General features: G+C 42.0%; 5 protein-coding genes across 10 annotated transcripts; 2 read left to right on the top strand and 3 right to left on the bottom strand.

Annotated features, from left to right (window-relative positions):
- Window positions 1-1,876: 1,876 nt before the first annotated feature.
- On the bottom strand, window positions 1,877-10,983 carry LOC105009627 (cytochrome P450 3A27). 2 transcript variants are annotated; one of them, XM_013131519.4, is made up of 13 exons: window positions 10,667-10,983; window positions 10,316-10,409; window positions 10,027-10,079; window positions 7,716-7,815; window positions 7,337-7,450; window positions 7,089-7,177; window positions 5,926-6,074; window positions 5,692-5,819; window positions 5,265-5,337; window positions 4,076-4,236; window positions 3,763-3,989; window positions 2,943-3,105; window positions 1,878-2,400 (listed from the first exon to the last, which is right to left on the bottom strand). In XM_013131519.4, the coding sequence occupies exons 1-13, from the start codon at window positions 10,738-10,740 to the stop codon at window positions 2,293-2,295; spliced, it is 1,533 nt and encodes a 510-aa protein (XP_012986973.2). In that variant the 5' UTR covers window positions 10,741-10,983; the 3' UTR covers window positions 1,878-2,292. The 2 variants fall into 2 exon arrangements, with proteins under 2 accessions (XP_019905139.2, XP_012986973.2); XM_020049580.3 differs by lacking the exons at window positions 10,027-10,079; window positions 10,667-10,983 and having other exon boundaries at window positions 1,877-2,400; window positions 10,316-10,403.
- A 2,167-nt stretch (window positions 10,984-13,150) lies between these two features.
- Window positions 13,151-13,999, top strand: LOC114839851 (extensin-like). Its single transcript, XM_034294428.1, has one exon. The coding sequence runs from the start codon at window positions 13,151-13,153 to the stop codon at window positions 13,997-13,999; it is 849 nt and encodes a 282-aa protein (XP_034150319.1).
- Window positions 14,000-16,878: 2,879 nt separating this feature from the next.
- Window positions 16,879-26,487, top strand: LOC105009626 (cytochrome P450 3A27-like). Its single transcript, XM_013131529.4, has 14 exons — window positions 16,879-17,146; window positions 18,070-18,163; window positions 18,264-18,316; window positions 19,168-19,267; window positions 20,060-20,173; window positions 20,431-20,519; window positions 20,821-20,969; window positions 22,464-22,591; window positions 23,034-23,112; window positions 23,381-23,541; window positions 23,624-23,850; window positions 24,454-24,616; window positions 25,656-25,777; window positions 26,082-26,487. Exons 1-14 carry the CDS (start codon window positions 17,073-17,075, stop codon window positions 26,089-26,091), a joined length of 1,563 nt encoding a protein of 520 aa, XP_012986983.3. The 5' UTR covers window positions 16,879-17,072; the 3' UTR covers window positions 26,092-26,487.
- Window positions 26,488-30,505: 4,018 nt separating this feature from the next.
- On the bottom strand, window positions 30,506-39,722 carry LOC105009625 (cytochrome P450 3A27). Its single transcript, XM_013131526.4, has 13 exons — window positions 39,369-39,722; window positions 38,472-38,565; window positions 37,882-37,934; window positions 37,360-37,459; window positions 35,804-35,917; window positions 35,542-35,630; window positions 35,101-35,249; window positions 34,316-34,443; window positions 33,687-33,765; window positions 33,436-33,596; window positions 32,838-33,064; window positions 32,021-32,183; window positions 30,506-31,675 (listed from the first exon to the last, which is right to left on the bottom strand). Exons 1-13 carry the CDS (start codon window positions 39,440-39,442, stop codon window positions 31,568-31,570), a joined length of 1,539 nt encoding a protein of 512 aa, XP_012986980.1. The 5' UTR covers window positions 39,443-39,722; the 3' UTR covers window positions 30,506-31,567.
- Window positions 39,723-45,120: 5,398 nt separating this feature from the next.
- On the bottom strand, window positions 45,121-68,234 carry LOC105009605 (G patch domain and ankyrin repeats 1). 5 transcript variants are annotated; one of them, XM_034293989.1, is made up of 9 exons: window positions 68,017-68,234; window positions 61,656-61,685; window positions 61,075-61,437; window positions 52,371-52,676; window positions 51,950-52,255; window positions 51,296-51,622; window positions 51,104-51,192; window positions 50,654-50,821; window positions 47,379-47,460 (listed from the first exon to the last, which is right to left on the bottom strand). In XM_034293989.1, the coding sequence occupies exons 3-8, from the start codon at window positions 61,301-61,303 to the stop codon at window positions 50,681-50,683; spliced, it is 1,398 nt and encodes a 465-aa protein (XP_034149880.1). In that variant the 5' UTR covers window positions 61,304-61,437; window positions 61,656-61,685; window positions 68,017-68,234; the 3' UTR covers window positions 47,379-47,460; window positions 50,654-50,680. The 5 variants fall into 5 exon arrangements, with proteins under 5 accessions (XP_028977981.1, XP_028977982.1, XP_028977983.1 ...); XM_034293990.1 differs by lacking the exons at window positions 61,075-61,437; window positions 61,656-61,685; window positions 68,017-68,234 and having other exon boundaries at window positions 52,371-52,942; XM_029122148.2 differs by lacking the exons at window positions 50,654-50,821; window positions 51,104-51,192; window positions 51,296-51,622; ... (3 more) ...; window positions 61,656-61,685; window positions 68,017-68,234 and adding exons at window positions 45,121-45,925; window positions 46,108-46,424; window positions 46,787-46,912; window positions 48,001-48,325 and having other exon boundaries at window positions 47,118-47,460.
- Window positions 68,235-71,370: the final 3,136 nt, after the last annotated feature.

Raw genomic sequence — 71,370 nt, 5'->3', positions numbered from 1 at the left:
TGCTCCTTTGTACAAGGAGGAACAGAAGGAGCACTGTCAGAGCCCTACAAAATGACCTCCAGTGGGCCACTGGTGTGCATGTTTCTGACCAAACTGTCAGAAATGGACTCCAAAAGGGTGGCATGAGGGCCCGACATCCTCTAGTGGGACATGCGCTCACAGCCCAGAACCATGCAGATCGATTGGCATTTGTCAGAGAACACCAGAATTGGCAGGTCCGTCATTGGCAGCCCGTTCTCTACACAGATGAGAGCAGGTCCGTCATTGGCAGCCCGTTCTCTACACAGATGAGAGCAGGTCCGTCATTGGTCACACTGAGCATGTGACATACGTGGAAGTCTGAGGACATCGCGGTGAACGTTATTCTGCCTGAAAGCATGCCCAGTCGTTGTCGGGAGTGCATACAGGTACGTGGGGGCCACACACACTACTGAGTCACATTACAAGTTGCTGTGATGAAATTCACTCACGTTGGAACAGCCTGTGATTTCAATTGTTTACTTTGATTTTCGGTGTGAGTTTGAATCCAGCCCTCAATCGGTTGGTGATTCTGGTTTCCACTGACCGTTATGTCATTTTGATCTCAACGAATTACACAACATACAGTAAAGATTTTGATCATTAATATATTTCCTTCATCAAGAAGGATGTGTGATATAAGTGTTCCCTTATTTTTTTAAGCAGTGTGATTTAGGGATGTACTGTATATAATTGACAGTGAGCACAATAAAAAGGCCTTTTATATACTCTTTATATTCTACTAATATTATTTAAAATTATTGTAGTTCTGTCCTAGTACTGCTCTAAAAAAGGTTAGACTAGGTGGAACCTTTATGCCTGAACCAGGGCTATTTAACTCTGGCCCTGGGGGAGCCATAACACTTCTCTTTTTCTCCTAACTATTTAACTGCAATCACCTGGTGTTCTACATCTTAAATAGCCACTGATTCGAAGGACAGGATGAAAACCAGAAATGCTTCAGCCCACTGGGATGTGAGTAGCCATGCTCTAGGGCCTTCTTGCACAGCTAGAGTTAAAGCCAGCTTGAGTTAAAGCCAGCTTGAGTTAAAGCCAGCTTGAGTTAAAGCCAGATGGAATTAGAGACAGCTGGAAGTAGAGCCAGCTGGAGGTAGATCCAGAGGGAATTAGAGCCAGCTAGAGGTAGAGCCAGCTGGAGGTACAGCCAGAGTTAGAGACAGCCAGAGTTAGAGACAGCCAGGGTTAGAGACAGCCAGGGTTAGAGACAGCCAGGGTTAGAGACAGCCAGGGTTAGAGACAGCCGGAGTTAGAGACAGCCGGAGTTAGAGACAGCCGGAGTTAGAGACAGCCGGAGTTAGAGACAGCCGGAGTTAGAGACAGCCGGAGTTAGAGACAGCCGGAGTTAGAGACAGCCGGAGTTAGAGACAGCTGGAGTTAGAGACAGCCGGAGTTAGAGACAGCCGGAGTTAGAGACAGCCAGAGTTAGAGACAGTTAACCGCAGATACCATAGAATGGATACACAGATAAAATAGATTTTTTTACCACAGAACTTATACAGCAGAGACAGAGAGACTGTGTACTACAGAGTAGTTACATACTAAAGGGGACTTCAGGGTAGGGTACTTCATGGTAGGGTACTTCAGGGTAGGGTACTTCAGGGCACTACTGGGTAGGGTACTTCAGGGTACTACTGGGTAGGGTACTTCAGGGTAGGGTACTTCAGGGTACTACTGGGTAGGGTACTTCAGGGTACTACTGGGTAGGGTACTACTGGGTAGGGTACTTCAGGGTAGGGTACTTCAGGGTACTTCAGGGTAGGGTACTTCAGGGTACTACTGGGTAGGGTACTTCAGGGTAGGGTACTTCAGGGTACTACTGGGTAGGGTACTTCAGGGTAGGGTACTTCAGGGTACTACTGGGTAGGGTACTTCAGGGTAGGGTACTTCAGGGTACTACTGGGTAGGGTACTTCAGGGTACTACTGGGTAGGGTACTTCAGGGTAGGGTACTTCAGGGTACTACTGGGTAGGGTACTTCATGGTAGGGTACTTCAGGGTACTACTGGGTAGGGTACTTCATGGTAGGGTACTTCAGGGTACTACTGGGTAGGGTACTTCAGGGTACTACTGGGTAGGGTACTTCAGGGTACTACTGGGTAGGGTACTTCAGGGTAGGGTACTTCAGGGTACTACTGGGTAGGGTACTTCAGGGTACTACTGGGTAGGGTACTTCAGGGTACTACTGGGTAGGGTACTTCAGGGTACTACTGGGTAGGGTACTTCAGGGTACTTTTAAGACAATATTCTGCATTGGTCATGCTGTTGTCGTGGTGTTGCTTGGGACGTTGCTACGGGGTTCTAGCTTCAGCTTTATTGGTTGTGTGGGTGACAGCAGACCCTGGACACCGATCTCCAACGGGATCTAGACAGAACAACATGACATAGAATGACATGACATGACAGAACATCAATGACATACAGTAGAAGTACATTAAAATGTATATCAGGACACATAACAGCCCAAACTGTGTGGACAGATACGACTGCAGCTCAAATCGTCAAGCCAACGGCACTGCGATAGCCTGATCAACAGGGAGCCTGACAGAGGTTAGGGAAGGTGGAGGTTAGTCCTGGCAGAGTGGTGTCTAGTATAACTACTCTCCCATCAGGTCAATATAAGCATAAGCATATTTTTTGCTTATATTGTAAGGTCCAAAAGAGAGGGTAAGGTCCAACAGGGAAATAGCTGAGAGGGTAACGTCCAATAGGGAATAATCATGACTCTCGGGGTAAAGACTGCGTTCAGGTCGCCAACGACAGATCCAGCGTGAGATGGGTGCCCTGACGACCACCAGGTATTATGATGTCATGATGTGAAATCATAGTTTGTTCTATGTGTGTCTCACCTGGGTCTCGTCACAGAGAGATCAGCCTGTGTCTCACCTGGACAGGTGTGTGTCTCACCTGGGTCTCGTCACAGGCGGTGAAGGTGTAACTCTGTAGGATCTCCACCATGGCCAGTTTGATCATGACCAGGGCAAAACGCATCCCGATACAGTTCCTGGGCCCCGCCCCAAACGGCATGTAAGAGTATGGGTCAATAGACTCCTTGTTCTCCTTACTGAACCTGACAGAGAGGTCAGAAACATCATATTATAGTTGTTTTGTGGTTGTCGTTCAGACACATTAAATTATAGTTGTTTTGTGGTTGTCATTCAGACACATTATATTATAGTTGTTTTGTGGTTGTCATTCAGACCTCATATTATAGTTGTTTTGTGGTTGTAGTTCAGACACAAAAAATTATAGTTGTTTGGTGGTGTTACTTCAGACACATAGTTCAGGGATTTATTTAATTGTTTTGGCAAAGTGGTACTCTTGTTGTTGTGTTATGGTCCTGTGCAACGCAATAGGTAGAGAATTGAGTTACACTACGGTTCTAACATGTAGCTAGTTGGAGTACTGAGCATGTCATGGAGGTGGTGTCATCATATATAACCAGCATGATGGCACAGTGGTTATACTGTGGTGTATTGGGGATTAGCTGACATTGTAATCTGGTTGTATTCTGGTTGAATTGAGGTTGCATTGTGGTTTTATTACGGTTGGACTGAGGTTGCATTGTGGTTGTATTGAGGTTGCATTTGTAGTTGTATTGTGGCTGGATTGAGGTTGCATTGTGGTTGTATTGAGGTTACATTGTGGTTGTATTCTGTTGTAGTGGGGTATAATTGGGGTTGTGTTTGTCTTCTGGTAGTATTGAAGTTGTGGGTCCAACTGGTACCTTTCAGGTTTGAACTCCTCAGGGTCGGACCAGATCTCAGGGTCACGGTGGAGAGTCCAGGTGGGGACTAATACAACACAATCTTTAGGGATGATGATACCATTGATCTCAACCGTCTTCTTGGCGACCCTCTCCAGACGTGGGGCGATGGGGTATAGTCTCAGAGACTCATTCAACACACTGTCCAGATACTCCATCTGCATCAGAGCCTCATACTGGATGGGAGCCTGCACACACACACACACACACACACATCAGCACCTCCACACTGCATGTGTGTTTGTATGTAATGTGTGTGGGGTGTGTGTGTCACCTTGTTGGGGAAAACAGTATCTATCTCCTCCTGCAGTTTGGTCATGACATGAGGATTCGTAGCCAGGTTATAGGCCAGGAAACTCAATGCGCTGCTGCTAGTCTCAAATCCAGCAAAGATAAAGATCATGGCTTGAGACAAGATCTCATGATCACTCAGTCCTGGGGAAAGATGGAGAGAGGAAAGGTTTGGGAGATTTAGAGGGACAGTGAGATGAGGGGATGGAGAATGTTAATAGCAGTAGTTAATAGTGTTCATAACAGTTGTTTACTGGTGTGTTTACAACAGTAGTTTACAAGTGTGTTTATAACAGTACTTTTTAAGTGTGTGTTTCTAACAGTAGTTCACAGATGAGTGTTGTAGTAGTTTACAGGTGTGTATTTATATCAGTAGTTTACAGCTGTGTGTTTATAGCAGTCGTTAACAGGTGTGTATTAAAAATAGTCGTTAACAGGTGTGTATTAATAACAGTCGTTTACAGGTGTACATTTAGAACAGTCGTTTATTGGTGTGTGTGTTTAGAACAGTAATTTATTGGAGTGTGTTTATAACCGCAATTTACTGGTGTGTTTATAGCAGTAATTTACTAGTGTGTATTTATAACAGTAGTTTAGAGGTGTGTGTTTATAACAGTAGTTTAGAGGTTTGTTTATAGCAGTAATTTACTAGTGTGTATTTATAACAGTAGTTTAGAGGTGTGTGTTTATAACAGTAGTTTAGAGGTGTGTGTTTATAACAGTAGTTTAGAGGTGTGTGTTTATAACAGTAGTTTAGAGGTGTGTGTTTATAACAGTAGTTTACTGGTGTGTTTATAGCAGTAATTTACTGGTGTGTATTTATAACAGTAGTTTAGAGGTGTGTGTTTATAACAGTAGTTTAGAGGTGTGTGTTTATAACAGTAGTTTAGAGGTGTGTGTTTATAACAGTAGTTTACTGGTGTGTTTATAGCAGTAATTTACTGGTGTGTATTTATAACAGTAGTTTAGAGGTGTGTGTTTATAACAGTAGTTTAGAGGTGTGTGTTTATAACAGTAGTTTACTGGTGTGTTTATAGCAGTAATTTACTGGTGTGTATTTATAACAGTAGTTTAGAGGTGTGTGTTTATAACAGTAGTTTAGAGGTGTGTTTATAGCAGTAATTTACTGGTGTGTATTTATAACAGTAGTTTAGTGGTGTGTGTTTGGGCACCTTTATTCTCTCCCGTCTTTGTGTTGCTGTTTTTCTGTGAGTCGATCATCAGCTGTAAGAAATCCACACGACTCTGGAAGAAAACATTAGGGTTAAATCCTTCAAAAAATTTATTAATGGATTTTAAGGGATATATATCTAAACACAAAGTGTGTTACAGTAGTTGGGCATATATTTCCCACCATGGAAATGCAAACCACAGTTCTGGCGTTGCAATCGCCATGCTCAACCAACCGAGACTGGACCAACCCCAAAATAGTGCTGATCCAATCCAAGGTGCCCAAGCACTGCTGATAAGCCGCAACCAGGAAGTAAACACACAACGATATTCTATTTCATCTTGTTCAATCACAACTAATACACAAGTTCTCCTTGATCTTGTCCAATCATGACTAACATATTGTAAAAAACGATTAATGTTTGTTACCTTTGTGTTCCCAGACACACGATCTGATTTGATCTTTGCAAGTGAGGCGTAAAAGAAGTCCAACACACCCCCTGGGAAAAACGAGAAATTCATCTTCTCCAAGATAGGACCAGTGAAGGGGAAGAATGCTGAAGGAGTGGAGAAGTGAGCAGAAGATGTTTTTGTACTTTTATATGAAGTACAACAGTGGGTGCGCGCATAGACTCTGTTTGTTTCGTGTTTGTGCCGTCTCACCGACTAGGAGGAAAAGTGGATTGAACAGGTCAAACTTGAGCATCTTCTTGACATTGGAGACAAATGGATCTGAAGGGTTGTTCAGGGAATCAATGTCCACACTGAATGCTGTGCTGGTGACCACGTCCATACTGTACGGTCCAAAGAACCTGAAACACAGTTTATACAGTCCGGCGTGAAGAACCTGAAACACAGTTAACACACTCAGGTGTAAAGAACCTGAAACACAGTTTACACAGTCAGGTGTAAAGAACCTGAAACATAGTTAACACAGTCAGGTGTAAAGAACCTGAAACACAGTTAACACAGTCAGGGTCAAAGAACCTGAAACACAGTTAACACAGTCAGGGTCAAAGAACCTGAAACACAGTTTATACAGTCAGGTCCAAAGAACCTGTAAAAGTTGATAATCTCAGTATAAGTGCTCAGTAAAACGTCTGGCTTCTGGGTTTAAAAATAGGAGGTTAAGGCATTACCAGGTAGGTAAGTTTAGATATTAGGGCTATGTTCAATGTTTAGGCATATTAGGGCTATGTTCAATGTTTAGGCATATTAGGGCTATGTTCAATGTTTAGGCATATTAGGGCTATGTTCAATGTTTAGGCATGGTTTGGGAATAGACAACAGGGGCATAAATCCTGACCTCACAGATGAACAGCCAAGGACTCGTAAGCACACACCTGAGTGTGGTGTTTATTCGCACAAACAGCAGGTACACACTGGGTCAAAGTCTCAGGCACCACGACAATTCATGGCCACACATAATCTATCTATAGATGTTTCAGGACCAATTCAGGGCCTCCCACGCCTAACACACACAGACACATATACACACATATATTTGTTAGCTAGCTAGACAGCTAATGTTAGCTAACCTTGCCAACATCAGTAACGTCATTCGTTTCTCTGGTGAAGGTCTGGTGAAGGACCTTTGAGTTTTGAACCGAGACGGAAAGGGTCAAATCAAATTTCTGGTGGAAAGTTCACATCAAATCTCTGGTGGAAAGTTCACATCAAATCTCTGGTGGAAAGGTCTGAGACGAGGACTTGGGATCGGCACATTTTACAAGGCGTTTAATGGGGTGCAGGAGACAGCAGCAAGACAGCAGGTGTGTTCGTCTTTGTGTTTAACAGTCAAGATTCAAAGGACAGAGAAAACTCACTCCTTCAGTTCAATCGCCTGGCCTTTTTCTGCCTGCTTCTTCATTCCATTCAGCAGGATAGAAGAATGCTGCTTCATGATGCCAAACATCTACAGACAAAGAATATAATTTTGTAAAGTTATTACATGTTATTACATGTTTATTACATGTTTGTAATGAATTTATATTAAACATACATTTGTTTTAACGACGAAAACATAGAAAGGGTTAATTATAAATGGGAGAAGAGAGATGAGGGATGGTTCTACCTCTTTCAGTCTTCCCGAGGTGAAGGATGGAGACAGGATGCTGCGAATGCGTCTCCAGGTGTCGTCCTCGGCAACGTTCAAAGAGTCATACAACTCACCGTTCAGGCGGAAGTTCTGAAAGAAGTAGAGTCAATACAGTAGCCTGAAAATGTGTGTGTGTGGACACAGTTGTGTTTCACTTCATAAACGTGGTTTGGCTTATGTGTTAAAGGTCAAAGTAATGGGTCTGGTTTCGCAAGATGTTTTTTAGTCCTAGACTAGCCTTAATCTGGGAAACTGGCCTACCATGCGTTAAGATGAGAATTAGTGTTTGCAGGGTTAAAATGTGGTTTTGCGGGCACATTGTGTGTGTGTGTGTGTGTGTCTGTGTGTGTCTCACCCTGCGGTTGGTGAAGTTGTTGTAACATTCTTTAATGAGGATGGTCTTGATCATGGTTCTGTCCATTGTACAGAGAACAGGCTGTCTTCCATCATAGATCCTTTAACCACCAGAGGGACACACACACACATTAAACAGCCTCAGATTTAATATTACTTTCATAACCAATAAAAAATATATAGATTTTCTGATTCCTAACAGGAAGTTTTAAAAAAAAGTGTTCGGGGGGGCATTATCATTTCCATCCTCTAGCATCAAACAGGCTCAACAATAGAGCAGTGCCAGATTTAGTCCCTCTAGCATCAAACAGGCTCAACAATAGAGCAGTGCCAGATTTAGTCCCTCTAGCATCAAACAGGCTCAACAATAGAGCAGTGCCAGATTTAGTCCCTCTAGCATCAAGCAGGCTCAACAATAGAGAAGCGTTAGATTTAGTCCCTCTAGCATCAAGCAGGCTCAACAATAGAGAAGCGTTAGATTTAGTCCCTCTAGCATCAAGCAGGCTCAACAATAGAGCAGCGTCGGATTTAGTCCCTCTAGCATCAAGCAGGCTCAACAATAGAGCAGCGTCAGTTTTAGTCCCTCTAGCATCAAGCAGGCTCAACAATAGAGCAGCGTCAGATTTAGTCCCTCTAGCATCAAGCAGGCTCAACAATAGAGCAGCGTCAGATTTAGTCCCTCTAGCATCAAGCAGGCTCAACAATAGAGCACTGTCAGATTTAGTCCCTCTAGCATCAAGCAGGCTCAACAATAGAGCACTGTCAGATTTAGTCCCTCTAGCATCAAGCAGGCTCAACAATAAAAAAGCGTTAGATTTAGTCCCTCTAGCATCAAGCAGGCTCAACAATAGAGCAGCGTCAGATTTAGTCCCTCTAGCATCAAGCAGGCTCAACAATAGAGCACTGTCAGATTTAGTCCCTCTAGCATCAAACAGGCTCAACAATAGAGCAGCGTCAGATTTAGTCCCTCTAGCATCAAGCAGGCTCAACAATGGAGCACTGTCAGATTTAGTCCCTCTAGCATCAAGCAGGCTCAACAATAGAGCAGCGTCAGATTTAGTCCCTCTAGCATCAAGCAGGCTCAACAATAAAAAAGCGTTAGATTTAGTCCCTCTAGCATCAAGCAGGCTCAACAATAGAGCAGCGTCAGATTTAGTCCCTCTAGCATCAAGCAGGCTCAACAATAGAGCACTGTCAGATTTAGTCCCTCTAGCATCAAGCAGGCTCAACAATAAAAAAGCGTTAGATTTAGTCCCTCTAGCATCAAGCAGGCTCAACAATAGAGCAGCGTCAGATTTAGTCCCTCTAGCATCAAGCAGGCTCAACAATAGAGCACTGTCAGATTTAGTCCCTCTAGCATCAAACAGGCTCAACAATAGAGCAGCGTCAGATTTAGTCCCTCTAGCATCAAGCAGGCTCAACAATGGAGCACTGTCAGATTTAGTCCCTCTAGCATCAAGCAGGCTCAACAATAGAGCAGCGTCAGATTTAGTCCCTCTAGCATCAAGCAGGCTCAACAATAGAGCAGCGTCAGATTTAGTCCCTCTAGCATTAAGCAGGCTCAACAATAGAAAAGCGTTAGATTTAGTCCCTCTAGCATCAAGCAGGCTCAACAATAGAGCAGCGTCAGATTTAGTCCCTCTAGCATCAAGCAGGCTCAACAATAGAGCACTGTCAGATTTAGTCCCTCTAGCATCAAGCAGGCTCAACAATAGAGCAGCGTCAGATTTAGTCCCTCTAGCATTAAGCAGGCTCAACAATAGAAAAGCGTTAGATTTAGTCCCTCTAGCATCAAGCAGGCTCAACAATAGAGCAGCGTTAGATTTAGTCCCTCTAGCATCAAGCAGGCTCAACAATAGAGCAGCGTCAGATTCAGTCCCTCTAGCATCAAGCAGGCTCAACAATAGAAAAGCGTTAGATTTAGTCCCTCTAGCATCAAGCAGGCTCAACAATAGAGCAGCGTCAGATTTAGTCCCTCTAGCATCAAGCAGGCTCAACAATAGAGCACTGTCAGATTTAGTCCCTCTAGCATCAAGCAGGCTCAACAATAGAACAGCGTCAGATTTAGTCCCTCTAGCATCAAGCAGGCTCAACAATAGAAAAGCGTTAGATTTAGTCCCTCTAGCATCAAGCAGGCTCACCAATAGAGAAGCATCAGATTTAGCTTTAGATCATTTATATTTTGATTGGTGTTGATAGTATTATCATTAATGGTCACATGATTGTTTGAGCAGGTGATGAAATATACTGTAGGTAAACAGAATAGTCACATTCTGAGTCAACTTGTCACTGTCCATTATAACTGAACTCACCCCCAGATTCTCCCATACTTCTGAAAACACTCAGTGTCAAAGTTAGTAAAACCCTGTGGAGAGTGAGATCAAGAAGGAGTGAGGAAGGGTGAGACCAAGTGATTGACTGGTCATATTGTACTTTGTTCCTGGGTGGGCGTGTCCTGACACCTGACTCCAGGTAACACACCTGCTGCTGCCATTTCACATGGAATTATCTTCTGTTTGACAACCCAGCCTTTTCACTTCTCAGTTGATTATTTTACAGGGGAACACAAACCCCACTGTACTGAATCACTCATATAATTACCTTCTTGTACTCCATCATGGTACCAACATAAGGAAAGGGTTTAGGACCAGGGACGCCCAGTTTAGTGAAGAAACTGTAGGGCCAGTATCCATACCTGAACACAAGCATACACAGAAAGGGTGAAACAGCCCACAGATAAAGTATCACCTTCAACACACACACACACACAAACAGCCTATAGTAAAACCTCTTAAATACAGGAAACACACACACACACACACACACACACACACACACACACACACACACACACACACACACACACACACACACACACACACACACACACACACACACACACACACACACACACACACACACACACAGTTACTACTAAAGGGAAGTTCTTACACTACAATCAGGGTGATCAGCAGGACCAGAAGGGTCCAGGTTTCAGCTGAGAAATACGGCAGAAAACTCATCATCTCTCCTGCAGTTCGGCTCGCTGCTCCTCCTGTAAACAAAGGCTCAGTTTTATCTCCGGTTCGGTTTGAGTTCACCTCTTCTGTGAACGCTGGTCCAGTTCTGACTGTTTCTAGTTGGGATTTCTCTGTTTGGGTATATCTTCTTGTAGCCTTTTTCTTGGTTGAAACTAGCAGTACTGGAACACCGACGCCGACAGACACACGCCTCTGTTCAGACTGAGACAGCAGATCGCGTGCACGTGATGTGCACGTGGTTATTTAATCCCGCTAGGTTAAACAATGTAGGACAGTGGAAGGGAAGGAGAGAAAAGTATGGAAGGAGGGGCTAAGAGGAGTGTGTGTGACGGGAGGCACAGAAGTTTTAAGAGTAATTTCCTGTCTTCATGGGGTGTATTCACTCCAGTCTAAACCTTTCAGATTTTTCTACACAAACGCAGCTGGATTCCTCCCCAAATATATTTTTTCTTATTTTTGCTCTACATTTCAAATGTCTGGATTTGAAATTAAACAATTAGATTGAAGTGTACACATTCACATTCGAATTGGAGGAAGAGTTTAGGAATTACAGCTCTTTAATATGTAGCACCTTCTTTTTTAAGGGACCAAAAGTAATTGGACAATTGACTCAAAAGCTGTTTCATGGAAAGGTGTGGGCTATTCCTTTGTTATTTCTTCATCAATTAAGCAAGTGAAAGGTCTGAGTTTATTGTGGCATTCACATTTAGAAGTTGTTCCATAGGCTGCAAAAGAAAACGAATCCATCGGAGAGATTGCAGTGAAGAAGTGAAGAACCCTCTCCAGGAGGTAGGCATATCATTATCCAAGTCTACCAAGAGAAGACTTCACGAGAACAAATACAGAGGGTTCACCACAAGGTGCAAACCATTCATAAGCCTCAAGCATAGAAAGGCCAGATTTTGACAAAAAAACACATAAAAAAGACAGCCCAGTTCTGGAACAGCATTCTATGGACAGATGAAACTACAATCAACCTATACCTGAATGATGGGAAGAAAAATGTATGGAGAAGATTCGGAACGACTCATGATCTGAAGCATAGCACCTCATCTGTAAAGCATGGTGGAGGCAGTGTGATGGTATGGGCATGCATGGCTTCCAATGACACTGGGTCACGAGTGTTTATTGATGATGAGACAGAAGACAGAAGCAGCCGGATGAATTGCCACTGTCACAGATACAGTGGGTATAGAAAATAATCATCCCCCTTTAAAATAATCACATTTTGTTGCTTTGCAGCCTGAAATGAAAACGGACACACAAAAAAAAAATATTCAGCTGTATTTACAAATTATAACATCCAAGTGAAAGATATAATACCATCTTGTGAGAAAAAAAAATACAAATAAAGAAACAGAATCACTGAGTTGGAAAAAGAATCACCCCCCTCCTAAAAATGACTTGTAAACCCAACCAGGTGTAGTTAATCACCTTCTCAATAGCACACAATTGAGCCAATTGACTTTCAACTGTGATCAGCTGTGGTCATTTTGATTAGCTCAACATGAAACAAGCTGAAGCATTTCAGTCCTTGGTAGTGCAATCAACTATGGGTGGCAAGGCATTGTCAAAAGATCTCCGGGATAATGTTGTGGACAGGCACAAGTCAGGAGATGGATACAAACATTTTTGAAAGGCTTTATCAGTGCCTAGAAGCACAGTGAAGATTATTAAGAAGTGGAAGGTATTTGGTACAACACAGACCCTCCCTGGGTCAGGACGTCGCTCCAAACTGGATGAAAGAGCCAGGAGGAGACTGGTCAGAGAGGTTACCAAGAGGCCTACAGCAACTCCGAAGCAGTTGCAGGAATTTATGACAAAGAGTGGTCATTGTGTGCATGTGACAACAATATCACAAATTCTCCACAAATGTGGCTTGTATGGGAGGGTTGCAAGAAAAAAGCCACCCCTATGAAAAGCAGACCAAATGTATGGCTCGGTACCACTGATAAGATAACATACTGTTTGCATTTCCAGCAGGCCTGCAAAACCTTTCCCCAGTGCTTCTGATAAGAAGGGGAGATTGGACATTGGGTATGAGAAGTCATTCAGCAGTTTTGATGACTAAATATGGGTGTTAAATTCTTCCATCATTACAAGGTCTATGTGTGACTATTGGGCCCAGACTTCCCCACTAGGAGAAATGTAATTTCCGACTCAAGGGTTAAGTTTAGGGAAAACTGTACAATCGGGCATTTTCCTAGAATTGGAATTGGTGTCAGGTTAGGCATTAGTGCTGGGTTAAGATCAGGAATGTTTGGTTATAAAGGGTTATTAAGGGTTATTAAGGTTTTTTTATGGTCCTGGACTATGGGAAAGCAAACATTGATTTCTGGGTTTAAGGTCCCAAAAACAATAGAAAAAAGTTGGTGTGTGTTTCTGTCAGCCCAATATGCACCGTCCTACAGAACCCCACTGCCACCGCCCTACTGGACCCACAGCCAGCGCCCTACTGGACCCCCTGCCACTGCCCTACTGGACCCCCTGTCACCGCCCTACTGGACCCCCTGCCACCGCCCTACTGGACCCACAGCCACCGCCCTACTGGACCCCCTGCCACCGCCCTACTGGACCCCCTGCCACCGCCCTACTGGACCCCCTGCCACCGCCCTACTGGACCCCCTGCCACCGCCCTACTGGGAGAACAGCCACCGACCTACTGGAACCACTGCCACCGCCCTACTGGACCCCCTACCACCGCCCTACTGGACCCCCTGCCACCGCCCTACTGGACCCCCTGCCCTCGCCCTACTGGAACCACTGCCACCGCCCTACTGGACCCCCTACCACCGCCCTACTGGACCCCCTGCCACCGCCCTACTGGACCCCCTGCCCTCGCCCTACTGGACCCACAGCCACCGCCCTACTGGACCCACAGCCACCGCCTTACTGGACCCCCTGCCTACTGGACCCCCTGCCTACTGGACCCACAGCCACCGCCCTACTGGACCCACAGCCACCACCCTACTGGACCCACAGCCACCACCCTACTGGACCCCCTGCCTACTGGACCCCCTGCCTACTGGACCCACAGCCACCGCCCTACTGGACCCACAGCAACCGTCCTACTGGACCCACAGCCACTGCCCTACTGGACCCACAGCCACCGCCCTACTGGACCCACAGCCACCGTCCTACTGGACCCACAGCCACTGCCCTACTGGACCCCCTACCACCGCCCTACTGGACCCACAGCCACCATCGGCTGTGGCATGACCGGGGCTCGAACCCACGGCCATAGCAATGCAGGTACACTTCTGAGGCAGTAGACCATATTGAACCCTTTTTTGTGTTATTTTATGTTGTATCATAATTACCTGAGTGCCCCAAGATGAATGGTTTTTGCCACTGAGGTTTTTGTAGAATGACTTTAATTTGCCAACAGACACAGAGACCTCATAGTTATCTTTTTTCAGAAACAACAACACAGCAACAACCAAACATACTTCCTCTTCACAAACCCAAACTTGCCTGCATGACTTAGGACTCGCCCACCTGATGTAGGACACACCCACCTGACCTAGGACACGCCCAGAATGGATAAAGGGCTGGCACAACGGGACACGCCCAGAATGGATAAAGGGCTGGCACAATGGGACACGCCCAGAATGGATAAAGGGCTGGCACAACGGGACACGCCCAGAATGGATAAAGGGCTGGCACAACGGGACACGCCCAGAATGGATAAAGGGCTGGCACAACGGGACACGCCCAGAATGGATAAAGGGCTGGCACAACGGGACACGCCCAGAATGGATAAAGGGCTGGCACAACGGGACACGCCCAGAATGGATAAAGGGCTGGCACAATGGGACACGCCCAGAATGGATAAAGGGCTGGCACAACGGGACATGCCCAGGCATGAATCAACATTTTCTCTTTCTCTCTCCCATCTCTCATGCTGCTCTTTCTGTCTTTCACACAGATTTAACCTCTGTCTGACCCGACCTGATCGTTTACTATGTCATCAGCCCTGGCAACTTTTCAAAGGGAACAACACGGCCCTTCACACACAAACAACAGTCACCGTTCCAACATGGCTGACTTCTTAAAGGGGTAGTTCACCCATTTGATTTGATTTTTGGAAGCATTTGGAAATATTTCACTCTTAGTACATAAAACACAAAATACCATCAAAATATCTTAGTACATAAAACACAAAATATAATCAAAATATCTTAGTACATAAAACACAAAATATCATCAAAAAAGCACAACTGGGTACAACAAGCAAGAAAATACATCAGAGTTATCTAGAATGGCATTTTTCACATTCAAATACGTAATGTTCAAACAAACACTACGATTCAAAAATGTGAGGTTGTTTTTGAAAAAAAAGTATCATCCAATTAATCAGAAATATAGTGTAGACATTGTTACTTTTGAAACGGCTGATTTTCAATGGAATATCTACATGGGTGTACTGAGGCCCATTATCAGCAACCATCACTTCTGTTTCCCAATGATACATTGTGTTTGCTAATCCAAGTTTATATTTCTGTTGATTGATCATTAGAAAACATTTTAGCAATTATGTTAGCTCCACTGAAAACTGTTGTGCGGATTATAGAAGCAATAAAACTGGCCTTTTTAGACTAGTTCAGTATCTTCAGCATCAGCATTTGTGGGTTTCCATTACAGGCTAAAAATTGCCAGAAACAAATAGCTTTCTTCTGAAACTTGTCAGTCTATTCTTGTTCTGCAATTCCATGCAAGAAATTGCCAAGAAACTGAAGATCTCGTACAACAATGTGTAGTACTCCCTTAACAGAACAGCTCAAACTGGCTCTAAACAAAACAGAAAGAGGAGTGGGAGGCCCCAGTGTCTAGTCTGAGAATTAGAAGCTTTACAGGTCCTCAACTGGCAGCTTCATTAAATAGTACCTGCAAAACACCAACCTCAACATCAACAGTGAAGAGATGACTCTGGGATGTTGGCCTTCTGGGCAGAGTTGCAAAGAAAAAGCCATATCTCAGACCGGCCAATAAACAGAAAAGATTAAGACGGCCAAAAGAACACAGACACTGGAAAGAGGAAGATCTCGGTCTAGAAAGCCAGCACCACATGTGGACATTGAGACAGGTATTTTCTGTTTCACAAACATTATTGACCAACTAATGTATGAATGGAAGGGGAAGTCGGCGCCCTCGTCTGCCGCGGCAGTGATGGGTTTGATGTTGACCAGGGATAGGGAGTGCAGTCACTCTGAACTAAATTGTACACACTTTATTGAGAATGTATTCCAAACACAATTTAGAAATGTCCTAACATATCACGATGTAGTACCCTGTTGAATGACATGTACACAAAAACAGGGATGCATTTTGGGTCATGAGTGCCAGTTCAGAAATTAGACTGAAACCGTGCATCTTATAGATGTTGCAACGCAATGAATCGCTGCACTTGAGAATTCTCAGCAAAACCAAACAATTAGAGAACATCAGTTATAGTTCTAAATTCAAAATGAGAATTCTGGAATCCAGAAAGTTAGCCTGCCATGGATTTAACACCCTCTGGTGGATAACATGGCAAATACCCAAAACGCATCTACTCAATAGACTCTACACCAGAGGTCTCAAACCGGTTCCATGGAGGGCAGAGTGTCTGCAGGTTTTCACTCTCTCCTTGTACTTAACTGACTAATTAGGTCACTAATTGGTTTGTTTCTACCCCCACCTGGTTGTTTAGGTCTGAACTGGGAACCAATTTAAAGACCTCTGCTCTACACCCTTTGAAAATGCAGCTTTTTTTTATGCAAAGGCTTAAATCAAAACTAATCAAGATAACGGTCAGACATTCCTTTAATAAGATCTTGTAACCAACAATACCTAAGTGAAAACAAATAGATATTTTCTTTGAAGAAAATATACAAACAAACCCCTCCCCCCTGCCTCCTTCCTCCTTTCACAACCTCTCTCATTCTATGTCCCAAATGCCAACATAGTGCACCACTGTAGACCAGAGCCCAGTGGGACTAAATAGGGAATAGACTAAATAGGGAATAAACTAAATAGGGAATAGACTAAATAGGGAATAGAGCTTCAAAGTCACTAAATAGAGAATAGAGTGCTACTTGGGATCCAGGCCCCTCCTACTCTCTCTTGGGAGGAATCACAAACAGGAAATACTGTTAGTGTGTTGTATCACAGAAAGGAAAGACTGTCAGTACGTTGTCAGAACAAGAAAGACTGTCAGAACGTTGTCAGAACAAGAAAGACTGTCAGAACGTTGTTAGAAGAACAAGTAAACGAGAACCGGAGATAAAACTGAGCCTTTGTTTACAGGAGGAGCAGCGAGCCGAACTGCAGGAGAGATGAGGAGTTTTCTACCGTATTTCTCAGCTGAAACCTGGACCCTTCTGGTCCTGCTGATCACCCTGATTGTAGTGTAAGAACTTCCCTTTAGTAGTAACTGTGTGTTGTAGTGTAAGAACTTCCCTTTAGTAGTAACTGTGTGTTGTAGTGTAAGAACTTCCCTTTAGTAGTAACTGTGTGTTGTAGTGTAAGAACTTCCCTTTAGTAGTAACTGTGTGTTGTAGTGTTAGGACGTCTGTAGTAGTTAATGTTTGTTGTAATGTTAGGATGTCTGTAGTAGTTAATGTGTGTTGTAATGATAGGCTGTCTGTAGTAGTTAATGTGTGTTGTAGTGTTAGGACTTTTGTAGTAGTTAATGTGTGTTATAATATTTGGATTTCTGTAGTAGTTAATGTGTGTTGTAATGTTAGGATGTCTGTAGTAGTTAATGAGTGTTGTAGTGTTTGGATTTCTGTAGTAGTTAATGTGTGTTGTAGTGTTTGGATTTCTGTAGAAGTTAATGTGTGTTTTAGTGTTTGGACTTGGATGTTTGGGGTGTGTGTTCCACCTCATTAACTCAGGGGTGTGTGTTCCACCTCATTAACTCTGGGGTGTGTGTTCCACCTCATTAACTCTGGGGTGTGTGTTCCACCTCATTAACTCAGGGGTGTGTGTTCCACCTCATTAACTCTGAGGTGTGTGTTCCACCTCATTAACTCTGGGGTGTGTGTTCCACCTCATTAACTCTGGGGTGTGTGTTCCACCTCATTAACTCTGAGGTGTGTGTTCCACCTCATTAACTCTGGGGTGTGTGTTCCACCTCATTAACTCTGGGGTGTGTGTTCCGCCTCATTAACTCTGGGGTGTGTGTTCCGCCTCATTAACTCTGAGGTGTGTGTTCCACCTCATTAACTCTGGGGTGTGTGTTCCACCTCATTAACTCTGGGGTGTGTGTTCCACCTCATTAACTCTGAGGTGTGTGTTCCACCTCATTAACTCTGTGATGTGTGTGTTCAGGTATGGATACTGGCCCTATGGTTATTTCACTAAACTGGGGATCCCTGGTCCTAAACCCCTTCCTTTCGTTGGCACTATGATGGAGTACAAGAAGGTTAGTACATGCAGTGTGTATTCGTAAATATTGTCATTACACAAATGATTTCTCACACGTTTTACACAGTTATAATTTTAATCCTGCTCTCTCACCACAGGGTTTCTTTAACTTTGACTCAGAGTGCTTTCAGAAGTATGGGAGAATCTGGGGGTGAGTTCAGTTATATTGTTTAGTAACCAGAGGACTTAATATTTCACTATTCCCCATCATCACCTGCTCTGGCTATAATTTTACAGTCAATTGTTTTATTTTACATTTATTTATGCAGACAATTCAAGTTACTGTAAATAATGACATATATATATATATATATATATATATATATATACATTAGTAGTTGTATTACTAGTAGTAATAGTAGCAGCAGTAGTAGTTGTATTGGGAGTTGTAGTATTACATGTAGATAGTGGTGGTAGTAGTAGTAGTAGTAGTGGTATTAGTAGTAGTGTTGGTAGTGATAGTGGTGGTGGTGGTGGTGGTGGTGGTGGTAGTAGTAGGGGTAGTGGTGGTAGTAGTATAAATAGTAATAGTGGTATTAGTAGTAGTGGTAGTGATAGTAGTATTAGTATGGGTAGTAGTAGTGGTAGTATTAATGATGGTAGTGGTAGTAGTAGTAGTAGTGGTAGTAGTAATAGTAGTAGTGGTGGTGGTAGTAGTAGTAGTGGTAGTATTAGAGGTGGTAGTGGTAGTAGTAGTGGTAGTGGTGGTAGTAGGGGTAGTAGTAGTAGTAGTGGTAGTATTAGTGGTGGTAGTGGTGGTAGTAATATTAGTGATTGTAGTGGTAGTAGTAGTATTAGTAGTGGTAGTGGTAGTAGTAGTAGTATTTTTAGTGGTAGTGGTAGTATTAGTGGTGGTAGTGGTAATAGTAGTAGTAGTAGTAGTGGTTGTGGTAGTGGTAGTAGTAGTAGTAGTGGTAGTAGTAGTGGTTGTGGTAGTAGTAGTGGTAGTAGTAGTAGTGGTGATAGTAAAAGTAGTATGAATAATAATTATGTCTGTTAAAGGATCTATGATGGAAGACAGCCTGTTCTCTGTACGATGGACAGAACCATGATCAAGACCATCCTCATTAAAGAATGTTACAACATCTTCACCAACCGCAGGGTGAGACACACACACTCACAAACACACCAACACACACATACACACACACACACAGACAGGCAGATATCATGGCTAAATCCTTTCATGGTCATTGCTCAGCATAAATCCTGTTTTTGAAGTATGCTCAAAAAACCCAGTGATAAAATAAGTTCATATCTAACTCCAATGTGCAGCCTAGCACAACTCCCAAAGATTTACATCCCCACTGTGAAGAATGGTGGTGTCAGCATCATGTCATGGGGATGTTTCTCAACGTCAGAGCACTCTTCAGGATAGAAGGGAGTATGAATATTGCAATTTAAAGAAAACCTGCTGTTTTTTGCAAGAAAGATTAAATTAAGAACCATGACAACAATCTGAAGCACAGACTGAAATCAAATTGTATTTGTCACATGGATAAAACAGCTGGCCCACAGTGAAATGCAGGCCCTCTAGCAACAAGTAGCTACAAGTCATAAATACATACAGAAAAATGCTAATAATGTGAGGTAAGATTTGAAGTAAAAAGAATAAACAAATATTATTTGCAAACACAGAGAGCAGTGATATACATTGTGAATTGTCAATATATACATTTAATTTCAGAGTAATAATATAAAACACTCTTAAGTGTGGACTACTAGATTAGTAGAGGAGAAACGATAATCATTTAAAAGCCTGACACTCTGACAGCAGAATCTGGAAATGAATTAACGGAGATGGAGAGTTTCTAAAGGCAATCAAAAAGATACAGTGCATCAATAATACAGCTATCAATAACAAAACATGTATTTATTGTACCTATCATTGTAGAACTTCCAAATGAATGGAGAGTTGTATGATGGGCTGACTGTTGCAGAGGACGACACATGGAAAAGAATCCGCAGTGTCCTGTCCCCGTCCTTCACCACTGGAAGACTGAAAGAGGTAGAACTATCCCTCCATTTTGTTCTGTTTTTATCAGATTCCTTTCCCCTCTGGAAGATTGAAATAGGCAGAACTATAGCTCCATCCCTCTCCTTTTTATTTAGGCTCTCTTCTCAACTTGTAACCTTATTTTCCTTAACTTGTTATAGGCTCTTCAAACCATGAAAATATTATAAACATGTAATATAAACTGTGTAAACTTGTCATAAATTTTTGTAAATATGTTAGGTTTTGTAAATCATCTATGTCTCCACAAGATGTTTGGCATCATGAAGCAGCATTCTTCTAACCTGTTGAATGGAATGAAGAAAAAGGCAGAAAATGGCCTGGCGATTGAACTCAAAGAGTGAGTCCTGACCTTTGACCTCTCACCATTCAAGTCTCTTCTATTACTTTGGATTTTAATATACACACATATGCCTGCAAGGGTCCATATAATTTTGACCTCTTTTGAAAAAACATTGTGTTCATTAGGTTTTTCAGACCTGACTGTATAAACTGTGCTTCAGGTTCTTTAGACCTGACTGTATGAACTGTGTTTCAGGTTCTTTGGACCTGACTGCATAAACTGTTTCAGGTTCTTTAGATTTGAAGGTGTAAACTATGTTTCAGGGTCTTTGAACCTGACTGTATAAACTGTGTTTCAGGTTCTTTGGACCGTACAGTATGGACGTGGTCACCAGCACAGCATTCAGTGTGAACATTGATTCCCTGAACAACCCTTCAGATCCCTTTGTGTCCAACATCAAGAAGATGCTTAAGTTTGACCTGTTCAGCCCACTCTTGTTTTTCATCAGTGAGATCGCACATACAGTCACACACAAGTCATATCATTTAATCACATCACAAGTAATAACCAATTAAAATGATTGGTATCCTTGATAACAATGAGAAAAAAGGTTTATGTTTAAGGTCTATGTTATGAGTTTGGGGTTATGTTAATGAGCGACAATTTTATTGTCCAGCATGTGTAATACATATGGATGCATTCTGTGATTTTTGGCCACTGGTTGAAAAGCCTTTTGTGGCCCAACACAGCTCCCAAAGATCACCATCCTTAATGTGAAGAATGGTAGCATCATGTCCTGGGGATGTTTCTCCTTGTCAGGAACTGGAGCACTTCTCAGGACAGATGGAGGGAAACCTGATGCTTTTTCAAGAAAGTTACACCTCTCTCAGAGGAGTCCCAATAATAACAATTCCATTCCCGCTGGGTGTTCTCAGCAGTAAATGTTATGTAGAAGTTGAATTTTGCACACGAGCAAGAAACACAAAGCCCCCACCACTGACTCCCTCGTTATATTAGAGTTATGGTCTCCCGTTTTCTGATTGGCTTAGAGGTTGCACTTAGCATCTAGTGTTTGAAATAGGCCAATTGCTAAAGGCTAAGCACAGGCCGTGGCTGGTAGACAAAACACAGCATGAGCACAGAATTCTGTGTTAGCTATCAGAGCTACTCATATGTACCTACAATATTACAATGTCAATACAGCTGTAATTTATAATTTCTGACACCTACAGTTGTGCTCATAAGTTAGCATACCCTGGCAGAAATTGTGAAATGTTGGCATTTATTTTGAAAATATGACTGATCATGCAAAAAATAATTATTTTACTTAAGGATAGTGATCATATGAAGGCATGTATTATCACATGGTTGTTTGGTTCCTTTTTAAATCATAATGATAACAGAAATCCCCCAAATGGCCCTGATCAAAGGTTTACATACCCTTGAATGTTTGGCCTTGTTACAGACACACAAGGTGACACACACAGGTGAAAATGGCAATTAAAGGTGACTTTCCCACACCTGTGGCTTTTTAAATTGCAATTAGTGTCTATGTATAAATAGTCAATGAGTTTGTTATCTCTCATGTGGATGCACTGAGCAGGCTAGATATTGAGCCAAGAAAGATTTCAGCCAAAACTGACAGAAAAATTGTCCGGGATACATTTTTTGAGATACACCTGCAGTTTCCACATTCTCAACATCAGATATTTCTCATAACCAGTGTTTTGTATTTAATGCTCATCATCTTTCAGGCTCATCAGTATAAATGATTCCTGTAGTTTACATAACATCCACCATTCCTCTTCTTCCCCTCTGCTCCTCACCTTCCTCCCTCTTCTAATCTCCCTTCTTTACTCCTCCTCTCCAATCCCCTCCTCTTCCCATCTCTTCTTTACTCCTCCTCTCCAATCCCCTCCTCTTCCCATCTCTTCTTTACTCCTCCTCTCCAATCCCCTCCTCTTCCCATTTCTTCTTTACTCCTCCTCTCTCCTCTTTCAGTATTTTTCCCTTTCATGGCTCCTATCTGTCAGATGTTGAATTTTTCATTTTTCCCGGCGGAGGTATTGAACTTCTTTTACGCCTCACTGGCCAAGATCAAATCTGAACGAGGCAGAGAGAACACAATCGTAAATATATTTATTCATTTTATTTAATATGTTTTTTATTTCTATTTTTATCTGTACATTTGTATTCATATTACATCTATTTGACTAGTTTTGTATTTTCGGAACTCAATATACATATGTTTATACAGATTCATATATTATCAAAGAAAATTTTCCAAAATTAATACAAATAACCTTAAGAAATGACCCAACAAGATTCTTACCAGCAGGAACTGCTATTTTTAAATTCGAAATTGTATTCATATAGGAAACATTTTTCAGACCAAAATATCTATATTTAGAATTGAATATGTTTTCATATGTATATATATGAAATATTATATGTTTTTTGTTATTGTAAACCAGATGTCAGCGCTGCAGTGGAATCTGTTGGCTGTGATTGGATGATATCCAGTAGAATCTTCGGATGTCTCTGACCAATAACATTTCTTTCTTCTTCCAGGGTCGTGTGGATTTCTTACAGCTGATGATCGACTCTCAGAAAGACAGCAAAACAAAGACAGGAGAAGAACAGAATAAAGGTGCCCAAACACACAAGTAAACTACTGTTATTAATACATGCCTGTACATTACTGTTAAACAAACACACCTGTAAAATCTGTTATAAACACACTTGTAAACTACTGTTATAAACACCAACCTGTAAACTACTGTTACAAACACACACCTGTAAACTACTTTTATAAATACACCTGTGAACTACTGTTTAAATCAGACGTGTAAACTATTGTTGTAAACACTCTCTCCATTGATCTGTCTTGATCTCTATCTCTCTTCATCTTTCCCCAGGACTGAGTGATCATGAGATCTTGTCTCAAGCCATGATCTTTATCTTCGCTGGCTATGAGACCACCAGCAGCACGTTGAGTTTCCTGGCCTATAACCTGGCTACGAATCCTCATGTCATGACCAAACTGCAGGAGGAGATAGATACTGTGTTCCCCAACAAGGTGACGGACACACACCCCACACACATTACACACACACACACATGCAGTGTGGAGGTGCTGATGTGTGTGTGTGTGTGTGCAGGCTCCCATCCAGTATGAGGCTCTGATGCAGATGGAGTATCTGGACAGTGTGTTGAATGAGTCTCTGAGACTATACCCCATCGCCCCACGTCTGGAGAGGGTCGCCAAGAAGACGGTTGAGATCAATGGTATCATCATCCCTAAAGATTGTGTTGTATTAGTCCCCACCTGGACTCTCCACCGTGACCCTGAGATCTGGTCCGACCCTGAGGAGTTCAAACCTGAAAGGTACTGATTGAACCATAGCCAAAGCTTCACCACATTACAACCACAATACATCTATAATATTTTGTGTCTGAACTGCAGCCACAAAACAACTATAATATAATGTATACTGTAATGTGAACTACAATCATACAACAACTATAATATAATGTATAATGTGTATGAACTACAATCATACAACAACTATAATATAATGTATAATGTGTATGAACTACAATCATAAAACAACTATAATATAATGTATACTGTAATGTGAACTACAATCATACAACAACTATAATATAATGTATAATGTGTATGAACTACAATCATACAACAACTATAATATGATGTAAACTGTAATGTGAACTACAATCATACAACAACTATAATATAATGTATAATGTGTATGAACTACAATCATAAAACAACTATAATATAATGTATACTGTAATGTGAACTACAATCATAAAACAACTATAATATTATGTATAATGTGTCTGAATGACAACCACAAAACAACTATAATATGTGTCTGAATGACAACCACAAAACAACTATAATATAACGTGTCTGAATGACAAACACAAAACAACTATAATATGTTGTTTCTGACCTCTCTGTCAGGTTCAGTAAGGAGAACAAGGAGTCTATTGACCCGTACTCTTACATGCCGTTTGGGGCGGGGCCCAGGAACTGTATCGGGATGCGTTTTGCCCTGATCATGATCAAACTGGCCATGGTGGAGATCCTACAGAGTTACACCTTCACCGCCTGTGAGGAGACCCAGGTGAGACACACACCTGTCCAGGTGAGACACACACCTGTCCAGGTGAGACACACACCTGTCCAGGTGAGACACACACCTGTCCAGGTGAGACACAGGCTGATCTCTCTGTAACAAGACCCAGGTGAGACACACACCTGTCCAGGTGGAACAAATTAAGACGACATCACGTGATGATGTCATTAATTATTTTTTATCAAGGATTGCACCTGCTTTAGCACAGACAACATTTCTCTTCTTGTGTGGTTTTGCCCTGTTATTGTGTCATATCAGGGTATGTCATGTGTCACATTATTGTGTCATATCAGGGTATGTCATGTGTCACATTATTGTGTCATATCAGGGTATGTCATGTGTCACATTATTGTGTCATATCAGGGTATGTCATGTGTCACATTATTGTGTCATATCAGGGTATGTCATGTGTCACATTATTGTGTCATATCAGGGTATGTCATGTGTCACATTATTGTGTCATATCAGGGTATGTCATGTGTCACATTATTGTGTCATATCAGGGTATGTCATGTGTCACATTATTGTGTCATATCAGGGTATGTCATGTGTCACATTATTGTGTCATATCAGGGTATGTCATGTGTCACATTATTGTGTCATGTCATGTTTTTCTCCATAGATCCTGTTGGAGATGGACATCCAGGGTCTGATATGTCATGTTATTGTGTCATGTCATGATATGTCATGTTTTTCTCCATCGATCCCATTGGAGATGGACATCCAGGGTCTGATATGTCATGTTATTGTGTCATGTCATGATATGTCATGTTTTTCTCCATCCATCCCATTGGAGATGGACATCCAGGGTCTGATATGTCATGTTATTGTGTCATGTCATGATATGTCATGTTTTTCTCCATCGATCCCATTGGAGATGGACATCCAGGGTCTGATATGTCATGTTATTGTGTCATGTCATGATATGTCATGTATTTCTCCATAGATCCCGTTGGAGATTGACATCCAGGGTCTGATATGTCATGTTATTGTGTCATATCATGATATGTCATGTATTTCCACATAGATCCCGTTGGAGATGGACATCCAGGGTCTGCTGATGCCAAAACAACCAATCAAACTGAAGCTGGAACCCCGTAGCAACACCTCAAGAAACAAACCCACCACCTCTTTGACTCCAAACACAATGTAACTACAGCTTGAATAGGTCATTACCCTGTAGGACACTGTAGTACCCGGAAGTACCCTGACATATTATGTGTTACCCTGAATTATTCTGTAGTACCCGGAAGTACCCTGACATACTCTGTATTACCCTGAATTACTCTGTAGTACCCAGAAGTACCCTGACATACTCTGTATTACCCTGAATTACTCTGTAGTACCCCAACGTACCTTGTAGTACTTTGGAGTAATCTCTAGTACCCCATAGAACCCTGATGTTCCGTACAGTACACTGAAGTAACTTATAGTACTCTGTATTATCCTTAAGTATCCTGTAGTATCCTGTAGCTGTAGCTGGACCAACAGGACTCCGGACCCAACTGGACCAACAGGACTCCGGACCCAACTGGACCAACAGGACTCCGGACCCAACTGGACCAACGTGACTCCTGACCCAACTGGACCAACGTGACTCTGAACCCAACTGGACCAACGTGACTCCTGACCCAACTGGATCAACGTGACTCTGAACCCAACTGGACCAATGTGACTCCTGACCTAGCTGAACCAACGTGACTCCTGATCTAGCTGAACCAACATGACTCCTGATCTAGCTGAACCAACATGACTCCTGATCTAGCTGAACCAACATGACTCCTGACCTAGCTGGACAAACGTGACTGAGTTAATAAGTGTGAATTTGCTTGTTAAAAGTAAAACAATTCTGGAAGGCACTGCACTTGTGCTTCTGTCATTATTGTTTTCACCGGTCTTGTCAGCTCCCTGTTCAGCCTGCCCAGTTCTGCTCAGTAGTGATGGCCAAACAAGGCCTTGTTGAATCAATTAAGCTTTCCAGGACATGGCTTGGCTAAAAGATTCATTTCTCGATGCCTCGTCTTGACAGCGCTCACTGAGGACACCTACTGGTTGAAATCATTAACAGGTCAAATAATGATTACCGCAATGAAGTTGCATTGGCTCAACGGAAGCTTCAGTCATCCATTTCAAGGACTCACGTCAGTCACATCACTTGCAATGCAAGGTCAATATAGTTAATAAACTCTAACTACTGTATTGCCTAAAATGTTGATCTCAGTTCAGTGGAGGGTTGTGGGATCTCAGTTCAGTGGAGGGTTGTGGGGGATCTCAGTTCAGTCGAGGGTTGGGGTTCCTGTCTAGGTCTCTGTTTAGGTGGCACACTGATCTTGTTTGTAATAACTCAGTGTCAAATGGACATCGAGTAAAAAAAAAAAAAAAGTTTTTTATGATCTATTGTATTTTTTCATAGAAATACTACCAAATGTGTGAATAGTACCATACCATACCATCTTCTTCTGCTTATCCGGGGCCGGGTCGCGGGGGCAGCAGTCTAAGCAGGGATGCCCAGACTTCCCTCTCCCCAGACACTTCCTCTAGCTCTTCCGGGGGGACACCGAGGCGTTCCCAGGCCAGCCGGGAGACATAGTCCCTCCAGCATGTCCTAGGTCTTCCCCGAGGTCTCCTCCCGGTGGGACGGGACCGGAACACCTTCCCAGGAAGGCGTTCCGGAGGCATCCGAAACAGATGCCCAAGCCACCTCAGCTGACCCCTCTCGATGTGGAGGAGCAGCGGCTCTACTCTGAGCTCCTCCCGGGTGACCGAGCTTCTCACCCTATCTCTAAGGGATCTCCCAGCCACCCTGCGGAGAAAGCTCATTTCGGCCGCCTGTATCCGGGATCTTGTCCTTTCGGTCATGACCCAAAGCTCATGACCATAGGTGAGAGTAGGAACGTAGATTGACTGGTAAATCGAGAGCTTCGCCTTGCGGCTCAGCTCTTTCTTCACCACGACAGACCGATACATCGACTGCATTACTGCAGAAGCTGCACCGATCCGTCTGTCAATCTCCCGTTCCATCCTTCCCTCACTCGTGAACAAGACCCCTAGATACTTAAACTCCTCCACTTGAGGCAGGCACTCTCCACCAACCTGAAGCGGGCAAGCCACCCTTTTCCGACTGAGGACCATGGCCTCGGATTTGGAGGTACTGATTTTCATCCCCACCGCTTCACACTCGGCTGCAAACCGTCCCAGCGCATGCTGAAGGTCCTGGTTAGAAGGGGCCAACACGACAACATCATCTGCAAAAAGCAGAGACGAAATTGTGTGGTCCCCAAACCTGACCCCCTCCGGCCCCTGGCTGCGCCTAGAAATTCTGTCCATAAAAATTACGAATAGTACCAAGGCAAGCAAATCCTTTATTTCCATAGTGTCATTAACTCTCCTAACCTAACTACCATAACCTCTCATATTAACTCTCCTAACCTAACTACCATAACCTCTCATATTAACTCTCCTAACATAACAACCATAACCTCTCATATTAACTCTCCTAACCTAACTACCATAACCTCTCATATTAACTCTCCTAACCTAACAACCATAACCTCTCATATTAACTCTCCTAACATAACAACCATAACCTCTCATATTAACTCTCCTAACCTAACTACCATAACCTCTCATATTAACTCTCCTAACATAACAACCATAACCTCTCATATTAACTCTCCTAACCTAACTACCATAACCTCTCATATTAACTCTCCTAACCTAACAACCATAACCTCTCATATTAACTCTCCTAACATAACAACCATAACCTCTCATATTAACTCTCCTAACCTAACTACCATAACCTCTCATATTAACTCTCCTAACCTAACAACCATAACCTCTCATATTAACTCTCCTAACCTAACTACCATAACCTCTCATATTAACTCTCCTAACCTAACAACCATAACCTCTCATATTAACTCTCCTAACATAACAACCATAACCTCTCATATTAACTCTCCTAACCTAACAACCATAACCTCTCATATTAACTCTCCTAACCTAACAACCATAACCTCTCATATTAACTCTCCTAACATAACAACCATAACCTCTCATATTAACTCTCCTAACCTAACTACCATAACCTCTCATATTAACTCTCCTAACATAACAACCATAACCTCTCATATTAACTCTCCTAACCTAACAACCATAACCTCTCATATTAACTCTCCTAACCTAACAACCATAACCTCTCATATTAACTCTCCTAACATAACAACCATAACCTCTCATATTAACTCTCCTAACCTAACTACCATAACCTCTCATATTAACTCTCCTAACCTAACAACCATAACCTCTCATATTAACTCTCCTAACCTAACTACCATAACCTCTCATATTAACTCTCCTAACCTAACAACCATAACCTCTCATATTAACTCTCCTAACCTAACAACCATAACCTCTCATATTAACTCTCCTAACATAACAACCATAACCTCTCATATTAACTCTCCTAACCTAACAACCATAACCTGTCATATTAATTCACCAGCGGTCAGGTACTCTAGACGTTAGAGTACCTGACCGCTGACCAAATATCTCAGTCAACTAACAATAACACAGGGATTTACAGGATGGCCTAGACGTTAGAGTACCTGACCGCTGACCAAGTATCTCAGTCAACTAACAATAACACAGGGATTTACAGGATGGCCTAGACGTTAGAGTACCTGACCGCTGACCAAGTATCTCAGTCAACTAACAATAACACAGGGATTTACAGGATGGCCTAGACCACAGGTGTCAAACCGGTTCCACGGAGGGCCGAGTGTCTGCAGGTTTTCGCTCTCACCTTGTACTTGATTGATTAATTAGTTCACTAATTGGTTAATTTCTATCCCCACCTGGTTGTTCAGGTCTGACCTGGGAACCAATTTAAAGGAAAACCCAAAGACCTGCAGACACTCGGCCCTCCGTGGAACCGGTTTGACACCCCTGGCCTAGACGTTAGAGTACCTGACCACTGACCAAGTATCTCAGTCAACTAACAATAACACAGGGATTTACAGGATGGCCTAGACGTTAGAGTACCTGACCGCTGACCAAGTATCTCAGTCAACTAACAATAACACAGGGATTTACAGGATGGCCTAGACGTTAGAGTACCTGACCGCTGACCAAGTATCTCAGTCAACTAACAATAACACAGGGATTTACAGGATGGCCTAGACGTTAGAGTACCTGACCGCTGACCAAGTATCTCAGTCAACTAACAATAACACAGGGATTTACAGGATGGCCTAGACGTTAGAGTACCTGACCGCTGACCAAGTATCTCAGTCAACTAACAATAACACAGGGATTTACAGGATGGCCTAGACGTTAGAGTACCTGACCACTGACCAAGTATCTCAGTCAACTAACAATAACACAGGGATTTACAGGATGGCCTAGACGTTAGAGTACCTGACCGCTGACCAAGTATCTCAGTCAACTAACAATAACACAGGGATTTACAGGATGGCCTAGACGTTAGAGTACCTGACCGCTGACCAAGTATCTCAGTCAACTAACAGTAACACAGGGATTTACAGGATGGCCTAGACGTTAGAGTACCTGACCACTGACCAAGTATCTCAGTCAACTAACAATAACACAGGGATTTACAGGATGGCCTAGACGTTAGAGTACCTGACCGCTGACCAAGTATCTCAGTCAACTAACAGTAACACAGGGATTTACAGGATGGCCTAGACGTTAGAGTACCTGACCGCTGACCAAATATCTCCGTCAACTAACAATAACACAGGGATTTACAGGATGGCCTAGACGTTAGAGTACCTGACCGCTGACCAAGTATCTCAGTCAACTAACAATAACAGAATGCTTACATACAAATTAAATGAGTGCCAACTCAGCAAGTGTGAAGAGTGTATTTATTTTTTATTGCTCCTTGATTCAGTTTTAAACACTGAGATTAGGGTATCATCCACTACATTGACCTGAGCACATCAACACAGTTACAATAACTACTACAAATTAAAATAAATTGAATCCTTAAAACACTTTAAACAAAGCAATCTCCACATCACACAGTCACAGAAATAAATCAAAAAACAGTTCCAATTGGCATTAAAGACAAAGCACACAGGGTCCTCAGCTGACCAATTGTCATTAAAGACAAAGCACACAGGGTCCTCAGCTGACCAACTGGCAAATAGGTTTTTGTGGTGCAAAGACTTGTTGCAGGCTGTTCCAAAAATGGGTACCACATGTTGCATTACTACAGGGTAATGAGAGGGTAGGGTAATGAAAAGGTAGGGTATGCATGGGTAGAATAATGACAGGGTAGGGTATGGTAATGATAGCATAGTGTATGTCAGGGAGGGGTAATGATATGGTAGGGTAATGGCAGCATAGGGTATGTCAGGGAGGGGTAATGATATGGTAGGGTAATGTCAGCATAGGGTATGTCTGGGAAGGGTAATGACAGCATAGGGTATGTCAGGGAAGGGTAATGACAGTGTAAGGTAATGGCAGCATAGGGTATGTCAGGGAAGGGTAATGACAGTGTAGGGTAATGTCAGCATAGGGTATGTCTGGGAAGGGTAATGGCAGCATAGGGTATGTCAGGGAAGGGTAATGACAGTGTAGGGTAATGGCAGCATAGGGTATGTCAGGGAAGGGTAATGACAGCATAGGGTAATGGCAGCGTAGGGTATGTCAGGGAAGGGTAATGACAGCGTAGGGTCATTGCAGCATATGGTATGTCAGGGAAGGGTAATGACAGCATAGAGTATGTCAGGGAAGGATAATGACAGCATAGGGTATTCAAAGAAGGGTAATGACAGTGTAGGGTAATGGCAGGGTATGGTAATAACCGGGTAGTGTATGCCAGGGTATGGTATTTGAGGGTAGAGTAATGACAGCATAGAGTATGTCAGGGAAGGGTAATGACAGGGTAGGGTCATGACAGGTAATTGATTATGCTGCTGTTGAGCCAGTGTTGCTAGGGGCATTACGGGGTTCCAGCTTCAGTTTGATTGGTTGTTTTGGCATCAGCAGACCCTGGATGTCCATCTCCAGTGGGATCTACGGAGAATAACATGACATCATGACATGACACAATAACATTATGCCATTAGTTGTTAGGATGCGGTTGAATTTGGTGTCCTACACTTCAAAACTGTTCAGTGGATTAGATTTTCAATTCCATTGGCTCATCCCTCCTGGTGACACTGTTGGTCATGTGATCACAACAACAAGCAGTCATCAAGAGAGATGAGCCTGTGTCTCACCTGGACAGGTTTTTGTCTCACCTAGGTCTCGTCACAGAGAGATCCGTCCGTGTCTCACCTGGACAAGTGTGTGTGTCTCACCTGGGTCTTTTCACAGAGAGATCAGCCTGTGTCTCACCTGGACAGGTGTGTGTCTCACCTGGGTCTCATCACAGGCGGTGAAGGTGTAACTCTGTAGGATCTCCACCATGGCCAGTTTGATCATGATCAGGGCAAAACGCATCCCGATACAGTTCCTGGGCCCCGCCCCAAACGGCATGTAAGAGTACGGGTCAATAGACTCCTTGTTCTCCTTACTGAACCTGACAGAGAGGTCAGAAACGTCATATTATAGTTGTTTTGTGGTTGTCATTCAGACACATTATATTATAGTTGTTTTGTGGTTGTCATTCAGACACATCATATTATAGTTGTTTTGTGGTTGTCATTCAGACATCATATTATAGTTGTTTTGTGGTTGTCATTCAGACACATAATATTATAGTTGTTTTGTTGTTGTAGTTCAGACACATATTATAATTGTTTTGTGGTTGTTATTCAGACACATTATACATTTATTATAGTTGTTTTGTTGTTGTTCAGACACATTAAACATTATATTGGAGTTGACTTGTGATTGTAGTTCAGGGATTTATTTAATTTAATTGTTTTGGTAAAGTAGTACTCTTGTTGTTGTGTTATGGTCCTGTGCAACGCAATAGGTGGAGAATTGAGCTACACTACGGTTCTAAGATGTAGCTAGTTGGAGTACTGTGCATGTCATGGAGGTGATGTCATTATGGTGTCATCATGTATCACCAGCATGATGACACAGTGGTTATACTGTGGTGTATTGGGGATTAGCTCACATTGTATTTTGGTTGTATTGTGGATCTATTCTGTTGTAGTTATAGTGGGGTATAATTGGGGTTGTATTTGTGTTATGGTAGTATTGAGGTTTTGGGTCAGACTGGTACCTTTCAGGTTTGAACTCCTCAGGGTCGGACCAGATCTCAGGGTCACGGTGGAGAGTCCAGGTGGGGACTAATACAACACAATCTTTAGGGATGATGATACCATTGATCTCAACCGTCTTCTTGGTGACCCTCTCCAGACGGGCGGCGATGGGGTATAGTCTCAGAGACTCATTCAACACACTGTCCAGATACTCCATCTGCATCAGAGCCTCATACTGGATGGGAGCCTGCACACACACACACAGACAAGTTTGTACAGCTATCCTCATGGGGACCAGAAAATAGAAATGGCATGCTCCCTTGCCCTAATCTTAAGCCTAAACCTACCCCTAACCCTAAACTTAACCTAACCCTAAACTTAACTCTAACCTTAACCTCAATAAAGTAACATTTATGCCTAAACTTTACCTAGATGTAATGCCTAACCTTAACCTTAAACTTAACCAACAACACCTGGACCTTAAAGAAACCCCCGACTCTAAAATGAGTTTGACCCTAAACCTAAGTTTGACTCTAACCCTAAGTTTGACCCTAAACCTAAACCCTGAGCCGGAAATTGACTTTTGCCTCATGGGGACCTCATGTGTGTGTGCTTTACCTTGTTGGGGAACACAGTATCTATCTCCTCCTGCAGTTTGGTCATGACATGAGGATTAACAGCCAGGTTATAGGCCAGGAAACTCATTGTGCTGCTGGTTGTCTCATAGCCAGCGAAGATAAAGATCATGGCCTGAGACAAGATCTCATGATCACTCAGTCCTGAGGTGAGGGAGAGAGATTTCAGTAGATAGAATGAAATTAGAAGGGAGACAAAGTGAGAGATGACAAAATACACTGTGTTTAATGCACCTTTATTCTGTTCTTCTCCTGTCTTTGTTTTGCTGTCTTTCTGAGAGTCGATCATCAGCTGTAAGAAATCCACACGACCCTGGTAAGAGAAAGAATTAGGTATACATTATTAACTCACAAAATCAACAGACTCAATATCTTCTAAATACAACCAACGCAACCAGAACCAAGGCACCAGATCTAATGATGCTGATAATTTTAAAGAATTTACTAGGTTATTCAAATTATAGGTTGTTGTTCATACAAGATAATTGTTAGTTTATGTAACTAGGCATGTTTTTATGCAGCACCAGTTGTGCTGGTCAGATGAAGTAGTTGTTGCTACTGTCAATATTTTTTGATTCCATCCATAGATGGTTCTGTGATCATTCACTGAACATCATTTGGGCTATTTCATTAAGCTCCTTCCAATGAGAGACCCATTTGTTAAAATTAAATAAACACAGACATTTAACTAATATTGTTATAGACTTTGAACATTGCCAATCATGAATAGTTAGATTTTTTTAAATCTAAACATTAAAGTGTATCCTGGACACACAGAATAATCCAGTATAAATACAAATGTACAAATACATTGTCATAACAGTAAATATATTTAAATATGTACATCATTGAAAAGTATTTACATTGGTGTTCCCAGTGCCCCGTCCAGATTTGATCTTGGCCAGGGAGGCATAAAAGAAGTCTGTCACCTCCACAGGGAAGAATGAAAACTTCATCTTCTCCATGACAGGACCCGTGAAGGGGAATAATGCTGGAGGAGGGAAGACAAGTTGCATTGGACTAACCAATGAACTCTCCTAACCTAACTGATTCTCTGTGAGTATTGGAACAGACTTAACTAACCTAACTGATTCTCTGTGAGTATTGGAACAGACTTAACTAACCTAACTGACTCTCTGTGAGTTTTGGAACAGACTTAACTAACCTAACTGACTCTCTGTGAGTGTTGGAACAGACTTAACTAACCTAACTGACTCTCTGTGAGCTCTGGAAGATTTACCTTTCTCCCCCTTTGGGCTCTAAAGTTTAGAATGTTATGTTTGAAATCAAGCAATTATTACAATATTACAGTCTAGGTTCTCAGCATTTATATGAGCATCTTTGTTTATATGGGTTCACCATTTAGAAATCAAACATTTCATACATTATCCTCCTTTTTTAGAATACCACTAAAATATTTAATACTGCTTCACTCACCCATACGTATGATGGGAAATTAACATACACTTTGAGGCAATACTTGATTAAAAAGTTGAACATGGTGCATCAGTGTGAATCAGTGTGAATCAGTGTGAATCAGTGTGAATCAGTGTGAATCAGTGTGAATCAGTTTGCATCAGTGTGAATCAGTGTGAATCAGTGTGCATTTGTGCGGTGCCAACATATGTGTTGGTTTGTGTCATCTCACCAACAAGGAGAAAAAGTGGATTGAACAGGTCAAACTTGAGCATCTTCTTCACATTGGAGACAAATGGATCTGAAGGGTTGTTCAGGGAGTCAATATCCACACTGAATGCTGTGCTGGTGACCACGTCCATACTGTACGGTCCAAAGAACCTGAAACACAGTTTATACAGTCAGGTCCAAAGAACCAAAAACAGTAACACAGTCTGGTCCAAAGAACCTGAAACACAGTTCATACAGTCAGGTCTAAAGACCCTGAAACACAATTAACACAATTAGGTCCAAATGATCTGAAACATCATGTTTTAACAAAAATTAATTCACAGTGAACCTTGCCTTAAAAAAAATCTGTCACCAACTACCTTGCAAGCATATGTGTGTATATATTTTAGTGAACCATCAAAGGTGAGAGGTCAGAGGATACAGGTCAGAGGTCAGGACTCACTCCTTCAGTTCAATAGCCTGGCCTTTTTCTGCCTGCTTCTTCATTCCATTCAGCAGGTTAGAAGAATGCTGCTTCATGATACCAAACATCTAAAGGAGGCAGAGATGGTTATAGCACTTGTAAGACCTCTATAATAAGGTTATACAAGTTCAATTACATGTTTATATCATGTCCATAGTTAAGAGCAATCATTTGAGGAAATATAGGGTTACAACTAGAAAGCCCCCCAAAAAACTGAATAGAGATGGAGGGATGGTTCTACCTCTTTCAGTCTTCCAGAGGTGAAGGATGGAGACAGGACACTGCGGATTCTTTTCCATGCGTCGTCCTCGGCAATGGACAAAGCATCATATAGTTCCCCATTCAGATGGAAGTTCTAGAATGTGGACAAAGCATCATATAGTTCCACATTCAGATAGAAGTTCTAGAATGTGGACAAAGCATCATATAGTTCCCCATTCAGATGGAAGTTCTAGAATGTGGACAAAGCATCATATAGTTCCACATTCAGATGGAAGTTCTAGAATGTGGACAAAGCATCATATAGTTCCCCATCCAGATAGAAGTTCTAGAATGTGGACAAAGCATCATATAGTTCCCCATTCAGATGGAAGTTCTAGAATGTGGACAAAGCATCATATAGTTCCCCATTCAGATAGAAGTTCTAGAATGTGGACAAAGCATCATATAGTTCCCCATTGAGATGGAAGTTCTAGAATGTGGACAAAGCATCATATAGTTCCACATTCAGATGGAAGTTCTAGAATGTGGACAAAGCATCATATAGTTCCCCATTCAGATGGAAGTTCTAGAATGTGGACAAAGCATCATATAGTTCCCCATTCAGATGGAAGTTCTAGAATGTGGACAAAGCATTATATAGTTCCCCACTTAGATGGAAGTTCTAGAGTGTGGACAAAGCATCATATAGTTCCCCATTCAGATGGAAGTTCTAGAATGTGGACAAAGCATCATATAGTTCCACATTCAGATAGAAGTTCTAGAATGTGGACAAAGCATCATATAGTTCCCCATTCAGATGGAAGTTCTAGAATGTGGACAAAGCATCATATAGTTCCACATTCAGATGGAAGTTCTAGAATGTGGACAAAGCATCATATAGTTCCCCATCCAGATAGAAGTTCTAGAATGTGGACAAAGCATCATATAGTTCCCCATTCAGATGGAAGTTCTAGAATGTGGACAAAGCATCATATAGTTCCCCATTCAGATAGAAGTTCTAGAATGTGGACAAAGCATCATATAGTTCCCCATTGAGATGGAAGTTCTAGAATGTGGACAAAGCATCATATAGTTCCACATTCAGATGGAAGTTCTAGAATGTGGACAAAGCATCATATAGTTCCCCATTCAGATGGAAGTTCTAGAATGTGGACAAAGCATCATATAGTTCCCCATTCAGATGGAAGTTCTAGAATGTGGACAAAGCATTATATAGTTCCCCACTTAGATGGAAGTTCTAGAGTGTGGACAAAGCATCATATAGTTCCCCATTCAGATGGAAGTTCTAGAATGTGGACAAAGCATCATATAGTTCCCCATTCAGATGGAAGTTCTAGAGTGTGGACAAAGAATGTAATCATTTCATTCATCTTAACATTTCATCATGTGCTTTAATGTAGTTGGATCATTAGGAGCTTTCTCCTTTTCATCCAACTACATCCATGTAAAAACAAAACCATCATAATGCAGTAAACTGTTTTTAGTATACTCTATGCTGTGTGTGGGTTTGTGAATGTGGGGTGTGTGTGTGTGTGTGGGTTTATGAGTGTGGGGGTTTGTGTGTGTGTGTCTCACCCTGCGGTTGGTGAAGTTGTTGTAACATTCTTTAATGAGGATGGTCTTGATCATGGTTCTGTCCATCGTACAGAGAACAGGCTGCCTTCCATCATAGATCCTTTAACACACAACGGAGCACACATTTAATCTACATACATTACAACTAAAAATATTATCGTGATTTATATTAATACTATAGGGTACACTAAGATATACACATATATATTTATTGCTGTGAATATTGAAATTAGTGTTATTACTTTATTTTTATTGTTATTAGCCCTACTACTGTTCATTATATCCTTACATTTTATTACTATATTATTATTATTAATATTAGTCCTACCTCTGTTCATATTATCCTTAGGTATTACTACTATATTATTAGTATTATTAGTCCTACTACTGTCCATATTATCCTTAACTGTTATTACTATATAATAATGAAAATAATAACAATAATAATATTAATGTAATAAAACTAAAGGACATAATGAACAATTAATGTTAGCAACGAGAACAGTCAATAACTGAACTCACCCCCAGATTCTACCATACTTCTGAAAGCACTCTGTGTCAAATCTAGTGAAACCCTGCGGAGAGAGAATGAGAGTAAGGAACATCATTTATGTCTTGGCGTGTCATACTGTGCCTGCCTTGGTTGTGTGTGTGGCTCCAAAGAGTGTGGGCGTCGTCATCTTTATGGGTGTGTCCTAGATAATGCGGGTGTGTCCTAGGTAATGTTTGTGTGTCCTAGGTAATGTTTGTGTGTCCTAGGTAATGCATTATACCATTAATTAAATATTCTCTCCTCTTCCATGACCCAGAAATTATAAAGTGTCTCAAACAGTTGCCCTTCTCTCACGTATAGTTGACTACTCTCCTCTCTCTGAACTATTTCCAGAATGTATGGAGGAGGTAAGAGAAGACAGAGGAAACCTAAACCAAGTGACAGTCTTAATTTACATCTTATTATTTTAGTATCTTGCCAGCATTTCAGTCCTTAATTTAGATATCAAATAGATTTCACCTTCTAGGTTTTTTCCTACTGTGTAAAACCTGTGAGATATTTTGTTGAATATATTAATGACATTTAATGATAATTACTAACAAGCACAGCATGTACTAACCTTCTTGTACTCCAACATAGTGCCAAGGAATGGAAGGGGTTTAGGACCAGGGATCCCCAGTTTAGTAAAGAAACTGTAGGGCCAGTATCCATACCTGAACACACACACACACAATTCAGATTTAACCACAGTTTGAAGAAACATAGTATGGAGACAGAAAAGTGCCACAATGTTTGTGAATGCTGTCTGAATGTTTATACTCATGTTTTTTTTTTACTGACAAAAACATGTGTTTACAAATACAAGTGACCAATACAAGCGCTGGTTTGTGGATGATGGATTACATTTGTTCATAAATTCTTTTACAATTCAGGATAGGAATACATTTTATGCTGTGCAGTGTGCTGTGAATAGAAAAATTAAGGCAGTATTCACATGGATTGTGGCACGGTTCAATCTCCATAATGCAGTTCTAGTCCTGACATTGCAACACACATTAACTACTACAGAAATCCAAACATTACAACACACATTAACTACTACAGAAGTCCTAACACTACAACACATTTACTACTAAGGAAGGTCTTACACTACAACACACAGTCACTACTAAGGTAAAAGTCTTACACTACAACACACATAAACTACTACAGAAATCCAAACATTACAACACACATTAACTACTACAGAAATCCAAACATTACAACACACATTAACTACTACAGAAATCCAAACATTACAACACACATTAACTACTACAGACATCCTAACATTACAACACACATTAACTACTACAGAAATCCAAACATTACAGCACACATTAACTACTACAGAAGTCCTAACACTACAACACACAGTTACTGCTAAAGGGAAGTTCTTACACTACAACACACAGTTACTACTAAAGGGAAGTTCTTACACTACAACACACAGTTACTACTAAAGGGAAGTTCTTACACTACAATCAGGGTGATCAGCAGGACCAGAAGGGTCCAGGTTTCAGCTGAGAAATACGGTAGAAAACTCCTCATCTCTCCTGCAGTTCGGCTCGCTGCTCCTCCTGTAAACAAAGGCTCAGTTTTATCTCTGGTTCAGTTCGAGTTCCCACACTGTTCACAATGGCGTTCAGTGGTTTTTGTGTTCGGTTCTAGTCTCCTGACCGTGATTCTTCTGTGTTTTCAGTGTTGTGGTTGTCTTTTATCAGCCCGGAAAAAAAGATTCCCCCGGAAGTAGGAGGGTCTGAGTCCCAAGTAGCACACTATTCCCTATTTAGTGACTTAGATTATTATGACTAGTTCCACTGGGCTCCGGTCTAAAGTTGTGCACTATGTTGGGATTTGGGACGTAGACTGAAAGAGGTTGCGAAAGGAGGAGGGGAGGGCTGAGTGTGTGTGAGAGGTGAGGAGCAGTGTGGGTGCGGGGAGAGGCCTGAGTGAGTGAGGGGTGAGAGAGAAGCTGTGTAGCGGGTGAACAATTTACAGAGAGAGCAGGCAGAGAGTAGAGAAAGCTTGTTATATTGTGGTGAGGATGTAAATTTAGAGCCAGAATACAGGCATTCAGACAACAGAATGGTTTCACGTTACCAGACACCTCCTTTAGGACCCAGAGCTGTTCACACATAGTTAAAGAACGTTGTAGAACTCAGCTAAAGAACGTTGTAGAACTCAGCTAAAGAACGTTGTAGAACTCAGAGTGGGCAGTTGAACAGCAGAGACTCTGAAAGTGACCTAGGTGTTTTTCACAGAAATATCACTTCTGAATCTTTCTATTTTGTTTCTCATTGGCTGCCTGTATATGTGTGGCCAAATAATTAATTGGAGAAATACTGATAAATCCCAAAATCGAAGAAAATGCTTGTCATTTCCTCAGAGGATGAGATGTCCAATTAGTGCTTCTGTTATTCACCTGGTCAGTTTCTGCATGTGATTCTTCTGTTGGGGTATGCCCAGAACATTCCAGTACAACGACGTCACATTTTCTGGCTTGGATTTTGCAAACATCAACCGATGGTTGACTGTCCATGTCATCATCCATGTCGTCCTCATCCGTGTGGTACTCATCCGCGTCAGTTAACATGAAGTATGATATGACACAGAGAATACAGATAATTTTAATAAATTATAGGTCATATTTCCAGAAACACAGGAGTGAACTTGGACATTTAAAACATACCTAGGAGTTTAACTTGTCTCAAAGCACAGCTATAAGCAAAAACACAATAAGAAAGCAATAATGTAACTATAGAATCCCCCTGAATCTGGACTCACCCGGAGTTGTTACATCATCAGACCTTTACACTCATAACTCTCTTCTTTCATCAGCTATTTCATCAGCCGTGGCATCTTGCCAACAGGAACAACACAGCACTTTACACACGAAATAATGTCCAATACCTTCACCCCTAATGTCTCAACCTAAAACTAAATCAAGTTCTAACACTATATCTAATTGGGGACTGACTCATAGATGTTTTGGGAGCAGATCTTCAGCTGTTACTTTACATGTCCCCATGTATGTACTAAAATGATCACACACACACACACACACTTAACTTTCCTACATGGTAATGCTTTGAAGAGCCTTATCTGGTAACTACTGGTCAACATTCCCTCACTGAATAAAGGTTAGGGTTTGGTTATATTTAGATATAAAGGTTATTGATCTATTAATTACCTGTCCATCCACTCATCATTCTCTTCCCCTGTTATGACCTGAGTGGAAGTGTCTCAAACTCATTTTAAAGTCAACTGTTTCTGAACTATAAACTTCTCTCCTCTAGATTGGAATCACAGAGCAGAACTAACTCGTTGAACACCATGTAAAGGAGGATAAACAAAGGTGAAGCAGTGAATCCTGATCCCTGAACTCTAACCTCTATGGTCAGAAGTTGTGTTACAGGTTCTTTGGGACAGACCTAGAGGTTTTAAAACCAGAGGGGACAATATTGTATAAATTCCCAGAAAGGGTGTGAACCAGACTGAACAAACCAGAGCAGGTTTTAGAGGAACGTACTACCAGAACACTGTCACATCAGGGATGTACTACCAGAACACTGTCACATCAGGGATGTACTACCAGAACACTGTCACATCAGGGATGTACTACCAGAACACTGTCACATCAGGGATGTACTACCAGAACACTGTCACATCAGGGATGTACTACCAGAACACTGTCACATCAGGGATGTACTACCAGAACACTGTCACATCAGGGATGTACTACCAGAACACTGTCACATCAGGGATGTACTACCAGAACACTGTCACATCAGGGATGTACTACCAGAACACTGTCACATCAGGGATGTACTACCAGAACACTGTCACATCAGGGATGTACTACCAGAACACTGTCACATCAGGGATGTACTACCAGAACACTGTCACATCAGGGATGTACTACCAGAACACTGTCACATCAGGGATGTACTACCAGAACACTGTCACATCAGGGATGTACTACCAGAACACTGTCACATCAGGGATGTACTACCAGAACACTGTCACATCAGGGATGTACTACCAGAACACTGTCACATCAGGGATGTACTACCAGAACACTGTCACATCAGGGATGTACTACCAGAACACTGTCACATCAGGGATGTACTACCAGAACACTGTCACATCAGGGATGTACTACCAGAACACTGTCACATCAGGGATGTACTACCAGAACACTGTCACATCAGGGATGTACTACCAGAACACTGTCACATCAGGGATGTACTACCAGAACACTGTCACATCAGGGATGTACTACCAGAACACTGTCACATCAGGGATGTACTACCAGAACACTGTCACATCAGGGATGTACTACCAGAACACTGTCACATCAGGGATGTACTACCAGAACACTGTCACTTCAGGGATGTCATCCACCTGGTGTCCCAGGTTTAAATACGTCCCTGATTAGATGGTTGGAATGAAAACACGGAGTGAAACTTCCAGGTCTGGAGGAATTTGAGGGGTCTAGGCTTGACGTCATATCCTGACATGGAGAAAAACAGTTTCATACAACCGAAACAGGTATTTACAGCCGCCCTTTGACCTACTGCATACCTGTTATATAAGGAATGTCATAAGATTGATAACATATCAACATTAGTTGAGGCGTAAGTGATTAACCTTCTGAGTCCATGTTGTTTATCTGTGATAAGAAGACTGGTAAACCTACATCATATCTCAACATCGGCGGCCATTAAAAGCCTACCTGTGGGTTCACCTGTCTGATTGGCCGTGACTGTCGGGTTTCTGCCTACCTGTGGATTAATCTGCCTGATTGGCCGTGACTGTCGGGTTTCTGCCTACCTGTGGATTAATCTGTCTGATTGGCCGTGACTGTCTGGTTTCTGCCTACCTGTATATTCAGCTGTCTGATTGGCCGTGACTGTTGGGTTGGCATCTACCTGTGGGTTCCACCGTATGATTGGCAGTGACAGCCCGGTTTCCTGGTTGTAAGACATTGTATAGGCGGGGAAGTTCCAGCATTAGCCAATGCTCTGAGTTACATCACCCTGAAGAATAACCCATGACTTCCCCATCCGGGTTACCTCAAGGTTAAAGAAGACGGTTCGAACCCCAGTTCTGGTGGAGTAAAGGCAAAGCATAATATCTGGTGAATCCAAATCCTCGGTGGATCCTACCACTCATGTTCCCTTGAGCAAGGCACCTCATTCCACAAACTACAGCTGCCCTGTTTTACATGCTCGATTATTGGGTGTGTGTTAGTGTATTGGAGGGACTTGGTTAAAACAGAAGACATTTCCAAAAAGCCTATCATGTTATTAGCAATAAACTTAAGCAGTGTCTTATGTTCACACTAACTGCTCATGTTCACATTATCAAGACACTGCTTAAGTTTACTTGAACCCACAATCTTGGCACTGGCCCTCGTGGAAGTCGAACCCACAACCCTAGCACTGGCCCCCGTGGGTGTCAAACCCACAACCCTAGCACTGGCCCCCGTAGGTGTCAAACCCACAACCCTAGCACTGGCCCCCGTGGGTGTCAAACCCACAACATTAGCACTGGCCACCGTGGGTGTCAAACCCACAACATTAGCACTGGCCCCCGTGGGTGTCAAACCCACAACATTAGCACTGGCCCCCGTGGGTGTCAAACCCACAACCCTAGCACTGGCCCCCATGGGTGTCAAACCCACAACCCTAGCATTGGCCCCTGTGGGTGTCAAACCCACAACCCTAGCACTGGCCACCGTGGGTGTCAAACCCACAACCCTAGCACTGGCCCCCGTGGGTGTCAAACCCACAACATTAGCACTGGCCCCCGTGGGTGTCAAACCCACCACCTTAGTAGTCGACCCGACCAATTGACCCACAGTGTTCAAGGTGCGCTCCCAATGAAAATTCCTTTACAGTCCAGTACTGGGTGTGAGAGCGATCAAGCGCCCCCTTCTGGAAAAAGAGAAGTGGACAGTCTACATTTCACACATTAAGACAGCATTTATCTACACGGACTTACAGGAGCGATAAGGGCTAATAGTCCTGCTCAAGGAGGGGTTGATTTTGCTGGCTCAGGGATTTGATCACGCAAACTTTTTTGGTTAAAGGTCAAGTATCCAGGTGCCATCTGCTGCCACACCAAATCAGACGTGTCATAAAGCCTGAAAAACACCCTCAAGTCACCTTTTGTTTTAAAAATCATCAGCAGTATAATTTGTAAGAATTACGCGGTTTAAAAGAGCGATGCACATTTTGATAAACTTTTTGCTCAGATTTAGACAATGTAAATATTTTGCTGTGAACCTTTCTAATTAAACATGTTATTTCACATAATTTACACTTATTGTTTACTTGATCGTGAGCCACAGCTGTAGTGATGGCCAAAAGAGGCTTCATTAGCGTTATTTTTGCAGCAGGATATTATGCTGGCAGCACTCAGATTTTCATTTTCACAATAAAAGCCTTCATTGACATTTAGAAAGGCTATATAGTTAATCTAGAATGTAAAAAAAGAATAGACAAGAACAACACTGGAAGAGACATTAAACATAAAATGACAGACTTGACTGTTAACTATATCACCTTATATAATTCAATGGTGGCTTTTATTTTGAAAAAGTGTATCTGAGTTACAGCTGCTAGCATAAAATCCCGCTGCTAGACGAACAGCCATCACTAGTTTACCGTTATATAGCGACTATTTCTGGTGGATTTTTGAATTATGTCTTAGCATTTCGTCAGGATAGTCAAACACTTCGCTGGCTGCATGATTCTCCTGTCTTTTCACTTGACGTAAAATCTGTTATTGTCACCTATATTGATACAGTAGTTATATCAATTCATGAATGGCAAATAAGCTGTTAAAACGGCCAGTGGCAAAAGTTATACAGTTCATATACACTTTTTCTGGAGGAGGTAAACTTACTATGAAACGTTACTCCTTTTAACACGGTGGTTAATGGTGTCTAACGAAATATTCAAACATGATGTTAATGCATGACAACATTATAATGTCAATGTGCTATACTGACACCCGGCAAATGGTCAGCTCTGTGGTGCTGTGGTTAAAGACACAGCCTTTCACCTGGGCGACCTAGGTTCGAATCTAGAGAGGGCAGCCATGATCAACACCTTCTGTTGGGGGCGGCTGAACTAGGCTTGTCTGGTTTCTGGTTCTTTGCACTTCCGTGTTTGTTATCAGAATTTGGCTAAGGGCAAAGCATTGACAGGAAACAAGTATGAAAATCTAATCCAAAATATACATTTAAATATGATACAATCCAAAATATACATTCAGTAAACAATCCAAGACAGAAGTTCCCAGTCAAGTCAGGTTTAGCAGCAATTGCTACCAATGTGTTTAACAGGCATATAATCTGTGTCAGAGGTTACAGAAGCATCGAGAGCAAAACGCAAGAACGGATTGAGGGACAAGTTCTCAGGCGTTTCTAAACAAGTGCCAACTTGAACAAAAACCAGGTGCAGCAACATATTGGTGTGTATTCTGTGCGTATGGAAGGTTTATGAATGGCAGGGAATGACCTCTAGTGTTCCTTGGTTCAGAGTTTAGGGGTCAAATGTGTTAAATGAGGAACGGAAGTCCCTCTCCCAGTTCCTGTCCCTCTCCTCCCTCCTGTTCTCCTCTCTCCTCCTCCCCCCCCGCCCCTCCCTCCTCTCCTTACACTTCCTCCTGACGGCCAGCGGGTCCATGGCCTGGAAGTGTGTGACCTTGGGACGCGGCGTCGGCCCGTATCCCAGGCCCTTACTGTCCCTCTTCAGAACCGTTCTTACTGGCTGTTTAGGCCCCTCCCCCTCCGGCCCAAGCCCGCCCCCGGGCGTCCAGCCGGAGCGCAGCATCATCCGGTACGCGGGGGTGGAGGGGTGGAGGCAGTACTGGGGGGTGGGCGGGGAGCGGGAGAGGGAGAACAGGTGGAGCGTGGAGGAACGGTGGGTGTCCTGGGGACACGAGTAGTGGACACGGCACTCTGGACACCAGCGCCTCTGGTTCTGATGGGTCTGGACCGCCCCCGCCCCGGGGGGAGAACTGGGGGGACAGGAGGAGAAGAAACATGAATACCTAATTCACTTTGTCCCGACGGGTTGTCGACCGCTGGTTTACTGATACATAGTCATGAAATGTCAGACGTTCACGTCGCCCAGCTGTAGTATGGCCGACCAAATAAGGCACAGTTTCCTGTCTGAGTTTGGTTGTTCGGGCACACTGACCTGTGGTCACCGTGGTCAGAAGCCCCTCCCACCAGGCGGTTGTGGTCAGAAGCCCCTCCCACCAGGCGGTCGTGGTCCTGCGTCCGTCCCCTATGCTGGCCGGGGTCGCCCACGTCGTGGTCGTCAGGCGCAGCACCACGCCGGTCTAGTTCCTCGACCACCCCGTGGTGCCCCGCCCTCAGGGCCAGCTCCCGGGCGTCCCGCCCTTGGGTGTCGACCACGCCCACCCACGCCGCGCCCTCCTGCAGGAAGAGCCTCACCACGCCCCGCTGGCCGGCCGCTGCGGCACACATCAGACCCGTCCACCACCAGCCATCCTGGGGGCAGAGAGGAGACGGTTGTTCATTCTACCGTCACCGTACCAAGTTAGCCAATGGGGTCATTTTCAGTGACGACTTGGCCAAAGCAATCAGCTGCAATAAGACAGGACGACGTAACTACGGTAACCGCATACACAGTGTGGAAATCTACATCAAAATCAAGTTCTCACAGCGAGAGAAACACAACGTCCCGTCAAGGACTGTTCTTAATTAGCAGAATAAGCTAATTCAGTGTGTTGCTTCATTTGTCATTATGTTTTTGGGCATGATGTCTCCCTAACAGTTTGCTCCTGGTCTAAAGGCCATGACATTGGTTCCTCCTGTAGGAGATCAGTGTTCAGATCTCTTCTGCGACCTACCTGGAAGTTGACATCCACCCCCCGGGACAGTAGGCCTCTCACCCCAGACAGGTCCCCTTCCTGGGCACAGCGCAGCAGCCGGAGCCCCTCTAGCTCTGTGGTGGTGTTGGCCTGCTGCCTGCTAGCCTGTAGGACAAAATAAAAATAAAGGAAATGCACAATCTAGCTATACATAAATATCTTGGTCACTATGCTGACGCCTAGCAAAATGTTAACCGCGTTACAAATGTAGAAGAATAAATATAGACACTAATGAATATGGTACTGGACATGGACACGATCGTTGGAGATGTAGTTAGGTCCCAGGTTCTATTAGTTGTGAATGATATACCTGGACGACCTGCCCGTTTCTCCTCACCCTCGCTACCCCTCTCCCTGGGTGCGTTTCTCTTCTCGGCTCCCCTGCTCGCCTCTCTCTCTTTGCCCTCCTGCCGCCTCCTCTGGTATCGCCCTCGTCAATGAGGCTCTGATAGAAGCTTCTGGTCTCCTCTCCGTTAAGGCTGCTGGATTGAGGTCCGGTCGCTGTGCCTGCGTTCCCCATCCACAGCACCTCGTCCTCTCGGGCCGGGGTGAAGTAGTTCAGCGAGGTCATTTCCCGGTCTGTCGTCACTGGACTAACGTTAGAACGGCGGTACCCTAACTAGGCGACCGAAGTTCCGCGTTCCTATCACCTCCTATAAAACACAATTGACAGACTAAAAAAATGATGTATCCATAGTAATCTATTTAACGATACGATTTGGCCTTTAGTTTAGGCTACCTATAATCAGCTCTCGGCCGCCAAAGGCTTTTATTAAGCTAACGGGGTAACTTAGCTACGCTAGCTAGTAGAGCCTAGAGACGGTTCAATTCCCTGGAAATTAACAAACCGAGTTTTCGCCGAAGGAAGACAGATAACCAAGTTACCTGGCTGGCAAACGGAATTTAGTTAGCAAGCAGTTTCTTTAGCCATTTTACTCGCCAAATAACACACCAAGACCAAGCCGAACTTTAAAGCTAGATACGCTAGCTGTTTAGCCAGTTGATGTTAGCAAAACATTACTTAAGTTGTTACGTTATCAAACAAGTGCTATAATTATGAATACATATAAACTTTAAAACAAAACAAAGAAAAAACACAGCTAAACGTGTGTATTATTTAATTGTGACTCTGCACAAAGTGTTAGAAAATAAGAACAAACTATAATAAAGAAAGGTTTTTCTTCGGGATTTACCAGGCGTTTGGCACTCAACGTTAATGGTGCGTAGCGCCGCCCGCTGTACTGGAGTGTGGACCAGAGAACATGTTGATGTAGCCCCGAAGAGTCACTAGTGTCCTGTCTTTAAGTTATACGTACCGTGCACACCATAAATACCCATTACACGTACACCAACTATAAATCTATATTTTTTCTATTCGAACTCATTTTATGGTTGTTTTCATGGAAAGCAAGGACATTTCTAAGTGACGGCACACTTTTGAACGGTTGTGTATATTACAATTACGTGATATTTATAATCAATAACAGCAAGTGCAATATTTAAAATGAAGAGAAAAAAATTAAGAAATTGTGGGTTGTTGACAATCTTGCATTCAACAACAATATTCATTGCACATTTTATCCATTCCACGTATAACATACAGGTGCATCTCCGAAAATTTGAATATCGTGGAAAAGTATATTATTTTTCGAAATTCAATTAAAAACACGACACCTTCATATATTCTAGATTCATTACATATGAAGTGAAACATTCCAAGCCATTTTTGTTTCAATCTTGGTGATTACGGCTTACAGCTCATGGAAATCAAATATCCAGTATCTCAAAATATTGCAATAAAAAATGTCGACCTGAGAAGAGCTCTAAGCAAATTAATTCAAAACACCTGCAAAAGAAAGCAGCAGGGCCTGACAGTGTCTCTCCATCCACCCTAAAGCTCTGTGCAAATCATCTTTCTGCTGTGTGTATACTGACACCCGTCGCCCTGACCTCTGAGGTTATGAAGTAATTTGACCGCCTTGTGCTGTCCCATCTCAAGAACATCACGAATCACTGCAGGTTACCTACAGATCCACGCAGTGGTCAACATGGCTCTTCACTTCATCCTCCAGCATCTGGACTCCCCTGGAACCTACGCCAGAATCCTGTTTGTGGATTTCAGTTCCACATTCAAAACCGTAATTCCTGCTTTGCTCCAGGACAAGCTGTCCCAACTGGGAGTGCCTGAGTCCATATACAGGTGGATCACGGCCTTCCTCAGCAACATCAAACATACACGAGGCTGGGGAAGCACCCGTCTGAACCCCAAACCATTAACACCGGCTCCCCTCCAGGCTACGTCCTGTCCCCCCTACTCTTCTCCCTGTACACCAACAGCTGCACCTCCAGTCACCACTTTGTCAAGCTCCTGGACTTTTCGGATGACACTCTCATCTGACCTATTTCTGATGCAGACAAGTCCACCTACAGCTGGGAGATTGACCATCTGGTGTCCTGGTGTCAGAACAACTTGGAGCTCAACACCCTAAAGACAGTGGAGATGAAGGTGGACTTCAGGAGAAGCCCAGCTGCCCTTCACCCATCACCCTGGGTGGTTCCCCAGTCAACTCTGTGGAGTCCTTTCGCTTTCTGGGCACCACCATTGCCCAGGACCTCAAGTGGGACCTGAACATCACCTCTCTTACCAAGAAAGCTCAACAGAGGATGTACTTCCTGCGGCAGCTGAAAAGGTTCAACCTGCCAAAGACTATTGTGATGCACTTCTACACTACCATCAGAGTCCATTCTTACCTCGTCCATCACCATATGGTACGCTGCAGCCACTGTCAAAGAAAAGGGCAGGCTGCAACGCATCATCCACTCTGCAGAGAGGGTGATTGGCTGCAATCTGCCATCTCTACATGACCTATACACCTCCAGGACATGGGGGTGAGCAGCAAAGATTGCAGCTGAGCCCTGTCACCCTGAAATGGACTATTCAGAACTCTCTCCTCTGGTAGAATGTTGAGGTCTATCAGGACCAAAACCTCTCGCCACAAGGTTTCTTTCCAACAGCAGTAGGCCTCATGAACATGCCCCTGGCGCCAAACTGACTACAGCCCACTCCCCACATAAACACACAACCCTCAAATGGACAATTCTTGCACCTTACATATTTTTTTGTAATTTATTAATGCTTAGTCTACTGTTTTTATGCTGAGTCACTATTCTTATTTGTTTTTATTTCTTTTGTATAAATGGCTGCACTAACAGACAAGAATAAATTCCTAGTTTGTTGTGAAACTTACTTATAAAACACTTTCTCATTCTGATCTGATTCTGATTGAACAGTATTTGAATCTCTCTATCAAAAATATTTAATAAATATGAAACATTATTAATTTTCTCTATAATTTCTAACATTGTAATTGAAAGAAATTGAAGAGTGGAAATTGAATTTGAGTGGGACATACAAAGTAACATGAAAATGATGACATGGGGACTCAAAAAATGTAACTATCTAGTATGCAAATATAATATAATAAACAAAATAAAGACCAAGTAAAAATGCAATAAAAGTATTATGATACATAAAAATTATACATTGATACATCAAATGTAGAATCTAGAATGCAAAACAAGATGTAAAAAAGCTAAAAAGCAATTAAAGCTGAAATGCAAAACAGGTGTACTTCACCATGTCTCTTAATATAATCTAAACCCTGGGGTGGTGAGAACAAATCCCCAAAGATATAATGGTGTTGAATTCACCTCTTATGGGTTCCTTACATGATTATAGAACAATGAACTCTGAACTTGTGTTGTTAGAATTTCCTTCAGGGATTGCTGCCACATTTTATTCCCCAGCGCAGGAGTGTTGATTCATATTTAAAACACAAAACTGACCAACATCAGCTGGTACTCCTCATACTCCTACTCTGTCTCCTGGACTGCTGTCTCCTCTCCCGGCCCGGCATCAGTTCTGGAGTCCAGAGAGACCATCTCTATGACATTGGTACTGACATGAAGATCCATGCTGCTCACCCGGTTCACTCTCTTCTGCCCCCTGGTGGACTAGAGAAATACAACACCAACAGTTAGACATTTACTGGTCTCTTTGACCTGTTCTCTATCCATCTCACCCTTTTACCCAAGACAATACACTGAACAGTTTGGAATGAAAATAATGTAAACAAATAACATAAACCCACAGATACAAACTAATTCACTAGACTATGAAATGAATACAATCTGTCTTTAAACAAAACAATGATGATTAGGGGTAAATTGGCACCTCAACAACAAATAAAACCATTTTGTTGCCATGACTAGTCACATCTAAATAAATGTCTTTACCTTGTAGTTCAGGCAGGAGGTGATGATGACGGTCAGTAGAATGAGCAGCACTATGACGTGTCTGATGATGAAGGCTGGATGAGGAGAGGCTGGAAACAGAAACATCTTTCATCAGGGAACTGATCATCATCAGATAGATCTGTAGGAAAACTGTCAATGATAAAGTTACAAGTCTGGTTCATGTTCAGTTACCTGTGATGGTGAGGAAGAGGAGCTGACTCTCAGAGGAGAAGTTATGAGAGAAAACATAATTGTTATAAACACATCTGTAGTTTCCTTGGTGGGAGTCGTCTGCAGCAGGGAAGAGGAAGACAGCTGAGTGATTGACAGCTGGCTGGGTCTGGGTTTGGGTTCTGTTGGAGCCGGGGAACGTGAAGAGGAAGGAGCCTCCTGGGTACTGTGGCTGAGTGGAGCAGGTGATGGTGAAGCTGTAACCCCTGAAAATCTCAGGTCCCTGGTGACTCCTGGAGACCCCTCCCATTGAGTCAGTCAGGTAGAAATCAGGCTGGACCAGGAGATCTGGAACAAAACAATATAGAAATTAAAACCTCTACTAGATTCCTATAGATGACAATATCATCATAATATTACAGTGCTATCTGACCTCCCTCACACGGAACATGAGAAGTGGACCTACACTCACAGAGACAATGTATATTTACATTAGCTAACAAATAGTGATGATCAATGAGAAAACACTATAGCATGAAGCATTCTGGGATATTTAAGTTGGATTTGTTTCCTACTGGTCTGTGTGACAATCTTAGCAGCCACCATGAGATATGCAGAGAACTTTGTTTGAATTTACGACACTAGAAAAATGTAATGACAATATCTTGTTATTACCAGAGCAGATCACAGTGAATACTTGGGGTTCAATATACATCCTATATTCATCACTGATCCAAGTTGAACATTCTCTCAGTCCAGGCTCAGACCCGTTACAGTAAACAGATGTCCCTGTTCTCCGGTTTCCAGGTAGCACTGAAATAGTGGTGCCACAACCCAACTGTCTACACACAACTGCAGATACGTATTTTCCATACAGGTTAATGTCTTCAATTCCCACAATCCTCCACTCTTCCTGGTGGTACAACTCCACTCTACCAGCACAGCGACTGGCTTCTCCCACCAGCCTCACATTATCAGGCTCTGAGAAAAAAGAGAAAGAAAATATTTTAAATATTTTGTCACAAAACCTGACCTATATTTCCTTTCATGTTATTTATTCCAGATGATATTGTTTTAGTGACAAACTGTTTCTTACCTGAGCAGTTGAGTCCAACAGTATGACCAGGTAGACAGATGTTGTTTTTTCTGTCTGAGGTGTCACAATCCAGAAGGCGGGTCTCATTTCCTTTACACTGGAACTCTTTATCCCAGGTCTGACCCTCACCTTCTCCATAGAGCCCCCCCTGTAGATCTACAGGAACCCCACAACCAAGCTCCCTACAGACCACCTCTGCATCCTGCTGGTCAAAGTCAGATTCACACACTGAGACCCAGGACTGACTGGACTTCACCTCCAACCTCCCAGAGCAGAAACCAGCTCCATCAACAAGACGCACAGATTCTGGAGAAAAAGAGTTGGTAATAGTGTTTTTGTCATTCAGAATAAGGTAGAGAATAATACAGGAAGGTGAGAGGAATAAGTTATTTACAACACTGTACATAATAATAATGTACGCTAATACAACTAAATTGATTATCATAAATATGTAGATAACACCCTAATTGACATAACTCTCATCTAATGACTATGATCCCTAAATGTATATAACTTTCATCTAGTGACTATGACCCCTAAATGTATATAACTCTCATCTAGTGACTATGACCCCTAAATGTATATAACTCTCATCTAGTGACTATGACCCCTAAATGTATATAACTCTCACCTAGTCAATATGACCCCTAAATGTATATAACTCTCATCTAGTCACTATGACCCCTAAATGTATATAACTCTCATCTAATGACTATGACCCCTAAATGTATATCTCATCTAGTGACTATGACCCCTAAATGTATATAACTCTCATCTAGTGACTATGACCCCTAAATGTATATAACTATCATCTAGTGACTATGACCCCTAAATGTATATAACTCTCATCTAGTCACTATGACCCCTAAATGTATATAACTCTCATCTAATGACTATGACCCCTAAATGTATATAACTCTCATCTAGTGACTATGACCCCTAAATGTATATAACTCTCATCTAGTGACTATGACCCCAAAATGTATATAACTCTCATCTAGTGACTATGACCCCTAAATGTATATAACTCTCATCTAATGACTATGACCCCTAAATGTATATAACTCTCATCTAGTGACTATGACCCCTAAATGTATATAACTCTCATCTAGTGACTATGACCCCAAAATGTATATAACTCTCATCTAGTGACTATGACCCCTAAATGTATATAACTCTCATCTAGTGACTATGACCCCTAAATGTATATAACTCTCATCTAGTGACTATGACCCCTAAATGTATATAACTATCATCTAGTGACTATGACCCCTAAATGTATATTACTCTCATCTAGTCACTATGACCCCTAAATGTATATAACTCTCATCTAATGACTATGACCCCTAAATGTATATAACTCTCATCTAATGACTATGACCCCTAAATGTATATAACTCTCATCTAGTGACTATGACCCCTAAATGTATATAACTCTCATCTAGTGACTATGACCCCAAAATGTATATAACTCTCATCTAGTGACTATGACCCCTAAATGTATATAACTCTCATCTAGTGACTATGACCCCTAAATGTATATAACTCTCATCTAGTGACTATGACCCCTAAATGTATATAACTCTCATCTAGTGACTATGACCCCTAAATGTATATAACTCTCATCTAGTGACTATGACCCCTAAATGTATATAACTCTCATCTAATGACTATGACCCCTAAATGTATATAACTCTCATCTAATGACTATGACCCCTAAATGTATATAACTCTCATCTAGTGACTATGACCCCTAAATGTATATAACTCTCATCTAGTGACTATGACCCCAAAATGTATATAACTCTCATCTAGTGACTATGACCCCTAAATGTATATAACTTTCATCTAGTGACTATGACCCCTAAATGTATATAACTCTCATCTAATGACTATGACCCCTAAATGTATATCTCATCTAGTGACTATGACCCCTAAATGTATATAACTCTCATCTAGTGACTATGACCCCTAAATGTATATAACTATCATCTAGTGACTATGACCCCTAAATGTATATAACTCTCATCTAGTGACTATGACCCCTAAATGTATATAACTCTCATCTAGTGACTATGACCCCTAAATGTATATAACTCTCATCTAGTGACTATGACCCCAAAATGTATATAACTCTCATCTAGTGACTATGACCCCTAAATGTATATAACTTTCATCTAGTGACTATGACCCCTAAATGTATATAACTCTCATCTAATGACTATGACCCCTAAATGTATATCTCATCTAGTGACTATGACCCCTAAATGTATATAACTCTCATCTAGTGACTATGACCCCTAAATGTATATAACTATCATCTAGTGACTATGACCCCTAAATGTATATAACTCTCATCTAGTGACTATGACCCCTAAATGTATATAACTCTCATCTAGTGACTATGACCCCAAAATGTATATAACTCTCATCTAGTGACTATGACCCCTAAATGTATATAACTCTCATCTAGTGACTATGACCCCTAAATGTATATAACTCTCATCTAGTGACTATGACCCCTAAATGTATATAACTCTCATCTAGTGACTATGACCCCTAAATGTATATAACTCTCATCTAATGACTATGACCCCTAAATGTATATAACTCTCATCTAGTGACTATGACCCCTAAATGTATATAACTCTCATCTAGTGACTATGACCCCAAAATGTATATAACTTTCATCTAGTGACTATGACCCCTAAATGTATATAACTCTCATCTAGTGACTATGACCCCTAAATGTATATAACTTTCATCTAGTGACTATAACCCCTAAATGTATATAACTCTCATCTAGTGACTATGACCCCAAAATGTATATAACTTTCATCTAGTGACTATGACCCCTAAATGTATATAACTCTCATCTAGTGACTATGACCCCTAAATGTATATAACTCTCATCTAGTGACTATGACCCCTAAATGTATATAACTCTCATCTAGTGACTATGACCCCTAAATGTATATAACTCTCATCTAGTGACTATGACCACTAAATAGCAGACATGGAAAACAGAAGAGTGCCTTCTTTTGTATGCTAACTGTTAGCCACTTTTTCTTCAAAAACCACTCCACGTTAAACTTGCGGTTATTTTACAGTTTGAGTGATGACAATATCCCGTGGCTGATGTCGCTTCACTTCAAGAACTCTCCTCCAAATTAAGGGTTTCAAACCGGTGCTCGAGTACGAAATCCATTTTATTCATTTTTTCAAGTTATCTGGTGTTTGTGACGCTAACAAGCTAGCAAAGACAATCTACCCTCTTCGCTGTTCTTGCCGACTAATGTTGGCGCCAGACAGACAGAAATACGAAATTACGCTGTAGTGGGGCTACCGGCTGTCAGCCCCATTTGGCATCAAATTTGTGTGATCTACATTGATCACACTAACATTCTGAGCATGAGTATTAATATGTTCACATTTACAATGTACATTGCATTGTGAGAGAGGGGCTAGCCCCACATTCACGCTTAGCCTATGGCCTACTACTGTAAACCCGAATCGGCAGAATGCAGTCTGAAGCAGCAAGGCAGGGACCAATGAACATGAAATAAAATCCTAACACAAATTATATACAATTTAGGAAGATGCTATATTCATAGATAATAAATTATAGGAAGTAATCTTCAAGAAATGAAAAATAATTTTGTTGCAGTTCTTTCTGTTTACAACAGGTGGGGCTGCGCTTCACCTGCCCCTAAGGACCAGTTGCCCCTGGTTATTGTATTGGTGTCGAACGTTGTTGTGCCTTGAAAATAGCTTTGGCAGTTAAAAGTTCGTCTTCAGTCTCACTAGCAATTGCTAAATTCTTATGACTATTCCAAGTAGTAAGATACTAGTATTACTGGCTTATATGCTTTTAAAACGGCCAGTGGCAAAAGCCATACAGTTCATAGATGCTATTTATTGTGGAAGTAAACTTCATGAGAAATGTTAGTCAGTTTAACACAATGCTCAGCGTAATTGTATCTAGAAAAATACTAAAACTTGGCGTGATGTTAATGCGCAACAAAATGTAATGTTGAGACACAATATTATCACATTGTAGGTGTCACGGTACGGTGATGACTAGCGCCATCGTATCGTGCACTCCCGGTTCCCGTCCCTTCATGAACTCACCCCAGACTCAGTCATTGTCTTGTCTCCCATAATCATGCACACCAGGTCCCAATCGTCCCATCAATGTTTAAATGTTCCTCATCTGCTCCCTCCAGGTGTCGTTATTTGTTGCTATACAGGTGCTGGTCATAAAATTGGAATATCATCAAAAAGTTGATTCATTTCAGTAATTCCATTCAAAAAGTGAAACTTGTATATTATATTAATTCAATACACACAGACTGATATATTCAAATGTTTATTTCTTTTAATTGTGATGATTATTACTGACAACTAATGAAAATCCAAAAATTCAGTATCTCTGAACATTTTAATATTACTTAAGACCAATACAAAACTTTTTTTTTTTTAGAAATGTTGGCCAACTGAAAAGTATGAACATAAAAAGTATGAGCATGTACAGCACTTAATACTTAGTTGGGGCTCCTTTTGCCTGAATTACTGCAGCAATGCGGCGTGGCATGGAGTCGATCAGTCTGTGACACTGCTCAGGTGTTATGAGAGCCCAGGTTGCTCTGATAGTGGCCTTCAGCTCTTCTGCCTTGTTGGGTCTGGCGTATCGCATCTTCCTCTTCACAATACCCCATAGATTTTCAGGAGTATTTTCTAGCCAATTAAGAACAGGGATACCAAGGTCCTTAAACCAGGTACTGGTAGCTTTGGCACTGTGTGCAGGTGCCAAGTCGTGTTGGAAAATGAAATCTGCATCTCCAGCAGCAGGAAGCATGAAGTGCTCTAAAATCTCCTGGTAGACGGCTGCGTTGACCTTGGACCTCATAAAACAAAGTGGACCAACACCAGCAGATGACATGGCACCCCAAACCATCACTGACTGTGGAAACTTTACACTGGACTTCAAGCAACATGGATTCTGTGCAACCTCCTCTCTTCCTCCAGACTCTGGGACCTTGATTTCCAAAGGAAATGCTAAATTTACTTTAATCAGAGAACATAACTCAGCAGCAGTCCAGTCCTTTTTGTCTTTAGCTCAGGCGAGACACTTCTGACGCTGTGTCTTGTTCAAGAGTGGCTTGACACAAGGAATGTGACAGCTGAAACCCATGTCTTGCATACGTCTGTGCGTGGTGGTTCTTGAAGCACTGACTCCAGCTGCAGTCCACTCTTTGTGAATCTCCCCCACATTTTTTAGTGGGTTTTGTTTCACAATCCTCTCCAGGGTGCGGTTATCCCTATTGCTTATACACTTTTTTCTACCACATCTTTTCCTTTCCTTCGCCACTATTAATGTGCTTGGACACAGAGCCCTGTGAACAGCCAGACTCTTTAGCAATGACCTTTTGTGTCTTGCCCTCCTTGTGCAAGGTGTCTATGGTCGTCTTTTGGACAGCTGTCAAGTCAGCAGTCTTCCCCATGATTGTGTTGCCTACAGAACTAGACTGAGAGACCATTTAAAGGCCTTTGCAGGTGTTTTGGGTTAATTAGCTGATTAGAGTGTGGCACCAGGTGTCTTCAATATTGAACCTTTCCAAAATATTCAGATTTTCTGAGATACTGAATTTGGGGTTTTCATTACTTGTCAGTTATAATCCTCAAAATTAAAAGAAATAACACTTGAAATATATCAGTCTGTGTGGAATGAATGTATACATTATACAAGTTTCACTTTTTGAATGGAATGACTGAAATAAATCAACTTTTTGATGATATTAAAATTTTATGTTGCATGTGCCTGATGAGTGTTTCATTTTCGCTGTAATATAGCAGCACTTCACTTTGTTTCAGTTTATGTTTACTGTTCTGTGTTTTGTTTTCATTAAATTTAACAATAGAATCCAAGTCTGCCTGCGCCTGGTTCCTGCTACACTACCACCACGTTACAGTAGCTCCCAGTCAGTCCCAATAGCAAGCGTGCCGCACAAGCCCTGAAAAGTGAAGCCAAAACGTCTCGATCGCCCCCTGGTGAGTGGTCCCAGTATAGGTCATAAACCCCGCCCTCCCCATGTTATTCAATGGGACGCGAGATCAACTAAACAATTAAATTACCCTTCAAATATATTTTTTCCGAAGCTGGTTTCTGTCATTTACTGTAGTTTGTATCACGCTAATGTAAATTCAAGAGTTTGTTTTTAAAATAAGTTTGTTTTTAGTTAGTTATTTAATGCTCTAAAAACGGCGGTGTGACGTCGTGATTCACAGCTGTGATTGACAGCTATCTGAGCCGAGGAGCCACTGAATCTTCGGAGGACTGAGGAGATTGGAACTTTACATTTAATCTCTAAATTTCTATAATTGATATAATTTCACACGGACATAATGGGTTGTTCTGCAGTACATTGTGATAACCGATCTGGCATTTCCAATCCCAATTTTTTTTTCCGTAAGTTAAATTTATAAGCTATTTAATTAGTAAATAAATGTAATGGGCTAGGTAACGTTAGCTAAAAGACAACAAGCCTCGTTAATAGCCATGTTAATAGCTAGCAGGTGATCGTTAGCTAGAAGTTACCAATTATTTTTGTATTAGGCCTATTCTAAATTAAGGTTAAACATGATGTAAGTTAGGCTATAACATATCGTCTAGGTTTAACAAGCAAAGGTTGTACTGTACTTGGACTTGCGATTGATTACGGTATGCGCATTCTGCGAGGGAGAATGAGGGCGGGGCACAGGGGTGGCGCCGTTGATTTCGCGGCTTTACGGCTTTACTTCCTTCTCGCTACTGCGCATAACTACTGCGCAGAACTGGTCCCAAGATCGCTATCTGCGCAGACGCAAGTCCAAGATGTCAGCGCCGTATCAGGACACTGGTGGCTTCATTTTTCACCAATGGAAAAGAGCGAAAGGGCGTCGTCCATTATATATACAGTCTATGCCCAATAGACTCTGTGCACAAGCGTATGGACGAACTTCCGCTTTAGCCAAATGTCGGCATATCATTTTCCGGTTTACTTAAGGCGATCACCCGCGTCGCCCAAAATGTCAGTTTTTAGTAGATGTCTCCAAGACCTGCCTAAAATAAGCATTAGTGATGTCCATCGAATTGTTGATGCCTGGTCCCCTGCTCCAACAAGCAAGCGGAACAAGGGATTCAAACTCTACGTATTGAGTTATCTGCACAACTACGAGGGTAAGTAGTTTACTGTGGTGTGCCGGCCGGCTATCGGCTAAGCTAGTTAGCGACGTGTTCCTTTTTAGTGTAGTATTAGGCAGGACAATAGAACGCATAAAAATTCACCCTAGCCTCAAAAACGGCAAAAGAACGCTGGCTGAGCTGGAACGCTAGCGTGTCCCCATAGCAAGTGAATTGAAACGAACCTTCGTTCAGCCTCTTCAACCTGAATGAAGCTTAAAATTCCATAGCCTCGAAAAAGCACCAAAACAGGTCTCCTCTTTTATTTTACTACTGTAACCTCATTTCACAACAAAACTGAAAAATAACAACTGGCATAGGAAGTAAACATATGGTCCTATATCGTATTAATTGCGCTTAAACCTGCGTTACGTGGAAGTATATAAAAAAATCGCCTTTTCTGACTATTTCTAGTCTAGCGTTTGAAGTCATTGAATGGTGCAAGCCATATTTTATTAAAAAGAGGACATTCTCCTGATTAAAATGATGCCCCACTTGTACCTTGAAACTTAAATGAGTCACGTACATTATATTTAATTTTTTTCCGTACAACAGCATCACTCATCTTGTTGTGAGTTTAGGTGTTTACTAATGCAGATGAGTATTAGTAAGTAAACCGCAAACTGCAATACCGACTTCTAGACAAAAGCTGAGGTTCCTCACTACGCTGGTGCACAGAGTCTATACAGGCAAACTAGCTTACATACAGTACTAAACAGTACGTACTTTACCATCATCCACGAAGTACATACTGTACTTGTAGTATGCAGTATGTAGTATGCAATTTGAGATTCAGCCATAGTCCAGGTCTATCCCTAACTAATGGCTTACAGTGAAAGTGGTAAGACGTGCTTTTCTTAAATAGTTTATTTTTACTGATATGTTCTTTGGAACTAAATTAAACACGTCAATTCATGATTGGTCAAATTCTGAACTTATGTTGCTGAACACGGACAGTGTTGGGAGAAAAAACACGGAACGGCCTTTTGGACATTCCGTGAAACACAGCTAAATTAAGCCTGACAGTTAGCCTGCGACGTAGCAGGGTAGTTCAGAGGCATACGTTACCTTGGTTACTGAGCAGGGATTCCTATAAGCTGCAGTAATGGAACAGAACTGTCACTTAAATTAGCCAGACTGATCAAAATAAGCCTGAATTTTCCTTTATCTGCCTTGATGGAATACCCCCCAGGTCACATGAACATCATATTTATAATAAAAGAATGTCAACATTAATAATATTACCAGTCGTTTACCTGAACAGGTCACATGACCATCATATTTATAATCAAATAATGTCAACATTAATAATAATACCAGTCTCTTACCTGAACAGGTCACATGACCATCATATTTATATTAACATCATGTAAACATTAATTAAATAATATTACCAGTCTCTTACCTGAACAGGTCACATGACCATCATATTTATATTAACATCATGTAAACATTAATTAAATAATATTACCAGTCTCTTACCTGAACAGGTCACATCAATGTAATTTCTAGCATAACAGGAAGTAGATCGTTTTCTGCTGTCACACTCTCTAATAGTTGACTCCTTTCCTGTGCATTTATATATGACACGTCCTTCTCTCTTTCTAATCAGAGGTCCTCCAGATGTAGTTATTACATTCCCACAGCCCACCTGTCTACACACCACACTAGACTCCATCAACCTCCACCCACTAACCTCACTAAAATCCATAATTCCCACAACTGTCCATACTGTAAACTCCTCAGACACCCAGTAACATTGACCTGACCACTCTCCTCCCAAAAAGATTTCCAGTATCCCAGAACAAGAACTGGTCCCATTCACCAGTCTGACTGAGTATTCATCTGTAAACAATAGAGAGGAAAACACAGTGGTGAGGACAGATATGACAGTGTTTCGGTTATTCTAACAGCTGTAAACAGTAGAGAGGAAAACACATTGGTGAGGCCTGGTTAATGTAGTTTAATACTGAATGTATGGGACCTTTCAGTTCTCCATGTGGAATAACAAAGTTGACTTATTTTGAACTGCTATAATCACTGTGGATTTATACTCTACCAACCTGGTGGGTTGACACTTTGACCCTGGAGATCTGAGGAGAAAGAGAAGAGACAGAGGAGAAATGTTAGTTTTTTCTTATGTAATGAGACATCTTTATCACACTAAGAAATCCAAATGTTGAACCCTCCTGTGACCTCTATCATGTGCTGACTCCCTTTGATGTCTGACCTTCACTCCAAGGGTGTTTAAGGCCTTACTCCCCAAACTCCCCCAGACATGTAGTGCTATAAGGCAGTATGTCCTCCAAACCCCCGCTACCAGACCCCTGTCTCTCACGGCATTTAGTGGTGGAAACGGTGGTGGCGACGACTCATTAGAGCCCTACACCACCAGACCTCCTCATTAGAGCCCTAGACCACCAGCCCACCTCATTAGAGCCCTAGACCACCAGACCTCCTCATTAGAGCCCTAGATCACCAGACCTCCTCATTAGAGCCCTACACCACCAGCCCTCCTCATTAGAGCCCTACACCATCAGCCCTCCACCATTACTGCCCTAGACCACCAGCCCTCCTCATTAGAGCCCTAGACCACCAGCCCTCCTCATTAGAGCCCTAGACCACCAGCCCTCCTCATTAGAGCCCTAGACCACCAGACCTCCTCATTAGAGCCCTAGATCATCAGACCTCCTCATTAGAGCCCTACACCACCAGCCCTCCTCATTAGAGCCCTACACCACCAGCCCTCCTCATTAGAGCCCTACACCACCAGCCCTCCTCATTAGAGCCCTACACCATCAGCCCTCCACCATTACAGCCCTAGACCACCAGACCTCCTCATTAGAGCCCTAGACCACCAGACCTCCTCATTAGAGCCCTAGACCACCAGCCCTCCTCATTAGAGCCCTACTCCACAAGACCTCCTTCCAGGTTCAACAATTAGCTCCTTCTCCCACATCAGCCACTGGTCCCTCTGTCCTACAGCCACAAGCGGCTGCTCCCTTCTGACCCTGGTAGGCACACTTCTGCTGATCACATCTTCACTTAGTTTGGTCCCCAGATGGACAAATAGGCCACAGTAAAGTTTACATTTACAGGTGATAACTTTATTGACCTGCTTTGAAATTAGTTACTGTCCACTTCCAGTTGTATGTCACTAACACAAGTGTATATCAGTTTAACATAATCCTACCTGTGTTCCAGAAAAGAACCATCATCAGTATCCCTGTAGGTTTCATATCTGTCTCTAACTGGAGATCCACAGAACTGAACAAATCTACTGTCATGAATGGACTGATGAGTGGAAAATACTGCTAGGCTATATCACTTCTATCTCATTACTTTCCAACTGATATGATGTGAGATTTAAACATCCTGGCAACATAATCTTGAATCTCTGTTTAGAGCTGGCTATTTATAGCAAACTGATCTCTAAAGGAAACTGCTGTTACGACAGCAAAATTTAACATGCCAGATATGATGTTCTAAAAGAATGTAAATACGTAGCATAGAAACTAAAACTAGTGATGGCCATTCGAGGCTTCATTACCGTTCTTCTAGCAGAAGGATATTATGCTAGCAGTGCTAACTCAGATTTCTTTTTTTCTAAATTAAAGCCATCATTTAAATATATAAGGAAATATAGTTAACAATCTAGTCTGTACATTTTGTTTAATGTCCGTTCCAATGTTATTCTTGTCTGTTCTTTTTCACAGACTACATTGTTAACTATTTTGCCTTATAAATTTCAATGATGGCTTTTATTGTGATAAAGAAAATCTGAGTGCTGCCAGCATAATATCCTACTGCTAAAAAGAGGCCCGGCTTCAGTCCTGGAATCCAGAAAGCTGACTAATATTAAAGTGTAATAATCACTGTAGATTTATACTCTACCAACCTGGTGGGCTGACACTTTGACCCTGGAGGTCTGAGTAGAAAGAAAAAGAGAGAGAGAAAAGAGAGAGAGAAAAGAGAGAGATGAGAGTGAGTCAAGGAGACGAGAGAGGAAGGTGACAAATGTGATCAACAGGACCTTATAGGAGGTGAACATTCAATGGAAATGTAATTAATTTGGTTTATTTACTTGCTGTATGTCCTCTCCCTTCTCCTCCTGTCCATCTTCCTCTCCCTTCCCCTCCTGTCCATCTTCCTCTCCCTTCTCCTCCTGTCCACCTTCCTCTCCCTTCTCCTCCTGTCCACCTTCCTCTCCCTTCTCCTCCTGTCCACCTTCCTCTCCCTTCTCCTCCTGTCCACCTTCCTCTCTCTTCTCCTCCTGTCCACCTTCTATAAAAATTTCATGCTTGGTTGTAAACACCCAGCGCTGTAACATCCTGAAACACCCAGCGCTGTAACGTCCTGAAACACCCAGCGCTGTAACGTCCTGAAACACCCAGCACTGTAACGTCCTGAAACACCCAGCACTGTAACGTCCTGAAACACCCAGCGTTGTAACGTCCTGAAACACCCAGCGCTGTAACGTCCTGAAACACCCAGCACTGTAATGTCCTGAAACACCCAGCACAGTAACATCCTGAAACACCCAGCACTGTAATGTCCTGAAACACCCAGCACTGTAACATCCTGAAACACCCATCGCTGTAATGTCGTGAAACACCCAGCGCTGTAATGTCCTGAAACACCCAGCGCTGTAACGTCCTGAAACACCCAGCGCTGTAACGTCCTAAAACACCCAGCGCTGTAACGTCCTGAAAAACCCATCGCTGTAATGTCCTGAAACACCCAGCGCTGTAACGTCCTGAAAAACCCAGCGCTGTAACGTCCTGAAACACCCAGCGCTGTAACGTCCTGAAACACACAGCGCTGTAACTTCCTGAAACACACAGCGCTGTAACGTCCTGAAACACCCAGCGCTGTAACGTCCTGAAACACCCAGCACTGTAACATCCTGAAACACCCAGCACTGTAACGTCCTGAAACACCATGCACTGAAACATCCTGAAACACCCAGCGCTGTAACGTCCTGAAACACCCAGCACTGTAACGTCCTGAAACACCCATCGCTGTAATGTCCTGAAACACCCAGCGCTGTAACGTCCTGAAACACACAGCGCTGTAACGTCCTGAAAAACCCAGCGCTGTAACGTCCTGAAACACCCAGCGCTGTAACGTCCTGAAACACCCAGCGCTGTAACGTCCTGAAACACCCAGCGCTGTAACGTCCTGAAAAACCCATCGCTGTAATGTCCTGAAACACCATGCACTGAAACATCCTGAAACACCCAGCGCTGTAACGTCCTGAAACACCCAGCGCTGTAATGTTTTGTATGTTTGTAATATGAGTGTTGATTCAATGTAGCTCCAGTTGGTTGGTAACTAATTGCATGGTTGAACAGGTTTTTATATGTTTACTGGGTGTTGTAGTTTATGGGGCATTTATAATCTGAGATCACAGATCAGAGGCATCTAAATCTGTAATCTGTAATACATGGCATTTTAAAGAGCAACACATTTTTCTGGAAAGTAAATAACATTATTTAAACACAATCTTTCTTTCTTATCAACAATCATGAGAAATTATCATAACTATCTGTATATATTACCAACAACATTACAATTATAATAAAAGAAAACATATATTTTACAATAACATAATATTTACATTAAATAACAGCATGTGCTATATTCAAAAGTCAAGAGAAAAAAAGAAATGGTGTCACAAAACATTAAAGGGTATGTAAACTTTTGCTCAGGGCCATTTGGGTAATTTCTGTTTATGATCATAATGATGCAAAAAGGAGCCAAACAACTGTGTGATAATAAATGGCTTCATATGATCCCCATCCTTAAAAGACTAACCCTTGAATGTTGGCCTTGTAACAGACATATAGGGTGACACTGTTATGGAAATTAATGAACTAATGTACATTTGAGAAATGTCTGCTTTTCTATTAACTGTTATGTAACTCTTGTCTTTGTTTGTGACACACATGTCTGAGTAATATCAGAGCATCATTAGGTACTCTGACCATCTGTTAATCTGCCTGAACCAATAAGGGTATCTGTCCTTTGTTCCTTAGGAATGTGGTCCTTGGGGGAAGTAGGGGCAATTGGACCCTTTGGGTAAACACAACAGTAATCATCTAGGGCAGGAAGGATAAGTTGGGGGACAGCCTGCCCTTTGGGTAAAAACCTATGTGGCATAAGACAGCCCGGCAGCATCTTACCACACCCCTTTTAACTATAATACATACTGACTGTTCATGTATTTACCTCAGAGATTCCTCAAAGGGTTATTTTGTAAGCTTTTGATGTGTCTCTCAATTTGCAAATAAACTGCTAATTATGCCAAGAGAATTTTGTCTCTGTACTTACTCCTTTAAGAGTTCCTATCTATGGAATAACTTTCACACACACACAGGTTAAAATGGCAATTGAATAGTCAATGAGTTTGTTAGCTTTCACGTGGTTGCACTGAGCAGGCTAGATACTGAGCAATGTGGACCAGAAAAGAACTGTCAAAACCTGCATAACAAGGTAATTGTAACGACTGTCGTTGGTTTCGTGTTGGTTAGGAACCAGGCGCAGGCAGTACTCTCGTTCGTGGGTTTTATTAAAACAACAAACAAACCAAACACGAACGGAAAAACAATACTAATGACTGGATGAAAATAAAGTGCGCGACAACGCGTCTTAACAATCAACATTCAAACAGTACATTCAACAACACTCACCGATTAACAAACTGACAGTGACAGCAACAATGATCCACAATGTGGGGAGCAGAGGGGAAACATATATACACATACAAATGATGACAATTGGGACCTGGTGTGGAAGATGGGAAACATGTGACAGACCGGGATGTGTTCGTGAGATATGGGAACTTGAGAAATGATGGCACGGTGGCGCTGCTGCTCACCGCACCATGACAGTAATGGAACTTTATAAAGATGGAAAAGGATATAAAAGATATCCAAAGCCTTGCAAATACCAGCCAGTACAGTTCAATCACTTATTAAGAAGTGGACAATTCAGGGATCTCTTGATACCAAGCCAAGGTCAGGTAGACCAAGAAAGATTTCAGCCAAAACTGCCAGAAGAATTGCTCAGGATACAAAAATCAACCCACAGGTAACCTCAGGAGAAATACAGGCTACTCTGGAAAAAAAATCTGTGGTTGTTTCAAGGAGCACAATACGATGATACTTGAACAAAAATTAGCTGCATGGTCGAGTTGCCAGAAAAAAAGAAAGCCTGGGTATAATATGCCTGACAACACCTTGACACACCTCACAGCTTCTGGCACACTGTAATTTAGAGTGACGAGACCAACATAGAGCTTTATGGATACAACCATAAGCGTTATGTTTGGAGAGGGGTTAACAAGGCCTATAGTGAACAGAATACCATCCCCACTGTGAAGCATGGTGGTGGCTCACTGATGTTTTGGGGGGGCGTGAGCTCAAAAGGCCCAGGGAACATTGTGAAAAAAGATGAATGCAGCATGTTATCAAAAAATACCGGCACACAATTTGCATTCTTCTGCATGAAAGCTGCGCATGGGACGCTCTTGGACATTTCAGCACGACAATGACCCTAAACACAAAGCCAAGTTGACCCTCCTGTAGTTAGAGCAGAAAAATGTGAAGGTTCTGGATAGGCCATCACAGTCTCCTGACCTTAATATCACAGAGCCACTCTGGGGAGATTTCAAACGTGTGGTTCATGCAAGACGACCAAAGACTTTACATGACCTGGAGGCATTTTGCCAAGAAGAATGGGCAGCTATACCACCTGCAAGAATTCAGGGCCTCATAGACAACTATTACAAAAGACTGCACACTGTCATTGATGCTAAAGGGGGCAATACACAGTATTAAGAACTAAGGGTATGCAGACTTTTGAACAGGGGTACGTTTTTTTCTTTGTTGCTATGTTTTTTTTGAATGATTGTGCCATTCTGTTATGACCTACAGTTGAATGTGAATCCCATATGAAATAAAATACATGTGTTTTGCTTGCTCACTCATGTTTTCTTCACAAACGGTACATATATTACCAATTCTCCAAAGGTATTCAAACTTTTGAGCACAACTATATATTGATTAATCTACAAGGTGTAATCTAAAAGCATTTTTATTGACTTACAAGTAGGCCTAACATTGGCTAACTAGACTGGATTAGATGTCAATAAAGTGTTGCCCTATATGCCTGGTTTCTTGGGGCAGTTCCTGTAGCACACTAGAAAGAAAGAGTATTTCTCATATAGGGCTCCTTCCCCAAACACGTGAATAATTTTTCCAACACTCCCTAATGCATTTAAAGTGAAAGTAACTGACAAACTCTAGCTAGGTAGCTATTTAAATTAGCGAACGTAACTAGATCGTCCAAAGTTAAGCTAGCTAGTAGTAACACTGCTCCAACGGTAACTACAATGCAATTACGATTCATTCATCACATTACCTCTCTCCTTCTCCCGTTTTTCCTAATCTTCTTTTTGTTCCCTGGGCACCATCGTTTGAAGAAGGCTAATAATGCTAATTTATAATGCTTCACGTTCAGTAACAGAGTGGGAGGGGGCGATTGAAGCCCTGAGCCAGGGTGATGCTGCAGACCGCAAGTTGGAGGCGTAATTTAGGACAGTGGCAGCAATGAATGTATTGCATGAATGGATCAGCACTAACTGAAGTTTATATATTTATTTATCAGAGTAACTGGAGAGAATAGCATTACAGTAATCTAATCTAGAAGTGACAAAAGCATGGGTTAGTTTTTCTGCATCCGTTTTTTATAAAATATTTCAGATTTTTGCACTGTTCCGAAGATTTAAAAAAGCAGCTCTTGAAGGTTAAGTTGCATGAATGGATCACAGTAGAGGTTCCCATGGTTTCCACTGAGTTGGGTCAAGTTGTTTGAAGTTTCTTTGTTCCCTATATGTGGAATAAATGGCAGAATTATTTCAAAGTGGATGTGTTGGTGCCATTAGGGCCGTTTGAAAGGCAGATTCGTGACCGTTGTGATAATAAATATGTTTTTCTTAATGTGTATTATGAGGATAAATGTAGCTATTTGTTTAAGGTTTATTTTAGTTACACTGCACTCTGTTTCTGTAATTATTATTTTGTGTCTTTTTTGTGATGATTGTAATTACACACCTGAAAATGAGACTACGGCCTCAATGTGATTTTCCCTGTATAATTAAAGTATATATATATATTATACCATGTATAAGTGTATTTGGAAAGGTTTATATTGGTCTCATCAGACCACAGGACATGGTTCCAGTAATCCATGTCCTTAGTCTGCTTGTCTTCAGCAAACTGTTTGTGGGCTTTCTTGTGTATCATCTTTAGAAGAGGCTTCCTTCTGGGACGACAGCCATGGAGACCAATTTGATGCAGTGTGTGGTGTATGGTCTGAGCACTGACAGGCTGACCCCCCACCCCTTCAACCTCTGCAGCAATGCTGGCAGCACTCATATGTCTATTTACCAAAGACAACCTCTGGATATGACACTGAGCATGTGCACTCAACTTCTTTGGTCAACCATAGCAAGGCCTGTTCTGAGTGGAACCTGTCTTGTTAAACCGATGTATGATCTTGGCCACCATGCTGCAGCTCAGTGTCAGGGTCTTGGCAATCTTATATCCTAGGCCATCTTTATGTAGAGCAACCATTCTTTTTTTCAGATCCTCAGAGAGGTCTTTGCCATGAGGTGACATGTTGAACTTCCAGTGACCAGTATGAGGGAGTGTGAGAGCGTTAACATCAAATTTAACACACCTGCTCCCCATTCACACCTGAGACCTTGTAACACTAACGAGTCACATGACACCGGGGAGGGAAATGGCTAATTGGGCCCAATTTGGACATTTTCACCTAGGGGTGTACTCACTTTTGTTGCCAGCAGTTTAGACATTAATGGCTGTGTGTTGAGTTATTTTGAGGGGACAGCCAATTTACACTGTTAAACAAGCTGTACACTCACTATTTTACATTGTAGCAAAGTGTCATTTCTTCAGTGTTGTCACATGAAAAGATATAATCAAATATTAGCAAAAATATTTGGGGTGTACTCACTTTTTGGAGATACTGTATATCAGCTTTCACTCTTTGCTCTTGTTTCACCCTTCCCTATCTCTTGAGGTTTTTTTCAATATACAATTTGCATTGGCCATTTTCAGATATAGTCTTGCACTGGAGTCAATGGAGCAGGTGGTTAATAAAGTGCTCCTAGTTATACCCTCTATAACCACCTGTATAATCACCTCTATAACCACCTGTATAACCATCTCTATTACCACCTGTATAACCATCTCTATTACCACCTGTATAATCACCTCTATAACCACCTGTATAATCACCTCTATAACCACCTGTATAACCATCTCTATTACCACCTGTATAATCACCTCTATAACCACCTGTATAACCATCTCTATAACCACCTGTATAACCATCTCTATAACCACCTGTATAACCATCTTTATTACCACCTGTATAATCACCTCTATAACCACCTGTATAATCACCTCTATAACCACCTGTATAACCATCTCTATTACCACCTGTATAACCATCTCTATAACCACCTGTATAACCATCTCTATTACCACCTGTATAATCACTTGCCGTTACGGGTGTTCAAACAGAGACTCTAATTACCTTCACTATCCTGACATCTCTTAGAGACAGCGACCTAATTACACTTCTTTTTCTCCCTCTTTCTCTCCAACAGCCTCACTATATACATCGACTTCTGTTTGTAATGTATCATCTTCCTTCTCTTCTTTCACAACAATTTTCAGCCCAAGAGCGTCTTTCTCTGTCAAGACGACTTCTTCTGTAGGAGGGGAGTAACTTTGTGTGCTCATTGTCAATATGACTTCACATTAAATGGGATAAGACGGCATAAGAAATTGGGGTTTAAAGCATACAGTAAAGCTTGAGCCATCCAGGTAGGTATCTTGGCTAGCTAACAAGCTGAAGAGCTAACGTGCTAACAAGCTGAAGAGCTAACGTGCTAACGTGCTAACGTAGATGGAGGATGAAGGTCCGGACCCCTAGATTATACATCACTATGGCAACGTCCCCTAAAAGCCCGACATCGCCATCTGTTGATAGGACTTGGGAACAGCAGACTTTGTTAGATTTGAGTCCATAACATCAACAAATAAAATGGTTCATGTTTTGAACCAGCCAAGTTTATTAAATGAATGGACATTCAGGTAGAAATACGTTATGTGGTTCAAACATGTCTTTAACAACAGGAATTACACCTGTTCTATTCTATGATTTTTTTTTAAACAACTGTACTATAAAACAAACCTTAAATGCCAACACATATTTATCTGACATCTATATATTTTACACTATAAATATATATATATACATATATATATTAGACTATGAATATATTTTACACTATACTATCTACTGCATCTATCTATCTTCACTTTTTCCAAAATATCAAACATGGATTATTTGTATTAACTCATCTTCCCTTGTCAGTAACATCATATGCTAGATAGAGAGGGATTGCCTTCTTATTAACGAGGACAGCAAAGCTGCACAGATATGGTTCACATGTATCAAAGAACTGACACTGATTCAGTAATGACACATTTTGAGTCTGGCTTTAACAAGAAATCTAAATAAACAATTAAATGTTTTATTCTCTCAAAAGCATGAAGACACCAAACTATCCATTTGTAATTAGAACTTCGGCTTAGCAAAATGCAATTCAATTAGAATCGCTTCAGCTTAGCCAAATTAAATGTTATTATAATCACTTCAGCTTGGCCAAATTAAATGTTA

Source organism: Esox lucius, chromosome 9, assembly GCF_011004845.1.
Source record: "Esox lucius isolate fEsoLuc1 chromosome 9, fEsoLuc1.pri, whole genome shotgun sequence".
NCBI lineage: Eukaryota > Metazoa > Chordata > Actinopteri > Esociformes > Esocidae > Esox > Esox lucius.
This window is presented reverse-complemented; position numbering and strand designations above follow the sequence as displayed.

Excerpts from the sequence above, each read along its gene's own strand:
- LOC105009626 (XM_013131529.4), top strand. The coding sequence starts at position 17,073 with ATGAGGAGTTTTCTACCGTATTTCTCAGCTGAAACCTGGACCCTTCTG. Across the intron at positions 20,174-20,430 it reads CCACTGGAAGACTGAAAGAG|ATGTTTGGCATCATGAAGCA; the intron begins GTAGAACTATCC and ends TGTCTCCACAAG. Across the intron at positions 22,592-23,033 it reads GAGGCAGAGAGAACACAATC|GGTCGTGTGGATTTCTTACA; the intron begins GTAAATATATTT and ends TTCTTCTTCCAG.
- LOC105009605 (XM_034293989.1), bottom strand. The coding sequence starts at position 61,303 with ATGGATTTTAGTGAGGTTAGTGGGTGGAGGTTGATGGAGTCTAGTGTG. Across the intron at positions 52,677-61,074 it reads CATTGATGTGACCTGTTCAG|AATCTGTGCGTCTTGTTGAT; the intron begins GTAAGAGACTGG and ends CTTTTTCTCCAG. Across the intron at positions 52,256-52,370 it reads TGTTGGACTCAACTGCTCAG|AGCCTGATAATGTGAGGCTG; the intron begins GTAAGAAACAGT and ends CTTTTTTCTCAG.
- LOC105009627 (XM_013131519.4), bottom strand. The coding sequence starts at position 10,740 with ATGATGAGTTTTCTGCCGTATTTCTCAGCTGAAACCTGGACCCTTCTG. Across the intron at positions 6,075-7,088 it reads CAGGCGATTGAACTGAAGGA|GTTCTTTGGACCGTACAGTA; the intron begins GTGAGTTTTCTC and ends ACTGTGTTTCAG. Across the intron at positions 5,820-5,925 it reads TCCACTTTTCCTCCTAGTCG|CATTCTTCCCCTTCACTGGT; the intron begins GTGAGACGGCAC and ends CCACTCCTTCAG.
- LOC105009625 (XM_013131526.4), bottom strand. The coding sequence starts at position 39,442 with ATGAGGAGTTTTCTACCGTATTTCTCAGCTGAAACCTGGACCCTTCTG. Across the intron at positions 34,444-35,100 it reads TCCACTTTTTCTCCTTGTTG|CATTATTCCCCTTCACGGGT; the intron begins GTGAGATGACAC and ends TCCCTCCTCCAG. Across the intron at positions 33,766-34,315 it reads GGGGCACTGGGAACACCAAT|GGTCGTGTGGATTTCTTACA; the intron begins GTAAATACTTTT and ends TTCTCTTACCAG.
- LOC114839851 (XM_034294428.1), top strand. The coding sequence starts at position 13,151 with ATGCACCGTCCTACAGAACCCCACTGCCACCGCCCTACTGGACCCACA.